The sequence below is a fragment of the Pipistrellus hanaki genome (assembly GCF_964339955.1).
Source record: "Pipistrellus hanaki genome assembly, chromosome: 3".
Lineage (NCBI taxonomy): Eukaryota > Metazoa > Chordata > Mammalia > Chiroptera > Vespertilionidae > Pipistrellus > Pipistrellus hanaki.
In genome coordinates, this window is record NC_140505.1 from 141,432,931 (window position 1) to 141,500,529 (window position 67,599).

The following is a 67,599-nucleotide window of genomic DNA, read 5'->3' on the forward strand; positions in this document are numbered from 1 at the left end:
TGGTGTCCTTGATTGGATATTATTGTAATTGATCACGGTCCTGACTTAGGAAAGAATTCGGAACATAGTAATTATTCTTTATTGCAGATTGAGAGCATATTTGAGTGATATAAACATTCAACTGGACAATGGATAGGAAAAAAGTCATCAAAAATGCCACCAAAACAGGTGACAGAATGCGTAATCACTGAAATTCCATACTTCTCTCCCGCCCCCAATATTGGACTGATAATTTGTGTTAAAAATAAAAAAAAGGTAGGCCTACACATACTGTTTCAGAAAGGTGTCCAAGGTATTTTGTGAAATGAAGAAAGTGAGTTTGAGACTTCTAGGCGCAGAACAGGGTGACCCCACAAGTATACAGTAAAACGTGTTTGGATGTCCAGCTTAAGAAACTATAATAGTTTACAATGGTTACCTCTGGGTAGTGGGATGGGAAGTATTTAATCTCCTTTCCTCTGGATTTGGTATGCTACTTTTCTATACAGTTAGCTAATTTAAAAAGGTAAATAATCATCCCAATCAAAGCATGTGATTAGTTTTAAACATCCACTGGTTTCATAGTAGATGACACTTCCAATGAAGAGCAGAGTTGTGACATTGCAGTTAGCTTTGAGGTGCTTTTTATTACCTAAGTGGGTGCTTACTTAGGGACACTACCTACCTAGATGGGGACCACTGGAATATTCTTTCACCTGAAATGATTGCATTTACTGTGTTCTAGCCAGACCTCTAGTGGGCTAAAAGTCACATACTAGAAGGAGCGGAACATAGAAGACCGTAGGCTTGGGGGCTGAGTGTAAGAAGGGTAGGTGAAGCTGTGGGTGGGGAGACCCAGCTGTGTGGGCCGAGCCTTTGCTCTTAGTCCCTGGCTCCACTTCCTTCTCTGGTTGATTTGTGCTAAGGAGCACCTAACAGCAGGGGCCTTATGATGATCAGGTCTCTTGAAGGCTAAGATTCCACAATTCTATTGGCCCATTCCCTCCTCTTACGCTGAGAAGGTGTTTCCAATAACCCACACCCCCACTCTGCCCACTCCCCCACCTGTATAAAACGCCTGGAGTCAGAGGTGATTCCTGCCTCAGAGAGGGCTATGGGATAAGGGGATCTGCACACAGTATGGAAATAGCCAAGGAAGACACAAAGAAATGTTCAATGATCTCTGAACTTTTTATTGGCCTCCTGCCCCTCCCCAAGGGGCACCCCACTTCTGCTGCCTTTAACGCCTGAGAACTTTGGTGTCGTTGACCTCAGACACTACTCGGCCGTCCACAATTTTGCGAGTGGTGGTCTTCTGGATGGATTGCATGGAGAGGCTGCTGTCCAGGGCATCACTAAGGCTGTAACAGAAGACCAAACCCCAGTTATAAACAGCCCCGCAGAGAAGGGAGACAAGGAAAGTGGAGGGGGAAAAAAGCCCTCCTACCCCTGTGCTTTTATCTTAAAATTCCCCTGGGTCACTTCCTCCATAAAAGGGACACCCAAGGTCAAATTCCATTTGTACTCTGTGTTTGGCTAGGAGCAATCCATTCTCTTCTCTAGGAGGGAACCTCTGTAACTGTTTCTCCTTTGCAGACAGAGAGGCACTCACAGAGCACCAGCTCAGTGCTCAGTGGGGCTTTCAAAAGCTCAGGATCTGGGGAGAAGTGCTCTCTGGACCCTACGTGGTGTTGGTGGGAGGAGAGCCCCACTTACCTGAAGTCCTCCCCTTCTTCTAGCAGGCGGCGGTAGGTGGCGATCTCAGACTCCAGCTTGACCTTGATGTTCAACAGGGTCTCGTACTCCTGGGTCTGGCGCTGCCCCTCAGCCCGGGCCTGGGCCAGCTCTGACTCCAGGTGCAGTAGGATCCCGTTGAGCTGCTCCATCTGCATGGCATAGCGCGTCTCCACCTCCTGCAGGTTGCTCTCCATGCTGGCCTTCTGCAGGGGCCACAGGGAAAAGGGTTGGGTTAAGCCTTGAGGTACAGGGGAGGGAGTGTCTACAACGTTCCACAGAGCAGTTCCGAACTCAGGACTTCACTCTTTGCAACTTTTTTGAGCACCCACTTTGTGCGGGGTTTTAGGGTAGGGGGTAGGAACAATGGGAAATGCAAAGAGTAACAACTCTTTCTTTCTTTCTTCTTTTTTTTTTTTTGTAGCAACTCTTTCTGAGCAAAAGGATTTCATGATGGAAGGAGTAGGATTTGAACTAAGAAGGATTGGTCTGAGGCAGACAGAGGTTGGGCCAGGTGAAGTGAGGGCTCTTACCAGGTTTCTCATGGACTCCAGGTCGATCTCCAAGGTCTGGACCGTACGTCTCAGCTCTGTGAGTGCCACCTCAGCATCTCGTACCTCAGCGGACTGCGAGGTGACTACGGTGGTGCTCTCCTCAATCTGCAGGGTGGGGGGGAGGGTATGATCCTCAGGTCCTTCGTTCTCTGTCTGCCTCCCTCCCATCCCTTGGGCCTCTGTGCCCAGTTGACATCCATCTGTTTCCCTCTTGTACCTGTTGGGACCAGTACTTGTCTAGCTCCTCTCTGTTCTTCCGAGCCAGCTCGTCATACTGGGCCCGGATGTCCGCCATGATCTTGCCGAGGTCCTGAGATTTGGGGGCATCCAACTCCACAGTCAACCCAGAGTTGGCAATCTGGTTTTGTAGACCATTTACTTCCTAGAGGAGAGAGAGAAAAAGTGAGAAGGGACTCAGGGTTGAGTTCCAGTAAGGCTCTTCAGCTGTGACTGCCTCTTCCAGGCTGACAGGATCAGTTGGAGAAGAGGAAAGGGACCCTCCCAGCTTTGCACTCCTGGCTTTCTACACTGGATGGGTAAAATGCCACCTGCTCCCTGCCCATGCACTCACAAGTGATTTCTCTCTCCTCACTTCACTCTCTCCCTCCACCTACAGTCCTTCTACAAACTTGAACTTTATACTTTCTTCTGGGAAGCCCTTTCAGCTCCATGTGCTCTCACTCCTCCATCACCCCTCATTCCTGGTGCTAGCTGCTTCTGCCTTTATCCTCCTCTCATTCTCTCACCCATGGCCTCTTGACTCCATCATGTTGTAACTCAGATGGCAATAGTCTGATTTAGAAGAGCCCAGGCTGGTAGTTCTAAACTTCCCTGCATGGCTCCTTGCAGGCAGCCTGCCCCATCACACCCCCAGACTGGTTTTAACCCCTGGTTCCTGGCCTGGCCCGTGGCCCCTGCTTGCCTCCTCATGGTTCTTCTTCATGAAGATCAGCTCCTCCTTGAGAGCCTCGATCTCTGTCTCCAGCTGCAGCCGAGTGATGTTGGTGTCATCAATGACCTTTCGGAGCCCATTGATGTCACTCTCCACAGACTGGCGCATGGCTAGCTCTGTCTCATACCTGTGGGAGTGCAGGTGATCAGATCCAGAAACTTCTCAACCCACACCACCTCCCAAGAGCAGCCTCGTGCCCACTGCACACCAGAAACTGAGTCAGGAATCAGAGGGTAATCCTCTGAGCACCATTTCTGGTTCTTGGGGGACAGCGTTCTTAAACTGGGTTATGCGAATGAATACATTGATGGAACCTTACTCTCATCCACCCAGTTCCACCCACAGTTGACCAAGATTCCACTGGGAACCCCTAGCTGACCCAGATCAGGAAGCAGACCATGCCTAGCTCCAGCCCTAGCTCCCTGGTCCCCCCCAGCCTTACTTGACTCTGAAGTCATCAGCAGCAAGACGGGCATTGTCAATCTGCAGAACGATGCGGGCATTGTCCACAGAAGTTGTGAAGATCTGGGGATTGATGAGAGAGATTGCTCCATGACTGGGGAGTCAGGGTAGGCTGGGCTGAGTGCGTTATGTCTCAGTGAAAACTTCCTGGTCGCAAGAATAGCCAGAGACTATCCCCTCCCACCTGTGCCCTGCACGCTGCTTTCTTCTTTCCTAGAGTCTCGAATCCCAGGGCTCCCACCAGCCTTCTGCTACTCCTCCTTTGGGGCCTCTGATGGCTGGCTGGCTTGAGGTGAGCAGCTGCAAGTCCTCTAGCCCTCTGCTGGCATTTTTTTCTTACTGTACCTGCTCTACCTCATGTGGCCGCCCCCCCTCCCCGCCAGGTAGGCCTCCAGTTTACTCTTAAGATGACTCAGCCTTAACCACATCCGCTTAACCCTCCAACTGTCCCCACTCAGCCAGCACCCAGTGTCTGTGTCCTCTGTAGGAGCCGAGTCTCCCCTCCCTCCATGCTGTTCACTTCTCAAACTCCAGCCTCCCCTCCCCACAATCTCCAGGGAAAGGACCCACCCATGCAGCGATCCCCTAGAAAGGGTCCCTGTGGTCTGGGGGTATGCATGGAAATCTAGGGCATGCCTACCACCCTCGCTGGACAATAGGAGGCTGGGTGGAAACAGAAAGGGGGAATTAAAATTCCTATCCCGGGGAGAGCGGGGAGGAAGTAGATTACTAGGCGGAGGACAAACATGGCTGGGCGTTGGGTTGCTCCCTCCATGCCCCCTTACCTGAGCCCTCAGGTCCTCGATGGTCTTGAAGTAATGCCCCCAGTCTCTGACCTGGGGCCCCTTCTTCTCCAGGTGTTCCCGGATTTTGATCTCCAGCCTCCGGTTATCAGCCTCCAGGCTCCTCACCCTCTCCAGGTAGGAGGCCAGGCGGTCATTCAGGCACTGCATCGTCTCCTTCTCGCTCTGAATGCCCGCGATGCCCGCCAGGCCTCCGGCCGCCCCCGCAGCCAGGCCCCCGGACCCCCAGCCACTCCGCACGCTGGTGGAGTGGGACACGGAGATCCGGGAGCCCGAGCCCCCCGCACCTGCATAGACGCTGGCCGCGCTGCTGGTCGGCCGGACCCGGTAGCTGGGCGCTTGCACGGAGCCCAGGGTCCGGTAGTTGGAGGAGAAGCTGGAGCGGGTGCTGAAGCTCATGGTGTCCGGAGAGAAAGACGAGAGAAGCCGAGAGGGTCACGTTCCAACGGCAGTGAGTGCCAGATCCTGCGACTCAAGTTTTATGGCCCCGGGAGGAGGTGGGACTGGCCGGCCCCGCCCCTGCCCGGAGCCGCCGCGCCAGGCCAGCCGCAGGTGGTCCGCTGCGGGGGACACACCGCTCCCTGGCGTCAGGCCCTGCCTACGCCCCCTCAGCGATCCCCTAGAAAGGAGGTGACCACCGGGGAGGACAAGGGCAGCAGGTGGTGGTGGCCCTGCAGCTGTGATTTAAGGGCAGGAAATGACGCAATGATACCCCTTCCCAGGTAGAGGAGCTCCTGGCCCGTGGAGAGTTTGGGAGTTTGGGGGAATGAGCCAGTGGAGTAGGGTGTGAGCCTCCATGGATGTTCTGGGCCCAAGCCCTGCCTGCCCGCTGATGAGATCTTGGGGGTAAGGGTGGGTGTCCTGGAGCCCCAGAAGTCCTGGGGAAGAAAAGGTGGGGGCTGGGGAAGAGGAAGAGAGACTCAATGCAGAGCCTCCAGTGTGCTGGTTTACACACACTCACCTCCCACCGCACTTGGGCCCCAAACACGCCCACCTGCACATGTTCACTAGCACACACTCCTGCACAGATCATACATGTGTATGTCTCTCACTGAGGATGTTGAGACTCCTGAAGACATACTCCCTCCCTGACCCACTCCCTCTCCCCTCAACTCGCTCCCCTGGCGGCCTGGGCCCGTGGCACACTTTGCGATCAGAACAGGGGACACGTGGGCACTTCTGCACACTTTTGAATCAGCCTTGCCTACACCCTTGGGCAAACAAATACTTCCTGAACACTTACAGTTCCACAAATAGTTTTGGGGCACTTACTGTGCATCTGGCCCTGTGCTAGTTGCCCGGAGAACAGCAGTGAGTAACAGACGTAACTCCCCCATGAAGACTGTAATGTATCTCACATGGGATGGGGCCTTAGAGGACAAACGCACACACCTAGACAGTCTAGTTGAGACTCAGGGCTTTTCTGCCGGCCCCCTCCTCCCTTTGCCTCTCAATAAAGGCTCTCTGGATCCCAAGTCTGTCCCCAGGGGTCCGGCTCCTCCAGGAAGCTTAGGTCAGGATATGGGTGAAAAGGATGGCTGTAGGGAAGTTCCCACTGCTTCCTGTAACCCTGACTACACAGCCAGCCCCTGCTGAGTGATCGGGGAATCCTGAGGTACAGGGCCTTCAAGTCTGTCACTACCGGCGGCTTGTTTGTCCAACAGGGCCTGGCATTACACACTTGTTTGTGCTCTTTGCTCTGGATGCGCCTATTGATTCTTATGGAGCTGCCAGCTGACCCGAAGAGGTGGGAGCTGGGAGGAGTGTAGGCCTGGAAGGGAAAGGGGCCTGGGAGTGGCTGGGCCCGTCGATGGGGGTAAGGCATCTCACATGTGGGGGGCTTGGCCCTGGATTGTCCCAGTCCTGCCTCCTTCTAGTGGAGAAAGCCCCATAACAACCGATGGGAGTTGAGCTGGCCAGGGACAGATGAGGGTGGGAGCTGGCAAGGGGAGGGTCAGGGCCTGCTGAAGCCCAAAAGGCAAATGGGATGCAGAATAGTATGCAAATGAATGCCACTCATTTTGCATGGAAGGTTTCTGGGAGATTTGAGGTACCAGCCAGTCAAAGGGATTTCTCTTGCTGTCACCCCCAGGTTCCAAAATTGTCCTGTTGTGCCAAATTGCACGGTAAAGTGTATATATTACACAAAGTGGTTGATTGCCTTTGTGGTTTTTTGCTGTTTGAAGTCAGCCAGTTTGGGGGCTTTCTCGCTGTGTGACCTTGGGGAAGTCACAACTCTGAACTTCTGTTTCTTCACTTGTAAAGGCGGAATAACAAAGCCTAGCTCTTTGGATGGCAGGGGTGTAAATGTTAATTATCACTCCCTCATTTATTAAACAAACACTAATTACTTATTGCAGAGTAAGTCTCCACACATCCTGGAGGGCAGAAGCTGGGGACCAATTTAATTGTAAAGATGGCTCAGGAATGCAAGGCTCTCTCTCACTTAGGACCCCTGGGGGACTTAGAATTCCACTGGGGATCAGGCCCAGAGTCCAGGCTCTTTTCTTATCCAAGCTCTTTTCCAGGTCCTTCTCTTATTCTTCACTCCAACTGCTCAGGACCTTTGGGGTCTGTGGAGGCTCAGTCCAGGGGCCGGAGGGGGAGAGCTGCCAGTGGATCTTATCTCTCACAGCTGATGTCAGTGGCCGCATTCCTGACCTCTTGCAGCACGGGGCAAATACCAGCCTCAGGTTCCAGCACCAGCCTGCTCTTTTCCTCCACTTCCCGGATTCCTCCGTGGTTCAGGTCTTTGTCATTCTGACAGACAGCTGGGGAGGGGGGCATTAGGGAGCAGTTTCGGTCTCCGGATTCCCAGCACTGGGGCTCTCAGACTGAGTGGGGGGTAAGGGGCACAGAGGTAATGGGGAGGCTGGTCCAAGGAGAAGGTGGAGCAGTAGGGGCCCTGGCGAGAGGTTCCCAGAACAAAGTTAAAAGGCACTTAAAGACCCAGCAGAGGGGAGATCTGAAGTGGGGAGGGGGGGGGGCGGGGAGGGGGTGGCTCCCTCACCCCCATCAGCCCCACATTCCGCATTCCAATGTCCTGCTCAGGGACGGTGGGGAACCTGAGAGGCAGGTTTAACTACTGAGTAAACTCACAGATGGTCCTGATAAGGGTGGGTCAGCTCATTCCTCCCCCTCCCCACATTCTCCCTCAGAGGGCAGGAGCCAGAGTTCTGGAAACTAGATGGTCGGAGATTAGGGGGTTGGGCTGAATCATGAGGCCTGGAGACCTTCAGGTTTTTTGCTTTATCATTTAGACTGGGAATGTCTTGCTCAACCTTGGGGAGAGAGAAGAACTGCTGAGGTAGAATAGTTTAGAATAGCAACTGAGGTAAGAGGGTGGGGAGGGGTTTAGAGCTGAAATTGGAAGCGGCTGGTTCCCATCCTTTTCTCCAAAGATGTGTAGGAAAGCCCTATATTGGGGAGGGTTGGTGGTAGCCAGGTGGGTGACAGGGTGGCCTGGGGGCTCCCCCCGGGCATCCTCAAGGGAGAGCCCAGCACATGCCAGTGGGCCTCCCCCAGAAGGACCCTAAGGGCTACTGGGATTGGTTTTAATCAAACAATTCATGTAAAGGGAGTACTGGGGGAGGCCGGGGGAGGCAGGTGCAATGATGTGGTTGCAGTTGGGTTGCATGCAGGACCCAGTCTGAATCTCTCAAGACTTTGGGAATTTATCTGTAAGTGCTCCAGCCTCATTTGGAGGCCTTAGAAAGGACTGTCCAGGGTTGAGTGGGAGAAGGGTTCTGAGGGCTCAGGCCAGGTTGGGAAGGTTGAAGAAGGCTGTGACACTTTTATATACTTCAATTGGGTTTGCACCCAAGGGTTATTCCCAGGGAAAAAGGAAGAAAAGATCAGTGCTGAGGAGCATTTGGCTGCCCAGGAATCTTCAGTGCTAAAGCTCAGAGAGGGCCCTCGCTGGTTTGGCTCAGTGGATAGAGCATCGGCCTGCGGACTAGAGGGTCTCAGGTTCGATTTCGTTCAAGGGCATGTGCCCAGGTTGTGGGTTCGATCCCCAGTGTGGGGCATACAGGAGGCAGCCAATTAATGATTATATCTTATCAGTGATATTTCTCTCTCTTTCTCATCTCTCTCTTTCTCACTGAAATCAATAAAAAATATATTAAAAAAAATAAAGCTCAGAGAGGATTCCTCCAAATCTGGCTCTTCTAGGAGCCTCCTCTATTCCCTGTCACCCTTCCCCCAAACCCCTGGCAGCCTCTTCTGGCAAAGCCAGCTCTCCCAGCAGGGACAGCCTCTCCTAATCTTAGGACCTCTTCCCCTCTGACCCTGGTCCTCTTGGTCTCTCTTCAGGTACAACTCTCTCTACTGATGGGAAGAGCGGAACAGAGGTGGGGGAGATGGCCGCATACGTGCTGAGATACATGGTCTACCACGAAGCAGGAAAGGATGAGTAAGTGATTTTGAGGTCCCAGGGGAGGTTACACAGCATGGTTCTATGATGAGACCAACCACACAAGAAACTCTGTATCTTGGGGCATCTCTCACCGAGAGATGAGAAGATAGGAGTGGTAGAAACTCAGTAACAAAGAAACCCAGGCTTAAAACATTACTGAAATGACAGATTCTTGAGGTAGGTTGAGTGGAGAGCAAAGGAAATCAGAAGATGTCAGTGAAAAAGAATTTGGGAACTGGGAATTGACATGATGGATGACAGCAGCTGTATAGGGCACAGATTATCAGACTTTGGGATCAGAGCAGATGATGTCACCTGAGGGTGGCTGAAGGTGCTGAAAATCATGGCATTTAGGATTCTCGGAAGAGAGGATGGGACAAGAGCATAGACTTTTTTGGAGTTCGAAAGAACTGAGTTTGTATTTGAACTTTGCTGTTTGCTTGCTGAGTGACCTCGGTCAATTCAGGTGACCAGGTTGGTGAGTTTCAGCTTCCTTATCTGCTTTCACAGGAATTAAATGTGCATGACAGGGCTCGGAGCACTGCAGGCGCTGTTCCAGCGTGCTCACCAGCCTCCTTCTGGAAGAACCGTCAGCCTGGAGGCTTGAGTCTCTCAGTTTGGTTCAGTTCCACAGTGATCTGGGAGATACAAAGATACACTTAAAAATTAATAATGAAATTGATGATCATTAGAAGAGATAGATAACTGGGCAAACAAAATAAAGTGTACAGGTGCTATGAAAAGGAGGGAATAATACATCCACTCATTCACTGTTTGTAAAACATCTACCATATGCCAGACATGTTCTAGGCTCTGGAGATATAAAGAAAAGCCAGATAAAGTAGCTTGCCCTCATGGAGTTCATATTCTAGGTGTTGAAGGATTGGGATCCTGGAGAACCTCATGGAGGAGGGAATACTTGGGTGGAGCTTCAAAGAAACTTATTAGAATTTACAAGGGGGCTGAAACCGGTTTGGCTCAGTGGATAAAGCGTCGGTCTGTGGACTGAGAAGTCCCAGGTTTGATTCTGGTCAAGGGCATGTATATTGGTTGCGGGCACTCCCCGGGGGTGTGTAGGAGACAGCTGGTCGATGTTTCTAGCTCTCTATCCCTCTTCCTTCCTCTCTGTAAAAAATCAATAAAATATATTAAAAAGAAGAAGAAGAAGAAGAAGAAGAAGAAGAAGAAGAAGAAGAACAACAACAACAACAACAACAACAACAACAACAACTTACTAGGGAGGCAAGGGGATCAAGAAGGCTTACCCGATAAAATGATCAGCATTGGGACTTGTTACAGCCTCCAACAGTCTCTCCTCTGAGTTTCAGGCCTGTATCTCCTGCTGGTCAGGGGATATTATCCCTAATTAGAGGAGTCAAAGAAATCATACATTTATCAAATCTTGCTGGTGGCTCAGTGTCGGCCTGCGGATTGAAGGGTTCTGGGTTAGATTCCAGTCAAGGGCACATGCCTGGGTTGTGGGTTCGATCCCCGGTAGGGGGTGTGCAAAGGGTAGCTGATTTTTTCTCATCATCGTTTTTATCTCTCTCTCCTTCTCCTGTCCTCTCTGAAATCAGTAAAAAAAATATTTTTAAAAAATCTAAGGCTGAATGTATGATCTTCCTTTATTTTTTATTTTTTTGCTTTTTAAAAATTCCGATTTTGTGCTGCAATTGGCATACAGTAACATCCCCCTTTTTAGTTATATAGTTCGATAGGTTTTGATAAATAGATATAGTTGTAGAACTGCTCCTATAAATCAAGATATAAAACATCTTAATCACCTCAAGAGTTTCATTGTGTTCCTTTATAGTCAATTTTCCTCACATACTCCCAGCTCTGATGACCACTGATCTGTCCCTGTAATTATGTTTAACTTTATAGGAAACTGCCAATGTGTTTTTTAAAGTAGCCATACCATTTTGCATTTCCACCAGTATGTATGAGAGAGTTCCAGCACATCTCTGCATCCTCACCAGCACACTTTATGTTGTCTGTCTTTTTTTTTTTTTTTTAAATGGTTTTCCTGGAGGTGTGTAGTAGTATTTCATTGTGGTTTTAATTTATACTTTCCTAATGACTAATGATGTAGAGCAACTTTTCATGTGCTTTTGTTGCCATCTGTACCACCTCTTTGATGAAGTATCTAAATATTTTGCTCATTTAAAAACATTGGTTTTGGTTTAAAAAAATCTTCACCCGAAGATGATTTGAGAGAGAGAAAGAGAGAGAGAGAGAGAGAGAGAGAGAGAGAGAGAGAGAGAGAGAGAGAGACAGCCAAGGGTTGTTTTCCATATATGCTCCAACAGGGAATTGAACCTGCAACCTAGGTATGTGCCCTGACCGGAATTTGAACCTGTGACCTTTCAGTGTATGAGACATGATCTAACCAACTGAGCCACAGGCCAGGGCAAAAATACATTTAAAAAAAATTTTTTTTAAACAGAATTTTTATGTATCTAGATTTAAGTTCATTACATATGTGATTTATAACTATTTTCTACCAGTCTCTGGTTGTCATTCCATTCTCTAAACAATGTCTCTTGAAGAGAGGTTATTAATTCTGAAGAAGTTTAATATATCAAGTTTTTATTTTATGGATCATGCTTTGGTGCTGTATTTAAGAAGTCTCCTAATCTGAAAGTCATAAAGATTTTTTGTGCATTTTCTTCTAGAAATTGTATGGTTTTAGGCTTTATATTTTGGCCTATGATTCATTTGAATTAATGTGTTTGGCAAATATTTTCTCCCCAGCTGTGGCTTATCTTTGTATTTTCTTAACAATGTCATTAGAAGAGATGGAGTTTTAAAAGTTGAAAAAATTTGCCAAAACCGGTTTGGCTCAGTGGATAGAGCATCAGCCTGCGGACTGAAAGTCCTGGGTTCGATTCCGGTCAAGGGCATGTACCTTGGTTGTGGGCACATCCCCAGTGGGGGGTGTGCAAGAGGCAGCTGATTGATGATTCTCTCTCATAGATGTTTCTAACTCTATCCCTCTCTCTTCCTCTCTGTTAAAAAAATCAATAAAATATATTTAAAAAATAAATAAAAGTTGAAAAAATTCCATATCATTTTTTTAACCCTCACCTGAGGATATGATTTATTTTTCTTCTTTTGATTAAGAGAGAGAGAGAGAGAGAGAGAGAGAGAGAGAGAGAGAGAGAGAGAGAGAGAGAGAGAAATGTCGTTGTGAGAGAGAAACATTGATTGGTTATTGCAACCTGGGTGTGTGCCCTGACTGGGAATTGAACCTATGACCTTTCTGTGTACTGAATGGTCCTCCAACCAACAGAGCCATGGCAGCCAGGGCATCAATTTTTGTCTTTAAGTTTTCTGTTTTTTTGTTCAATCTAAGTAATCATTATCTAACCCAAGATCAATAAGATTTTCTTCTCTGTTTTCCTCTAGAAGTTGTATAGTTTTAGGTTTAACATTTTGAGTTGATTTTGTCTATGATTTGAAGTATGGACTGAGATTAATTTTTTTAATGAGGATTCCAAACGTTGCAACACTCTTTGTTAAAAAGCCTATCCTTCCTCCAGTGGTCTATGTTGGCATGTGACTTTATTTCTGAACTGGATTATATTCCATCAATGTATATGTCTATCCTTATGTTGATACCTCACTGTCTTGATTACTGTAATTTTATAAAACCAGATAGTATGAGCCCAACTTTCCTCTTTTTGGCTATTCTACGCCCTTTTTCATGTAAATTTTTAGTATCAGTTTCTCAATTTCTAAGAAAAAGCTTACAGGGATTTTGACTGGGACAGAATTTAATTTACAGACCAAGTTAGAGAAAAAATTATCATCTTAATAATATTGAATTTCCCAATCCATGAACTTGATATATCTCGCCATTCATATAGATCTTCTTTAATTTCTCTCATGACTGTTTTGTGGTTTTTAGTACACAAATCTTGCACATATTTTACTTGATTGTATGGTATTTTATGTTTTAAATCTGACTGTAAATGATATTGTGTATTCAATTTCAATTTATAATTTTTCATTGCTAGTAGAAATTTAATTTATTTTTGTATATTGATCATTTTATTCTGCAATTGTGCTAAACTCTCTTATTTTATGGTAGCTGTTTTGTTGATTCTTTGGGATTTTCTACATAGAATGTAATTTTATTTGTAAATAAAGACAGCTTATTTCTTCTTTTTCAATATGTTTGCCTTTTATTTATTTTTCTTGATTTATTGCACTGGCTAACACCATCAATACAGTGTTGAACAGAAGTGGTAAGATCAAATATGTTTGTATTGTTCTTAATCTTGAGGGGAAAGCATTCTTTCTTTTGTTATTAAAAATAATGTTAGCTATAGTTTTTGTTGTTGCTAGTTATAGGTTTTTAATAGATGCTATTCATTATATCAAGGAAATTCCTTTTTATTTATAGTTTTCCAAGAGTTCTTAATCATGAATGGATGTTGAATTACTACGTCAATAGTTTTTCTGCATCAATTGAGATGAACATGATTTTTTTTTAGCCTATTAATAAAATAAATTACATTAATTGATTTCAAATATTGAACTGACCTTGTATTTCTGGGGAAACCTCATTTAATTATGATGTATTTTCTTATTTATTGCTGGCTTTGACTTGTTAATATTTTGGTAACGATTTTGCATTGATATTCACTGTATTTAAAAAATATATATTTTATTGATTTTTTACAGAGAGGAAGAGAGAGGGATAGAGAGTCAGAAACATTGATGAGTGAGAACATTGATCAGCTGCCTCCTGCACACTCCCCACCAGGGATGCGCCCAACCAAGGTACATGCCCTTGACCGGAATTGAACCCGGTCCACAGGCCGACGCTCCATCCACTGAGCCAAACCGGTTACGGCTCTTGTATTGATTTTTATCTCCCAGTGGTATCAGGATAATGATGACCTTATAAAATGACTTATAAACTGTTTTCTCCTCTTCTATATTCTGGAAGAATTTATATAGATTTGATATTATTTCTTCCTTAAGTGTTTGGTAGAATCTACCAATGAAGCAATCTGAATCTAAAATTTTCTTTATTGAAAGTTTTTAAACTAATAATTCAATTTTTAAAATAGATATAGAACAATTTAGGTTACCTAATTATTGTTATTATTTAATTTAATAAATCTTTAGTGTTCAGATTATTACAATTGTTTTTCTTTTTCCCCCCAATAGCTTCCCTCCATCGGGTTCCCACTCCACCTTCTGCCCTCACCGCCCCCCCCAACTGTCTTCATCCATACGATTTTTGTTCAGTCTCTTCCCGAATCCTCCACACCCTTTCCCCCCAGAGAATTGCTAGTCCACTCCCTTTCTATGCCCCTGATTCTATTATATTCACCAGTTTATTCTGTTCATCAGATTTTTTATTCACTTGATTTTTAGATTCACTTGTTGATAGACATGTATTTGTTGTTCATAATTTTTATGTTTACCTTTTTCTTCTTCTTCCTATTCTTAAAGAATACCTTTCAGCATTTTATATAATACTGGTTTGGTGGTGATAAACTCCTTTAGCTTTTTCTGATCTGTGAAGCTCTTTATTTACCCTTCAATTCTGAATGATAGCTTTTCTGGGTAGAGTAATGTTGGCTGTATGCTCTTGCTATTCATCACTTTGAATATTTCTTCCCATTACTGTCTGGCCTGCATAGTTTCTGTTGAGAAATAAGCTGAAAATAATATGGGTACTCCCTTGTAGGTAATTAACTGTTTTTCTCTTGCTGCTTTTAATATTCTCTCTTTGTCTTTTGCTCTTGGCATTTTATTTATTTATTTATTTTAATATATTTTATTGATTTTTCACAGAGGGGAGGAGAGAGGAATAGAGAGCCAGAAACGTCGATGAGAGAGAAACTCCTTCAAAACTCCTTCAAACCTGCACACCCCCCACTGGGGATGTGCCCGCAACCAATGTACATGCCTTTGACCAGAATTGAACCTGGGACCCATCAGTCTGCAGACCGACGCTCTACCACTGAGCCAAACTGGTTTCGGCTGCTCTTGGCATTTTAATTATGATGTGTCTTGGTGTGGTCCTCTGGATTCCTTTTGTTTGGGGTTCTGTCCACTTCCTGAACTTGTAAGTCTATTTCTTTCACCAGGTAGGGGAAATTTTTGGTCATTATTTTATTTATTTATTTTTAAAATATATTTTATTGATTTTGTACAGAGAGGAAGGGAGAGAGATAGAGAGTTAGAAACATCGATGAGAGAGAGTCATCGATCAGCTGCCTCTTGCACACTCCCTACTGGGGATGTGCCCGCAACCAAGGTACATGCCCTTGACCGGAATCGAACCCAGGTCCCTTCAGTCCCCAAGCTGACACTCTATCCATTGAGCCAAACTGGTTACGGCTTCGGTCATTATTTATTCAAATAAGTTCTCAGTATCTTGCTCTCTCTTTTCTTCTGGCACCCCCATAATTTGGATGTTGGTATGCTTGAAGTTGTCCCAGAGGCTCCTTACATTATCTTCAAATTTTTGGATTCTTATTTCTTTTTGCTTTACCAGTTGAGTGTTTTTTGCATCTTTGTATTTCAAATTTTTGGCTTGATTCTTATGGTCCTCTAGTCTGCTGTTGGGTCTCTATAATATTTTTTATTTCAGTCAGCATATGTTTAATTTCCAGTTGGTCCTTTTTCATATCCTTGAGTGTCTCGCTAAATTTATTGGCCTTTTTTAGGAAATCCTTAAAAAACCTTATAACCATGGTTTTGAACTCGATATCCAGTCATTTGCTTTTCTCCATTTCTTTCATTTGTGATCTGTTTCTTTGTCTCCGCATTTTTGCTGCTTCCCTTCTTGGTACAGTAGCTTTTTGTTCTATAGGGCTCAGTGGCTCAGCCTCCCCCAGTTATCTGAGGTGGACACTCTTGGCGCACCCCTTTGTAGACTGTATGCACAGCCTTGTTGTAGTAAAGCCTTGATTGTTGTTGGTATAATTGGGAGGAATTGACCTCCAGACCAATTGGCTGTGAGGATCAGCTGTGTCTATTCTGGGAGAACTGTGCTGAAGACACCCTTATGACTTGCAAAATTGCAAAAGCCTCTGTGTTCAGCTTGGGTGGGTGAAGTCTCAGGGCAGAGCAGACAGCCTTGGCTTCCCATCAGCCCTACCCTATAAGGCCCCTGTGTCTCAGTGTTCCTCGGTAATCACTGCGAACACCTCTGAGAGAAAGCTGCCCTCGAGTTTTGCCCACTGCTAGACAGTTCAATTTCTCCTCGAATGAGTCTGGGTTCTCAGAAACTCGCCCAGAATTGGAGTTCAACACAGTCGGGAGTTTCTATCTCCCTCCCGCTTTAGAAAGCCAGCCATGCACTCAGCCACTAGTCCTCTCCATGCCCATCTGTGTTTCTGTACCTCAGCCTTTTGCAGCTCCTCTGAGTCTCAATGTTCTTTCCTCTTTCCTTCTAATTGCAGAATTTCCACTCAGCCAGCTTTCCTGTTGTTCTGGATAGTGTCCGTTTTGTCTTTTAGTTGTAGTTTTGATATTGTTGTGCGAGGCAGCAGTTTAGATGTTTACCTATGCTGCCATCTTGGTTTCTCCTTACCTAATTAATTTTTTTTGATGAGCTTTGGTAGTTAGGGGTTTTTAAAGAATTTGTCCATTTCATCTAAGTTGTCTAATTTATAGATAGCAAGTTGTTCATAATATTCCCTTATCCTTTTTTAAATATGTATTTTTTATTGATCTCAAAGCAGAAGGGAGAGGGAAAGAGATAGAAACATTAATGATGAGAGAGAATCATTGATTGGCTGCTTCCTGCTCCCCCTTTTTCCCCCCCACTGAAGATGGAGACAGAATCGAACTTCGATTTTCTAGAGTTCAATGCTTAACCATGAGCCTCGCCACCTGGTAGCTCTTACTTATCCTTTTATTTTATTTTACATTTATTTGAAATATTTTTTATTGATTTCAGAGAGGAAAGGAGAGGGAGAGAGAGATAAAAACAATGATGAGAGAGAATCTGCTGCCTCTTGCACACTCCCTACTGGGGATCGAGCCCACAACCCGGCATGTATCCTTGACTGGAATCTAACCCAGAACCCTTTAGTCCACAGGTTCATGCTTCATTCACTGAGCCAAACCAGCTAGCGCAGTCTTATTCTTTTAATGTCTATAGGATCTGTAATGATAGCCCTCTTTTGTTGATGATACAGGTGGTTTGTATCTTCTCTCTCCATCTTTTTTCCCCCTGGAATTTATTTTTTATCTTTTCAAAGAATTAGCTTTTGGTTTCATTGGTTTCTTCTTCTGTTTTTCTGTTTTGAAGGTTATTGATTTATGCTCTTATTATTATTATTTTTTTAATATTTATTGTTTAAAGTATTACAAAGGTTCTCCTTTCTTCCCATGAAACTCTTCCATTCTGCTCCTGTCTTTCATCCCACCCCCAGTCCCAGCCCTCACCACCCCACTGTTTGTGTCCACAGGTTCTGCATACAAGTTCATTGGTTGATCTCTTCCCACCCACCCGCCCCAGCCTTCCCTCTGAAATTCAATTGTCTGTTCATGCTTCTGTGACTTTGGGTCTATTTTTGATCATCAGTTTATTTGGTTCATTCAATTCTACCTACGAGTGAGATCATGTGATACTTGTCTTTCTATGACTGGCTTATTTCGTTCAGCATAATACTCTCCAGGTCCATCCATGCTTTTGCAAATGTTAAGAGTTCTTTCTTTATTATTGCTGCATAGTATTCCACTGTGTGAATATACCATAGTTTTTTTTTACCCATTCATCTGCTGATGGGCAGTTAGGCTGTTTCCAAGTCTTAGCTATTGTAAATTGTGTTGCTATAAATATAGGGATGCATATATTCTTTCCGATGATTGTTTCAGGTTTCTTAGGATCTGCTCTTATTATTTAAATTTTTTTTATTTGTTAAGATATATGTGAAGTATTTAGGGGAGAAATTGCATGATATCTGGAATTTGTTTTAAAATTCTCCTGTACAATAAAGAAACAATATTAAAATTTAAAAAATAACATAAAACCATATGATTGGTACTTGGGGATTCTCTATATTCTTCTCCTTTATGTACATTCAAATATTTCAATAATAAAAAGTGAAGGAAAAAGTATAGCTTTCAGAGAAAATTTTCAGTTATCTGGGAAATAAAGTTAGTTGTTTGATGATGCCAAACAAAATAAGTATCCCCAAGTTGTTTCTTTTTTCAGTCTAATTTTATTTTAGTCAAGGTGATATGTGTACATGGTTTAAATATCAGACAGTTCTAAAAAACATATCCTGCTCTTTTCCTGATTTTTCACCTTTAAACATTGCTTACTAATTCTACAAAGTCAATGTCTGTGAGTCTTCATCTTGGGCCAGTTAATTTCCCAAAAGAGAGATCTTTCTCTCTGATCCTCTGCTAGAGTTGGTGGTAAAGGTGGGAAAGAAGCAGTTGCCTGGTTGCCAGGGTGGGGAAAGGATTCTATAATCTGTTCACAACCCCTGATTTATGGTCCCACCTATAGAGATGCTTGGTACCTCCAACTCCCGGGTTTTACTGGAAAGGTTTTTTTAAAAAAATATATTTTATTGATTTTTTTTAGAGAGGAAGGGAGAGGGATAGAGAGAAACATCAATGAGAGAGAATCATCAATCAGCTGCCTCTTGCACACCCCCTCTTGGGGATGTGCCCACAACCAACATACATGCCCTTGACCGGAATCGAACTCGGGACCTTTCAGTCCACAGACCAACGCTCTGTCCACTGAGCCAAACTGGTTTTGACGGTGCTCTTATTCTTATTATTTCTTGCCTTTTGCTTGCTTCTTGCTTTGGTTTCACTTTGTCTTTCTTTTTCCAGTTTTTTCACTTGTAAGCTTAGATTTTTATTTCAAAGCTGTCTTTAAAAAAATATTTTATGCTATAAATTTTCCTCTGTGCACTGCTCTATGTTTTTCAAAATGATTAATCAATTTAATATATTTTCTAAATTCCCTTGTGACTTCTTTTTTTTTATCCATGTGTTATTTAGAAGATTGTGGTTTAATCTCCAAATATTTGGAGATTTTCCAGATATCATTTTATTATTGAATTTTAGTTTAAGCCTCTTATGAGCAGAGAAAATAGATTGTATGATTTCATTTATTTTAAATTTGTTCAAAATTGTTTTTGGGCAAGAATATCATCTATTTTAATGAACATCCCATGCATAGTTGAAAAGAATGTGTATTCTGCTGTTGTTGGGTGAAATTTTATATATATCCATTAGATCACATTGGGTGATAGTGTTGTTCAAGTCTTCTACTTTTTACTGATTTCCCGTTTATTTGTCTTATTAATTACTGAGAAAGAGGTATTGAAGTCTCCAAATATAATTTTGAATTTGTCTATTTTTTTTCTTTCAGTTCTATTAATTTATGTTTTGTGGTTTTAAAGACTCTGTTGTTGGGAGCATACACATCTAGGATTGTATATCTTCCTGATGTATTATTTCTTGCTTGGCCTACTCTACTAACTGATCTCTTTGAATCAGCTCTGGCCTAATCTATTTCCACACCACAGGAGGGTAGGATTTGTTTAAAAATGCAAATAAAATCACCACTCTAAATCTAATTAGAGTCCTATTTTTCTTAGGGTAAAGGCCTCAAACCTTAAGGTGGCTGACAAGACTCTGCATGGTCTGGCCCGCTCTCCCTCTCCAGCTTTCTCCTGTATTTTGCTCCCATTTATTTATTTATTTATTTATTAAAAAAAATATATTTTTAAATCAATTTCAGAGAGGAAGGAAGAGGGGGAGAGAGAGACACATCAATGATGAGAGAGAATCATTGATCAGGTGCCTCCTGTAAGCCCCCTACTAAGGACTGAGCCTGCAACCTGGGCATGTGTCCTGACCCAGAATAGAATTGTGACCACCTGGTTCATATGTCGATGCTCAACCACTGAGCCTCATCAGCCAGACCTTGTCTCCCTTTTAATGTGGCTACAGTGCCCATCTTTCTGTTTCTGGACCATGTTGTACTCCTGCTTACCCAGGGCCTTTGCACATGGAATTCCCCGTGTCTCGATCAGTCTCTTCCCCTCACGGCAGCCTTTTCTATTAATGTATACTTTATATAAAGTATATCTAAATATACTTTATATTTCTATTAATGTACACTTTATAGCATAGCTTTCCCACGGAAGTTTTCCTAACTCCTTCAAATTTAGGCCATCTTCCTTTTTAATATACTCTTATAGGATCATGTTTGTCTCATTAAAAAAAATAAAAATATATATATATATAAATTTATATTGATATCTTTATTAATGTGGTTACTAGGTTACTATCTTTTTACAACTACATTGTAAGCTCTATGGGCCATGTCTATTTTTCTCATTATTGTGTGCTTAGTGTTTGAACTTACTAGGTACTCAATAAATGTTTGTTAAATATATGAGTCAGTGGGCAGCAGAGAAAAGGAAGAGTCTGAAATGAAGTGGGAAAGATTGAGTAAGGATGAGGTCAAGGAGGTCTTATAGGCCATGGGAAGTTTACACTTCCTTGGTTCTTAATTTTTATTTTATTTTGCAACAGATCCACCGGGGAACGTGTTATGAATGCAGGTGCCCAGATACCACCTTCCCATGTACAATCATACTCTTTGGGGTTAGGGTCTGGCCCTCTATCTAGAGATGCACTAAAGGCTGAGGGCTAATGTTTCAAGGGCTGAGGAGACATTGAAACTTGAAGCAGGGAAGTGTCATGATCAGAAATGCATTTTGGCAAGACCACTCCAGCTATATGTCATAGAAAGATATGAAGGAACAAGACTGCAGATTACTGCAATCATTTAGGCAAGTGATAATGAGTGCCTGAACTAAGGGAGACACAGTGGAAATATAGGGACGAGAACAGATTCAAGGGAAATTTAGAAGTAAGAGTTGGCAGCTCTTGGCTTCTAATTGGATGTAGGGGACAAGAAGAATAGCAACAATAACAACTAACAATTATTGAGCACCTATGATGCACCAGGCATGATTATACATGCTTTCCACACAGCGCATTTTATTTAGCTCTGTAACAACCATATGAGGCAGGTTTTAGTACCGTCCCTGGGGCTTTAGGTAATTCCCAGCTTTCTTGCTTTGGAGGGAGTAATAGTGATCACCAGACAATGATGAGGAGAGGAAGTGAGGCCAAGAGGGTGGCCTTAGATCTTGGCTCAGTTTGTGAGACATCTAGGTGAGGACTGGAAACATAGGTGTGCAGCTCTCTTGAGAGTCTGGAGATGGCAATCCAGGGAGTGAATAGAATTGGCTAGGAGAAAAGAGGTGTAACAGAGGCTCTTATCTGGCCTCTGTAGATGAATTCCCTGAGCACTCGTCCCTTGAGTTATATGGGAAATGCTGGCAATTTGTGATTCTGTCTTAGAGTCTCAAAGGGATGTATGGCCCACCAAAAAGATAAAGGACTGCAGATATAAGTGGTGGATAGATAAAGAAGATTCAGGAATGAAGACTGGAAAGGAGTGGTCAGGGACATAGCAAGAAATTCAGTAGCTGTCAGGAGGCCAAGATGTCTTGTTTTGTATACATATAGTATGGACAGTCTTTCTAGAAAGAGGGAATGGTCAGCGATGCCCATTGCAATATCCTTCAGAGGCCAGTTAAGAGACAACTTGAAAAGAGCACAGCAAATTTGGCTATAAATTGATCATTGAAGAATGTGATAATTTCTGTGGATGGTAACTAGGGTGGCCATAGGTAGGGTGAGATGTAAAATGATAATGAATATGGCCTCTTCTTTTGGGAAGTGTCTATGGAAGCAAGGAGAGAGAGGAGTCAGTGGTCAAGGATGGTTTCCCTCCCTTGCTCTCCTTTCCTTTCTTACTTTATTTTAAAAATATTTTATTGATTTTTTACAGAGAGGGAGGGAGAGAGACAAAGTTCTAGAAACATCGATGAGAAATATCTATCAGCTGTCTCCTGCACACCCCCTCCTGGGGATGTGTCCACAACCAAGGTACGTGCCCTTGACCGGAATCGAACCTGGGACCCTTCAGTCCACAGGCCGATGCTCTATCCACTGAGCCAAACCGGTTTTGGCTTCTTACTTATGTTTTTTTAAAGGATGAGGGATTTGTTCAGGGATACAGGTAGAGGGGTGAAATTCATCCTGGGATGAGGGTGGGAGTACCAGAGCCAGAGGGAGAAGCTACTTGATGGAGCAAGTTTCTGAGGGTGTGGGGTTCACAGCACAGGTGGAAGGCCTGCCCCTGAGCACAGGGAGTGCCAACTCCACCTCCAAGAAGGAGGTAAGGGTGGGGATGGATACAGATAACAGGTGAAGCATTGCTAAAGATGGTATTGGCAGCCGTGGGGCCCCTTCGGGCTCCAAGAGTTTATGATTTTGGTAAATAGCAGAAAGGAAGAAGCGATAGTGCATCTCTGGTCTCTCACACCAGCTGAGGAGATACCCTCTTCTGCTCTGAAGACTTCAATGTCTTTTTGTTACTTTGGGATACTCTTCTCCTTATCTTCAGCTTTCTCCTCCTCCAGGAAGCCTTCCCTGACTGACACATCCACACTGGCCCTTCCTAGCTGCTGCCTCAGCTTCCCATTCCTTCTTTGCCCCAGCACAGAGGCCAGGAGCTCCTCCTGGTTCAGTGTCTGTCTATCTGTCTGTCTGTCCGTCTGTCTGTCTCTAAAGAGAAAGTTCACAGAAAGGACATGGAGGGGATGGGAACACATGAGTTTTGTAAAATGGGTGGCTTCTTCCTCAGATTTGCCCCTTCTCAGCTCTCAGGATGGGCTCTGCCCACAAGAGGGTGCTCCGCCAGAGAAGGACTGGCTGGTATTATCTGGGCAACAGGCTCAGTTGGCTGGCTGATGGCAGGGCCCTCAGTCTGGCCAAGACCTTTGATCTCTGCCCTGATAGCACTGGCTTCCGTTGCCATGGCTGCCTCTTAGTTTGGTATAAACAGAGCTCTTCCTCCTCCTCCTCATGTCCAGGTAACTGACACCCAAACGTCTCTCCAGGCATGGGCTGGGATTTCCAGTGTCCAGGGGCCCCTCTACCCCCACTGCAGGGGAAGTATGAGAATGGTGAGTCACTGATTGTAGTCCCCTTCCCACCCCCTCACTGTTCTCTGTGGCTCTGCTGCTCCCTCCTGCCCACTATGTCCTACTGGAACTGGGGAGAGGTGGAAGAAAGGACTAGGATTCACATGGTCTATCAAATGGGATAGTGGGGTGTAGGGAGGAGCCTTCCTGTCCTGGGATTACATCCTTTGGGCTGTTTCTGGTCAGTGGAGGCCCGGAGGCATATCCAATCCCAGGTATCAGTCAGCTCAGTCACTTGTCTTCTGGATCCTTGGAGCCCAAGGTGAAGGAGAGCAGAAGATAGGAAAAGAGAAATGTGGGGGAGAGAAAATAGGGGACCCCAGGGGAGATGAGGTCTCATCTGGAGAAAATAGAATAATAGAACCATTCATTCATTCATTCATTCATTCATTCATTCAGTGAATCAAAGAAGTTCCTGTGTTGGGTGCTGAGGGAAACAGAAACATATATAAAACATGACTGCTTTTGAGGTGAAGGAAGTGACTGTGCTGGTGTAAAAGGGCCTTGGATTTGGAATCTGGGGACTCTGGTTTGAGTCTGACTGCTGCTGCTGGAAAAAATTATTTCTCTGAGACCTGGGTTCCTCATCTGTAAGTAAGAATAATGATCCTGAAGTCTCAAGGTCATTGTGAGGATCACATGAGACAAATATGAAAGACCGCCCCATTAGCCAATGTTCGATGCCTGTTATATGCCGAGGATCAGGTTTACTATTAGGGAGGGGCACTCAGGTAAGTGTACTGAGCCCAGGGGTGTAACAAAGGCCCTTTTTTGGGGTCTCTGTGGGTGCGGCCGCTTCCGGCTTCTGGCAGTGGTGACTGGGGCAGGCTGCCTGGAGAGGTGCCCTGGTGTGTGATTTTCATTCAGTAAATGTTTGCAGAATGAATGGGGTGTGCTGGAGCCAGGCCTGCAGGAGGGGTAAGGTTTCAGCAGGTGTAGGTGAAGGGAGGTGTGGTGGGAGGGAAGGGCACAGCCCTGGGGCGGGGGCAGGGAGGCAGCTAGTGCCAGGCAGGGAAGGCTCAGCTCAGCCTGCAGATGAGTTTGACCTTTATTCTGAAGGCAACCGGAAGCTCTGAGCTGGGGCATAGCTTTAATTACAGGGTTGGAGTGGTGTTTTAGAGTAGTCTGGCTGGGCACCGGGAGAAGACATCTTGGAGCAAAGCGAGTGGAGAGCGGGGAGGGAACAGGGACAGAGGGGCAGAGGGAGTGTGAGAGTGTGTACGTGACTGGGAGCCTCAGGGCAGATCATGTTGTCATCTCCCCCCCACTAGGCAGAGGGTGCTCTCACGTGTCCAGGGCCCTGTCTCACTTGCCTGCAAGAAGGAGGAGGGAACATCACAGGGAGGTGGAGAATTTTTCAGGGACACAGAGAGCAAAGGAACAGGCCTCCTTTCTCCTCCTCCCTCCACAGGACCCAGGGCCCACCTCAGAGTAACCCCATGGAAGGGGAAGAGGAGGACAGGACTGGAGCGAAGACCTATGTTTTCTGGGTCCTGTGCCTGTCCTCTAAGAGACTGGGTGAGTCAACTGTAGTTTTTATAGCTAGAAAGGTGGTTAATAGTGACAGAGAGAGTGAGGACCCATTAGGCTGGGCAAGAACCCAAGAGCCATGCATGAACCCCAGAGCTCAGTAATAGGAGCTAATGAAGATGACAGTGCTGTCCATCCCCAGGACCTCACTTTCCTGGGAGGGAAACGTCTGGTCTGGGACTGACCGGTAGAAATGTGACTTTAGCCTTTGTTGGCATCAAATCAGCCTGACCCATCCCTCCCTTTACTCCCTCTCATTTCTGGATGGACCCCACACCCTGAAGTGACTCACAGGCCTCACACCTTTAGGCCTGACTCAGACTGAGCTCCAGAGATAGCTCTCCTGGCTTTCCCAAGGTGGGGACGCAGATTTATGGCTCCCCAGGCTCCTTCTCTGGGTGGTATCTGTTGTGCAGACATACCTTCCCACTGCATTCCTCCCAGGCCTGGCCCAATCTTACTCAGTCTCTTCTGGGAATTGCAGATCATTTGAGAGCATAGTTTTAAGAAACCTGCTCTGCACCTCCTCCCCCGAAGGCTATGTCCTCACCATCTCGAGCTGCTCCTGCGCCACTGAGGCCTGCTGCCCTGACTCCTCTCATCTGTTTCTTGGCTTCTGGGCAGGCCTGCCTGGGTCTAGGTCTGAGTGAGAAGAGACCCAGCACAGCTCCCTTTTCAAAGCAACCCCCCCCCTTCCCTAGCCCCTCATTTCTACTCCAACTACTCCTGGGTTAGTCCGTCCTTCCTTCTGTCTATCCTTTTGCTCCCTGTCACTGTTTAGTATGTTGTGTTGTGCTCAGAGGCTGTCACTGCAGCGGGAGGGATGAGGAGACAGCGGAGCGCAGGGGAGGGCGAGCTTCATTTCAGGAGCCCTTAAACTGAGGTGCAGGGAGGAAATGGCAGGAGGGGAGGATTCCTGGAGAGGAGTTTGAAGTTTTCTCCCATCACAGTAGGAGACCCACACTGGCACTTTACAGGGGGCGCCGAGAATCTCACCCGTCTCATTATAGAGTTTATTTTATATGCGACAGAACAAAAGCTGACAGCCAAATCAAGTATGATTTCTAGTTCTGTGTCTTCCCCATTACATTGTAATCACTTGGGAAAAATTCAAAGTCCTAAAACCCAACTTAATTTAAATATAATTAATAATCAAGCATAATGGCAAGGAATTTTAGAAATAAATGGAACTGCTCCTTCATTATGCAGATGAGACGACGATAGCCCAGAACGGGGAGTGATTTGTAGACTGAGTTAAGACTAGAACACAGGGTATTTGAGTCCCAAATTAATGTTTTCCTGCTATGCCCTATTACTCCAAAAACTGTATGGAATAATTCTCAAAGTGAAAATTAATTTTATTTCATTTTCTTCACAAATCCTAAAGCACTTTGGAGGCGGTAGTAGGAATTTGCAGAAGTAAAAGGACTTGAGGGTGTGTCAGTTCATAGGATGAGAGGGAAGAGTGGAGAGCTCAGGGGTCAGCTACTGAGCCGGCAGCGCTCAGCTGCTCAGCTGTCCTAGGCCTGCACAGACCAGTGGGACAACTTCTGCAGGCCTCCTGAGGCGTCTTCTTTATTAGAGGTGCTGGCTGATCAGTCAAAGCCTTCAGGCTGGCCTGAATTGTCTACATTCCTCCCTCCTGCATCTCCCAGCCTGTCTCTGGCTAGGCCCCGGAGGGGCTGGGGGGTGGGGGTGGGGTGGGAGGATGGGGTGGGCTGGGAAACCTAAGAGCTAGAAGAATTGGGTTGAATTCTGATTCTGGCATTTATGTGCTATTTGACCTTAGGAAACATATTAAATGTTTCTGAGCTTCCGGATCATAATCTGTAAATGAGGCTGTTTGTACTTTCCTCATAGGCTTAATTGTGAGGATTAAATGGGGTTATAAAAGTCTATTGCACAGGAAGTGCCTGGCCTATGGTACTATCTTGGAGAAATAGGGAGAGAGGGGTGTAAGGCAGGAAGGCAACACTAGCTTTGAAGGCAATCAGGGTCCGCTTTTGCCTTTCCTGTTTTCTAACTGCAGGAGCACAAGCTATTCTTAACCTTGAGGCTATTTCCTCAGCTCTAAAATGGAGATAATGTTTATTTCATAGTTTCTGGATGGATTAAAAGTTGTCATTACCATGTAAGGGAACTCCTGGGCCACTGGGGGTGCCAATCCTGGGAGACCAGGTCAGAGCTGGCGATACCCAACAAAGTCCAGGCTGGAGGCCTGGAGGGAGAAGCCTGGGAGGGAAAGCTGGGAAGGCTTTCTGAAAGAGGTGTTTGGGGTAGAGTTAGGCTGGAGGGACAGAGAGAAGAGGAGGGTCTCTGGTCTGGTGAATTGCATAGGAAGGAAGAGAGTTGGTGTGGGATTTGGCTGCCAAATGCAACCGGGGCAGGCCATGTGTGGGGAGGGCTGGTTGGTAGGGGGCGAGCCATGGGAAGCGTGGGCCCATGGTAGGAGGAGAAATATGACTTCTATAGCTGGACACTTCTGAGTCAGAAATGGCCTTCTCCTCTGGTGAGGCTTTCTCTCCTCTGCCTCCCATGTTCTGGAGGCTTCTTTATTGTTCAAGCTTCTCTTAGGTTCTTGAGATAACACCCTGGGGAACCTGGGGAGGCAAGGAAGGAGAAGGGGCTGCAGGGCCTTGGGGAATGGATGACCCCAGCATGGAATTCTGTTGGGAACAAGTACAAACATACACTGAGTTGTGTTGCCATGGGAGCTTGCCTGACACTTCCCTGAGGCTAAACTGGCCTGGGCTGGCCCAGACCCAGCCCATTCTCAGCTTCCAGACCTGCCATAAGAATTACGTTACCTGCCACTCTGTCCCCCTCTGGGTTATCTTAACCCTTAGAGACCAGGGAATTCCAGACAAAGGTTGATAATTGGGTGGTAGGTAGCAGGGTTTTCCCCCCTTGACCTGAGCTGCATTCTCCTTCTCTCTCTTATTTTCACTGTTACACACACACACACACACACACACACACAAAAATCACACACAATGGTGCAGGCTGAGCTACTCGTTTATGAATTTGTTCCTTATATATTGATGGAATAGAATGCCTGCTAGACACTTTTTTTTAAATTAAGGTATTATATGTGTACATATCTTACCATTGCCCCCCCCCCCCCCCCCCCCCCCGCCCGCTAGACACTTCTTAATGCTATAGCTATGATAGTTAAAAAGACAGTCAAGGTCCCTGTCTTTACGGAGATTTCCTTTCAGTGGGGAGAGGTTCCCTAAATCTGTTCAAATTCCTAAGGTTGGAGAGGCAATTTAGATGTTTGACAAATGCTAATTGAATATATGTAGTTGATTGTTTAATAAATAAGTAAAATGTTTATGGATTATTCTTTTGGGTTATTCACATTATTGCTTTCCTTGACAGAGGCAACTGGACATGGACAATAAGAGAAAGAGACCATCACTGGCAAGAGCATGCTCAAGCTTTGGGGTTCCCAAACTTGAGGTCAAGTCTTTAAGGACTTTTAGTTTCTGTATCTGTAAAATGGGGAATTATGTTACCTTCCTCATGGATTACAAATAAATGTGTAAGAACTCTGACATTTTGACACAGTGGGAACCCAATAAATGAGATGTCAAAATTATCAGCATCATTTCCCCCACCCCTACCCCATGGTCATGGTCAGCAGGAAAAAGAACCCTGGGCTGAGAGTTGGGCAAGGGAAGGGTTGTCAATAGGCAGGGCTAAGTTTGCATGGCCAGCTCCCTAAGGATTGCGTTTACAAGCTCCGGTTTTGCATGGTGGCAGATTTTTGCATGCAATCCTTTATTACTATCCTGTAGACTTTTCCTTATAGCCCCAATTGCCACCTCCTTCTAGTTACCCTTAACCCTTCTGAGCCAGTGCTGTCTTCCATCTGAGTACTTACCCATGCTGGGCAGATACTACAGAGGACACAAAAATTCATGAAACATTGTCCCATTCTGCAAGGGGAACAGGACTTACATTCTCATGAGGCAACTGTTTTAAAGCCTGTGCAGACACAAGTTCCTTCACGAGTGGGCTTGAAGACGGTGAAGGGTCAGGGGGTGAGGGAAGCTGCACAGGGGAAGTCTTTAGAAAAAGGCAGAGGGACAGGCAGGGAGGGGTAGTGAGAGTCAAAGCTAATATTGACTGAGAACCTACAAGACAGGCTCTGTTCCCTTATCTAATGCTCACATCGGTCCTCTAAGGTAGTTATCTGCATTTTCAGCTGAGAAAAAGGAGCCTCAGAAAGATGAAATCATTTGCCCAACTTCTTAGAATTAGGAGTCAAATTCCTCTGACTTCATCCACTCTCCCTACACTTTCAGGCATCCTTGTAGGGGAGGGAGCAGTGGGTCCTGGGTTAATAGACTTCAGTCCACCAGTGAGGAGTCCATGGGTTTCAACTTCCGTTCTTCCCTTCACAGCTCTGTGAACTCAGGCACTTTCCCAACCTGGGCCTGGCGGGTCTTTCTGAGTCTAAATGAGGTGAAGTATGCAGCACACATAGGCCCTCAGGACATGTTTCTGAGGCTCCAACAACCCAGTGAATGCTCGAGTCCCCTTGACCTTCTGCTTGAACCCTTCCTCATGTAGGGAAAGCTACAACTTCCAGAGGATGGTGCAGATCCTACCTGTACAAATCTCCAAGTTTTGGGAGTCTTAGTTTACGGTGAGCAGAAGTCCTGCTGGGGGTTTCTTCCTGCTGGGCCACGTCCCTTCTTCCTGCTGCAGTCCATGCCTCCTTTTCTCCAGGGCTCACACTCCCAGCTTCCTCAGCTGTATCTCTGCAAGTTGAGGTTCCCATGTCTCTCCCTATTCCATTTGTCCAAGTGCCTCCTAAGAGCCAGGCAAGAGCAAAACACTGTTCTCCAGATATGGCATAATCAGAGGGGAGAAAACGCACTTGCTCATATCTATTGTCGAGGACCATGGAGGATTTAGGCAGCCTCATCATGTTGTTGGCGAAGTGAAGGCAGCTGCATGTGGGTGCAATCATGTACGATAAAGGTAAGGAGGCAAGTGAAAACTGCATGTTCAGGGCGAGGTCTACACATGCACTTTGCGGCATCTACTCTGGGCCAGAACCCTGCCAGTCAGAGGCAGGCACAGAGATAGGAACCAGACACTAGAGGACACTGCTCTGTCTGTTAGGATCTTGAATGTGTGCACTAGTCTGGCTGGAGTAGAAGGTAAAAGGGTTTAGCAGGGAGCTACCAGAAATGCATATGAGTTACCCTCTCCATTCCCTTCGCCTTGGCCTCAGCCATGTAATCAATGGCCACATCTGATGGTTCTTCCTTCTTACCATTGCTAGGTTCCATCCCTGTGTTCTGATCCCATTGCTCCTAATACACCACAAGCCTCCTCAGTTTCATTCGGCAAGAGTCCCCTTTCTAGTCTCTTGCCTTCAGTGTTTGCCCCTACCATCTAACCTACATGTCTCAGTCTGCTTAATCATCCTAAAACACTGTTTTAACCATGCCACTTTCCTGCCCCACACTTTCATTGGCCTCTGTGACCTACAGGGTAAACATGTGGTTTGAAAAACATCCCCTTAAAACCTATCCCCTTAAGACCTCTGTAATACTTCCCATTCAATGACTGATTGCATTTCCAGATCTTTTCGCCCATAACTAATTTTTTTTTTCTAAATTCAGCTTGGTTAAGCCCAAACCCATTTTAAATAGCTGTTCAACTAAAGTCCTATAGCATATGTCTGAGTCACTCATTCATTGGTAATCTATACTTTGTGGGTAAAGTGCAGAGGTGGACTTTAGCCAGGCAATATTTCTATTTATACAAGGGCTCAGTGTATACAGTGATATCTTTCTACCCCTGAAGCCCTCGAGGCTTCCACAGATTCCTTTGTGTACACTGGGGTCAGTGCGGGTAGTGAACATCTGTTGTTTTTACCTGTCCAACATCTCTTCCTCGTTGTTTGGAAATCACCTCTTTTTGCCCCCACTATATAGTTTGAGTGGGGCTGACCACCCTCACTAGGGACTAGGCACATGATCCAGTTCAGTCAAAATCACAGTATTCTAGTCCCCTGGCCAAAGTGATTGGTTCTGGGAGGAGCATGTGACCTAAGTCAGCCCAATGAGAGTCAGCCTTGGAACTTCAGTGGGAAGGATTGGGAAAGAGGCACTTGCCACAGCATGGAGATGGTCTGCCAGGGAGGGCGGCTAACACAGGAAAAGAGAGTCAAGAGATGTAGAGAAAGATGGTCTTGATGCCATCACCAAGTCCCTCATCTGGCTATGCCAAAAGCCAAATGCACCCCTGAGCTTTCTCATTGTGTGAGCAAATAAGTGATTTTTTAAATGCTTAAGACTGTTTGAGTTGGGTCTCAGTCACTTTCAATCAAGAGTCCTGAGCATTAATGGGGGACAAAGGAGGACCTATGTAATACTTTCAACAATAAAGATTAAAAAAAAAAAAAAAGCATCCCTGAGCAATATTGTGCATGTATTTGGGTTTGGATGTTATGGCTGTGTGTGCATGGGTGCATGTGGGGTGTGTGTTGAAGAGTGGTGTGTACATGGCTGTGATGGGTGGATGGGCAAGGTGAGGGTGGCACATACTCTTGTGAGTTTGCCTTGTGTATATGTGGGACACACACACACACACACACACACACACATACACACGTGGGGGGGAGTGACTGACTAGCTGTGAAGGTGCTGTGGGGACAGAGGTGGAATAGGCTGAGCTTGCATGGGCACAGGTTGGAGAGGTTGTTTGTTTTGGTAGAGTGCTTGGCTCCTGTTTGTTCTGAGAGCAAAGGCCAAGCTTTGAATATATATGATCACAAAACACTTGCGTATTATCCTTACCTTCCACCCTTCAAAGAAAATCCTCATTGTTTTTAGACTGAAGTCAAATTCCTTGGAATCTTTGGGTGATATGAATAATCATAACACTTTTTTTGGGATGTTTTATGGAAGTGCAGGTGAGTCAGAAATGTTAAAAGCTGCTTAGATCAATCCTAATACAAGAGGAGGAGACTGAGACTCAAGCAGGTGTGACTTGTTGAGTTGCAGCCAAATTTCAGCCAGATTGAGTCATTACTTCCTTCTACTCCAGCAACTAGAGAAGGGGTGGCAGGACTGGACTTGGGGCAGCTCACTTTTGAAGACACCCCCCTCCTCAGTCCTGCCTTTCCAGGGGCTGTGGTTCCTTTATGGCAGGTGATTGACCTCAGACTACATATTTATGGCTGGGTAGAGGACATGGGAGTTATGGCTTTCAGCTCTGATGGATGCCATTGATCCCTGAGCCTTCTCTCCAATGTGGGCTGCCTTTTATCTGTTTGCATCCCATTCCTTCGTGTTTCTATCTCAGCTCCTCACCTCAGAGAAACAGCTTGGTCTCCCCAAGCAGAGCTTCCCAGCCAGGATTCCTGGTCATGTTGACTGTGCCAAGAGTGGGCTATAACTATGCTATATGCTGGGCCCATCACCCTCTGAGTATCTAAGTGAGGCCTGGGGCATCCATAGTCTCTGGCCTGAGCACACCTGGCCCCAAGCAGACCCTTCCATTTGCCTCAGCCTGCTATACACAAATGATCATTTCATGCAGGCTCTGACTCATGACTTTGAAAAAGTTGAGAATACCCTAAATCAATGACCATTTTCCTGGGTGAGGTGGGATAAGATATGGAGACCAGAGGATTGTGACTTACCCATGAGTTTTCACAATACCCCTGCCCCCATCCATGTTGTGTGGCTTTCTCTTCTGTACCAGGCATGGAAGGGTCACTTCTCTTCACCTGGGGCTGGCTAAGCATCTGGACTAGTTCATGAAAGTGGGCCCTAACCTAGGGCTCCTTGGCAAGTACAGGTGCCAGGGCTCTCAAAGGTTCTTGTTCAACCCCATATGTTATAGGTTTTAAGGGGATTTTTTTAGACCACAAAGAGCTCCCCTTTATAAACAGAGTGCTAGATTTCTCTGAGGAACTGGGATTGGGGGTTGAAAAATGGAGGCTCAGAAGTTTTTGTTCCAGACAAGACCACCTTCAGGCAACAAAGAAGTAAGAGCACTCGCTTCAGCATCCTTCACCATTCCACCAGTTCTTCTGCCTCCTTGGGGGATCCTTGGATCTAGTGCTAACACTCTGTTCCTCTGCCCATCAAAGTGTGCTGTCTTCAGTCCCCTCCTCTCAGGTCCTGCCCCTGCTACTTCCAGCTTGCTGATCTAGGACATTCTCTGGGCTGTTAAACCACCAGGCCCCTTTTCTTGCTCTCCATCATTACAATGGAAGTATGATATAGAGGTTAGGAGCCTAGAGCAAGAGCCAACTGCTGTGTGACCTTGGGCTTGTTTTTAACCTCATCTGACAAAAATAGTGACTAGGGCACCTACTTTATAGTGTTCTTATGAAAATTAAATTAATATTTGTAAGGCATTTTTGTACCATCTATATGTATAAAAAGCCAGCAACTGTAATGCCATAACAACTGAAGACTGGTTGCTATGATTCCCTCTGCGGCCAGCGAACCCAGCTCCTCCTCCATGCCGGCCCCACCCCTGACCAGCCTCTCCCACCCTGAATGAGGGTGGGGTGGCTGGCCAACTACCCCCCTGTGGCCCCTCACCCAGGTGGTCCCGCCCCCCAGCTGGGACCCCCACCCTGATTGGGGTCATGGCTGGCCTGCAAACTACCCACTGCCCCTTGCCTCGGCCAAACCCACTCCCCAGCGGGGATCCCCCACCCAGATCTGGGGCCCCCATCAGGGAGATCATCTGGCCCCTACCCAAGTACCAGGCCTCTATCCTATATAATAAGAGGGTAATATACAAATTGAGCCTAAAGGGGGAACAATCAGAACGACTGCTGGACCAGTCACTATGAGGCGCACTGACCACCTTTCAGTTCCCCAGCTGGCAGGCTCTGATAGTCTTATGGTGGACGGGGAGCCAGGGGTGGGGGGAGTGGGGCCAGCTGTGGGCAGCTGGGGAAGATGGCCCTGATTGCAGGCCAGGCCTAGGGACTGTACCCGCGCACAAATTTTGTGCGCTGAGCCTCTAGTATAAGTATAAATATTACAATATTAGAATATGGAATTACATGTTTGTCTATCTCTCCCAACATACAGTGAAGGCCATTAAGGACCCAGTTCTCACAGGACCTTTCCAGCTTGCTGTGTGATTCCTTTTGAGGGCTCCTCCAGGGACCATCCTCTGGGAATCTTCTCTGGTGATGTCCTGCCTTCCACTGCCCATCATCCAGGCCCACCACATTGCTGTTCTCACTGCATGAGTGGGACCTCGTCAGCTCCACTCAGTATCTATATGTGTACCTGGCCAGTGCAGTGGAGGGTCAGGCTCTGGAGACTGGCCACTATCTGTTTCCCTCCTTGAGGGGCAGATTTATTGTTCTTTGTAAGCAAGGATTCTGCAGTGCTCTGGGTTTGGGGAGAGGAAAAGTGTGTTCCTGGAGGTCTTGGTGGTGGGAACAGAGCCAAAGCCTGGTGCTCAACTCTGGCTACATGGAGGAAACTTTCAAAAAAAAAAAAATGCAGATGGAGTGTTATGACCACCTGGAGTATAGCATGCCCAGACAGAGAACCAGAGTTAAGGGGAAGGACTCCAACGGCTGAGCCACAGCTGCAATCTCCCAGCTGGCTTTACTGCCCATCAGTGATCGGCCTCTTCTGGCTTGATATCAGTGGAGATGAGGCTGTGAGAATGTGACCAGGCTGTTGGGCTTGTAGAGGTTCAGAACTAGTCTTCCTAGGACGTGTCTCCCAGCATGCAGATTATTTTGAGCTGACAACAGTTAAAGCCCAACAAACTCAAGAAGAGTTTCACCTTCCCCAAAGGAATTCAGACTGAAATATCTGTTCCAGGAAGGGAGTTGGATGATGTGTGAGACAGGGAGGAATCTAGCCAACTCTGCTTGTTAGACTTCTGTATGTGTTCATTGTTTCGGGGTGGTCCGGGCAAACATTTGTTTACCAAGTTTTTGCTCTTTCTCATCTCCCTGTGACTCCCTTTGAAGTCCCAGACCCCTACCTTCCTCTCCTTAATCCAGAATGACATATATACTTCATTTTGCCTTCCCATCTTTGGAATTTCCATGCTTATGTGAATTTTCTGTGTATTAAAAATTGATTTTTGGCTTAGCTGTTTTTGGCTCAGTGGATAGAATGTCGGCCTGGAGAACTGAAGTGTCACAGGTTCAATTTCCGGTCAAGGGCACGTACCTTGGTTGCAGACTTGATCCTGGCCTGGGTGGGGCGTGTGCAAGAGACAACCAATTGGTGTGTCTCTCTCACATCGATGTTTCTCTCCCTCTGTCTCTCTCCCTCCCTTCCACTCTCTCTAAAAATCAATGGAAAAATATCCAGGGGTGAGGATTAACAAAAATTTTATTTTTATTTTTTTCTTATTACTCTGCTTTATGTCATTGTAATTATTTGACCAACCAGAAGAACCAAGAGGGAAAAGGGGAGAATGTCCCCTCCCCCATAGGCTTATGTTTCCTTTCCCCTGCAGTAAGGCTTAACTTGCCACCTTTTCTCCATGGATGATCTAATGATGTCTAAGCACATTTATCAAAGTCCAAATTTCTATTCTGAGAACATTCGTGAATGTCTGACCTATGTGTAAAGTTCTATGGAGTTGGGACATGGACCAAAGGCTCTCAGAGTGAAGAGAATTTGGACATTTGTCCAAACCCCTACCTGATCTAGGAATCTTGCTGCAGTGAACCCAAGGAACAAATGGTAAGGTACCTCAGACTCATGATTTCTAGAACAGGAGGTTGCGGCTGGTCTAGCAGCCTCTTCCCATTCTGCTGGCTTTAATCACCAGAGTCACCATTAATCATGAAGAAAGACTGTCACCACTTATTGAGCATAGACTATGAACAATTTTGGCCTTGAGGCACAGTGCAAAAATCAACAATCAAATCAACTTTATTATTTATGATATGATTTACTGATGGGTGTTCCCACCATCTGTGGATTCCTACTTAAACTAATTGTTCTTGCTGGCTGCTCAGTGTAAAATCAACTATTATATGTCAACAATAAGATTTTAAATTGTCATTTAAAAAACATATTTTTATTGATTTCAGAGAGAAAGGGAGAGGGAGAGAGATAGAAACATCAATAATGAAAGGGAATCATTGATTGGCTGCCTCCTGCACATCCCCTACTGGGGATAGAGCCCATCTTTTATTTTCGTTATTTTTATTGTCAACACTATTGCGATGTCTTCACTCCTGCCCCCCCCCCCCCCCTTGTTTTTCTCCATCCAGCCTCCAACCCCTTCCTTTGTCCATCACCGCACAAGCGTTGGCTGACAGACATGTTATGTCTGACACACCTTATGCTTGTGTCCATGGGGTATGCATATATATTCTTTAGCTAATCTCTTTGTGTTCATCTTTTTTTTTTTTTTTTTTTTTTTTTAAATCTATTTTATTGATTTCAGAGAGGAAGGGAGATAGAAACATCAATGATAAGAATCATTGATCAGCTGTCCCCTACACACTCCCTTACTGGGGATCAAGCCAGCAATCTGGTCATGTGCCCTTACTAGGAATTAAACTGTGACCTCTCTTGGTTCATAGACTGATGCTCAACCATTGAGCCACACTGGCTGGACTTGTGTCTATTTTTTTAAAGTTATTTTAGTGCTTTGGGGACACCATCCTGTTTATTAATCTAGAGAGGGGGAACTTCTTTACCTTGAGCATCTAAACAAAATCTTCCCATCTATCTCCTCATCCCTATGATGGTCCATAAAGTCACCAAATATACATGTAGCTAATTTATGCTTTTGTAGTATCTCACTCTTTTCTATTGGTAAAAGCTTTATTGAGCTATAATTCACAACTATTTAAATGCACAATACAATGGTTTTTAGTATTTTTTTTCACAGACATGTATAATCATGAATCACAATCAAATTTAGAACATTTGAATCATCCCCAAAACAAACACTTTTTATTCTTTAGTAATTTATTTATTTTTTAGCAATCACCTACATTCCTTCCAGCCTGGGTAACCACGAATCTGTTTTCTTTTTCCATGGATTTGCCTATGCTGGACATTTCCTATCAATGGAATTATGCAATATGTGGCCTTCTGTGATTGGCTTGCTTAACTTTGCTTAATGCTTTCAAGGCTCATCCACTCGTGGCAAGTATCAGTGCTTCATTCCTTTTTATTTCAAATAATGCACTATTGTATGGAGAGGCCACATTTTGTTTACCCATCCTTCCGTTGGCAGGCATTTGGGCTGTTTTGGTTATTATGAATAATGCTGCTGTGGATGTGGTGTCTTTGTGTCCTCAGTCCTGGTACTGAGAAGAATTTGTTCAGACCACCTTTGCCAATCACTGTGAGTGATGTAGTGATACCCTGTCCACCCACTTCTGCCCACAGACTTGACACAGCTGCCCAAGGACTCAGGGCCTCCTGAGGGCGGGCAGTCCAGTGTCTCCTCCCTCCCCCGCTTTCTGTTCTCCAGAAAAGGCGGTTTGGGGCAGAGTCTTCTGGATCAGACACAGTCATGGCAAACACTTTCCCTTTTGTTGGGCACAACACAGTGATCAGTCAGCCTTACCAGGAGTTGTACCTGCAGGCTGCCCCAGTCCGGCTGTCTCTTCTCTCATGGCTTGGCCCTTGTCCCGGGGGCCTTCCCCTTCTGCCTCCTCCCTGACACCTCAAGCAGGGACATTCTGGAGAGCAATGCTGGCCTCTTCTCTCCCACCGAGGCTGAGTCTGGACATGAGGGCAGGGATGGCTGGATCTTTGAGCAACAGGGAACTGAGAAATGAGATGCAGACACTTCTGGTCCTAGATTGTTCTGGGTTGCCCCAGCAAAGTGTCCCCCCCCCCCCCCCCCACCACCACCACACACACACACACACCGTGAGATCTGACAATGGATAGTGTCCCTCTAGCTCTCTTTGCTCTCACCTTAAATACAGGGCACTTCTGGACCAGGGAACGAGGTGGGTGGTGGCGGAGGGCCTGAGAGTTCAGGGGGCTCTGGCTTGCTGTCTTGTGCTCAGGACTTTAGGTATGGTCCTTCCCCTCAGAGTCTGCCCAGGTCCACCCAACAACGGTGTGGGGGAGGGGAAGGAATGGGGAGCTGGTTGTCCTCTCTCCTCATAGCTGCCATACCAGTCTGACCGGCCCCTCCCTCTCTCCTTCCGCCTTCTCTGTCTTTGGTTTGGCACTGGGCCCATAACCCTCCCTTTGGTCTCTGGTAGAAGTCTCCCTGCCCTGCTACATGTCCATGTTTGAAGGGGAGAGGGTGGCATGCATTCAAATCACTCTCGGAAAATTGAGCATTGTTTGAAGGGGCTGGGAGAGGGCCATGCAAACAGGCACTAACTGGATTTCCCCTGGCCTGACAGAGCCACCGGGAGGCCAGGAGCCTGGGGAGGAGGAGAGGAGAAGAGGGGAGGGAGAAAGGGATGTGGTCATTGCGTCCCCTCTGGGAGTGTCCTGATTTGTCTTTTTGGAAGGGACTTTACAATGTGTCTTTGTCGTGTGTGTGTGTGTGTGTGTGTGTGTGTGTGTGTGTGTGTATGTGAGTCTGAAGGGATCTTATCTGTGTGTCTGCCTTTTTTGGATTTATATTTGTCCCCCAAGGAGGGGGCTTTTGGGTCTCTCTGTCCCTCTGGAGGGGTCTATGTGCCTGTCCTTCTGAGAACCCAGTTGTCTCTGCTGGAAAAGGATGGGGAGAAACCTGTATAACTGCCCTCCTGGTAGCTGGGCAGTAAGTCACCCCCCTTCTCTGGGTTTGGGGTTGTGGGCCACCTTGCCCTGTCCCCCAAGGCATCTGAGTGATTGGTATTTGTTGGTCTCTCTGGTTAGAGCCACCTAGTCCCCACTTCATGCCCTGCAGGATCTTCCAGAGAATTCAGCCCCATCATCAGGCGATTACAGCTGGAATCTCTGCCTCGGGGACCCAAACAAACCTGTCTTCCACGCACAGCCTGCCCCACCCAGCCCGCCCAGGCCTGGGGTGTCTTATTCAGCTCCCCTTTCTCCAACCTGCAGGTGCACGCTGTGCCACAACCTGCTGCTCTGACTCATTTAGATAATGGGTTCAGGGAGACAGGTGCAGGACTCTTTCTTCATTTCCTTGGGCTGTTTGGGGGCCCGGGAAGAGAAGGAGGGCCCGGATGGCTGCAGAATGATTCACCATCAGTCCCCTGACCCCCTCCTCCACCCCACCCCACCCTGCCTTCCTTCCTGAATCACCACTGGGTGCTGTGGGAATGAATGACTGCCCCAAGGAGCAGTGAGAGCAGTGAAGACCCCAACACAACTCCTCTCTCCTAAGTGCCCCCTCCCCTCAACTCCTTTACCTTTTTAGTTCTTGTTCCTCATTCTCTGGGCCCTTCAGGAAGGCCTACAATATTCAGCCTGGCTCTGGGAATCCTGAGATCTTGGGAAGAAAAGTGCTGTGTTGGATCTCACTTTATCTTGTACCAGCAGACCCAAAAGGAAGACTGCCCATGTGTGTGGTGTGTGTGTGTTCATTCCACAAATATTTACCCAGCCCCTCTTGGAACCACACCAGGTGCTGAGAGAACAACAGTAACTGAGGGGAGTCTAGACAAATGGTGAGATCAGGTTCAAGAATTCAGAACTCAGTTTCCTGTCCTCCAGCCTTGGGCAGACCTTCATAGTCACTCAAAGGAGAGAGAAGAACATGGGGCGTCAGGTGCTCACAGGAGACCCACATGGCAGGGATCGCTGTCCTGCCATGCTTCTCAGTCCCGGCACTGGTTTCCCACAGGAGGGAAGGAGACAGGACTCAGGAGTCAGGGTTGCCGTGGCTGGGTGATCGCCGGTCTGCCTCTTTGTTCCAGGGAACCTGTGCAGGCCCCCGGATTCCTGGCAGTTTCACATTCATGCCCAATTGCTTTTTCCTGGGTTTCTGGGGGGTGGTGCCGGAATGGGCTCCAGGGTAGGAGCAGCTCTCTGCTGCCCCCACCTGAGTGCGGCCTGTAGGTGGCAGGTGTCGGGTTAGGCCCGGCCTCCTCAGGGCCTAGCCACTCAGGTACGGGCCCACCCCCCTGCCTTTGGGCTGGGCTCTCTTTTATAAAGGGCCATGCTGTCCCCCACTTGCTAGCAGCTTTTTGGCTTCTTCTCGAGTCTCTGCCAGGTTCAGCCTTCTCGCCTCCACTCCAGCCTCCACCATGTCCACACGGGTGACCCAGAAGACCTACAAGGTGTCCACCTCCGGACCCCGGGCCTTCAGCAGCCGCTCGTACTCCAGCGCGCCAGGCACTCGCATCAGCTCCTCGTCCTTCTCCCGTGTGGGCAGCAGCTACCGAGGTGGCCTGGGCACCAGCATGAGCCTGGCTGGGGGTTACGGAGGGGCTGGGGGCATGGGGAGCATCACAGCTGTCCAAGTGAACCAGAGCCTGCTGAGCCCCCTGAAGCTGGAGGTGGACCCCAACATCCAGGCCGTGCGCAACCAGGAGAAGGAGCAGATCAAGACCCTCAACAACAAGTTTGCTTCCTTCATCGATAAGGTGAGGGCTTTCCCTGTGTGGCTAGCTGGGCCTGGGGTCTGAAGAGGGTCCACGCCCTTTCTCTTGGTCGCCCTGTTTGTGGGCACATCTCCAGGCCCCACTGGCCTCCGGCTGGGCCCCAGCCACTCTGGCAACCCTTTCTTCCAACCTATGACTCACTCCTCCCATGCACTTTGGTTCCGGCTGCCCGTAGGGATGGGACAGCTTCTGATTCTAAATCTTGGGGCGTCCTCTCTCCCTCACTCATCTCACCCAACCCAAGTGCTGATCGTGGCTAAAGCTTTCAGCCTGGACCAGTCCCAGCTGTTTAGCTGTTGGGTGGGAGGGATTCACCTTCTCCCCTAGCAGTTCCCCAACGGTTTCCCTGAGCATTTTTTTTAAAGAATGAGTTTGATAGGATTTTGGGAGAAGGAACTGGTGTCTTGATCTAAACAGACAAATATTGAGCGAAGCCTCTGGTGTTCCAAGGCCACAGGGTGGGGGGCACCGGATGAGTCATCCTTGGCCCCTGCCCTGGAGCCTGCAGGGAGCGGGGCCGGGCCAGGCAGTGACCTGCCCCCTCATGGGGTGCAGGGCTAAGGCGGACTGTCTGGGCGGCGAGCTGCGGCTCTTACCTGGGAAGCTTTTCGAGTCTGGGATTGGGAGGGGTATGTGTGGGGATGAGGTGGGGCGATGCCAGGGGTTGGCTCCAAGAAAGCCCATCCAGGATTCAAAGTCTGGTTACGTTGGACGCCCCGCCCAGGTTTCACGTCCTGTTATTAAACCCCAGAATTTATGGCTGTAGATAAGGTGTCTGTCCGCCAACGCCCCTCTCCCCACTCGGCCCTTGTCCCCTCTCTCCTCCCTCCCAGGCTCCACCCCAACGTCCTGGGTCCACTTCCCCAGAGGGTAGGCCAGGCCGCGTTTTGCAGCCTTGGGGGTAGGCTTCCTTAGGGAGCCCCTGGGGCCTCCCTCAGGCGCTGGAAGGTTGGGCCTCCCTGCTGACTGGCTCCTGGGAGGCATTCTGGGAACGGAAAGCGGGAAATACTGGGGCAGATTAGCCTCTTTAGGGATTGGAGTGCCCTAGGAAGCTCAACTCCTCTTAGGAACTAGGGCTTCCGAGTTCCTTGGCTCTAGGCACCCTAGACGTTGCTTCTTGACTGCGTTCTAATAGCTCTTGAGTCCTCCCCTCCAGTAGTTAAACACTGGCTCTGAGTCCCAATTCCTGGTTCTCAGTGCTCCGCCCTTCCCTTTGATGGACTCCCTTGCTGAAACTGACTTCCTCATCTATAAAATGGGCATGAGAATCCCTAACTCAGAGATTTTGACTATTCAAGTATTAATGAATGAATTCAAGTATTAATGAAGAGAGCTTAGGGCCCTTGGCAAATGTTATAATCACTTATTTTTCATAATTTTGAGGCAGCATGACCTGGAGAAGAAAGGAATTTACAGAGGGGATTTGTTGGATTTAGGCCAGACCCTTAAGTCAACCTTCTTTTCTAAGCCCCTCCCAATTTTAAAAAAGTTACAACTTTGGAATTTCCCTTCTAACATGCCTTAATCTCATCCTAAGATCTGGATTTCCTTGTGTCCAAGGAACCCAGGACCTTCGTGTTGGGGTGTTTGGGGCCCAGGCGAGGGTTTCCTGGGTGTGGTGGGCTGGGAATAGGGTAGGAGGAAGTCTTCCATTTGCCGACAGACCTGCCCAGTCCTTTGTCTTTTCCCTGGACACAAGTGATTTTGTACAGATGGGGAGGCGGGGGGAGGGGAGGGGGGAAGGAGGAGAAGGAGAGGGCTCCTGAAAGGACCTGCCTGAGTTCCTCTAGGCCATTGCCGGTGTGAGGAGCCCTGGGCTCAGAGGGGAAGCAACTCAAGGTTATGCAGCCTAGGTTAGTAGCAGTGTTTGGCTAAAACCCAGGTCTTCTGGTCACTACTCTCCAGGTCCTAGGGCTTTTGTTTCTCTATAAGCTGTATGAGTTCCTCAACGTCACTCCAAATAATAATGATGATGATAATAGTAGATAATAGAACAATCTATATTTTCTTTTTCAGCCTTTTTTTTTTAAAAATAAATCTTTATTGCTCAGATTATTACAATTGTTCCCCCCCCCCCCTCCCACCCCCCGTCATAGCTCCCTTCCACCCGGTTCCTGCCCCACCCTCTGTCCTTATTCCCCCACCCCCCGCCCCTGGTCCCCCCGCCATTGTCCTCATCCATAGGTTATACGATTTTAATCCGGTCTCTTTCTGCACCCACACCCTTTCTTTTTCAGTCTTATATAAAGTGTTAACACTTGGCTATTTTTACTGATCTGTAATACGTTAGTACAATCTAACTCAAGAAGATGAATTTATTCTGCAAAATAGTTTCAACATAACTCTCCTAGCTGTCTCCTTCATGCCCCCGCCCCAGAGTTAGAAGGGCATGGCTCCCTACCCCACTCACCATGTTGTCTCTGTTAGGTGATAACTGAGTAGCTCCCTGGGTTCTGGAGACCCACTGTTTGGGGAGTGCATCACACTGCTTGCTTGCCCCCAGATTCTGAGCCCTGGCCTCATGCAGACCTTTGCATTCCCTCCTCCTCCAGGTGCGGAGCCTGGAGCAGCAGAATAAGATTCTGGAGACCAAATGGAACCTCCTGCAGCAGCAGAAGACAACTCGCAGTAACATGGACAACATGTTCGAGAGCTACATCAACAACCTTCGGCGGCAGCTGGACACGCTGGGCCAGGAGAAACTGAGGCTGGAAGCAGAGTTTGGCAACATGCAGGGACTGGTGGAGGACTTGAAGAACAAGTAAGCTGCCTTCCTCCACACTGCCATTGGCCCAACTGAATTCATCTGTTCTGTCAACCCAGGGGGCCAGAGGCCTCAGACCCCATGGCCCTCTGATTTTTGGATAATGTAGATTATATAATTAGGGTGATCATGTGACCAGGTTTTATCAGGACAGTCTAGTTTGCACCCATTGCCCTGGCATAACTGTTAGTTGTACCCACCCCCCTTTAGTCTCAGAATTGTTCAGATTTGGACAACAAATTGTATGTTAATATTTACATAGTAAACCTCAGAGAGACAGTAGTCAACAGGCTTCTGATATATGTTTATAGCATTGGCCCCTTTTGTCTGAGATCTCATTAGTTCCTGTTGCTTACTATGTCTAATCCAATGAATATTCATGGATTTGTAGAGAGGTGTATTGTTCTAGGCCTCCCCACTGGCTGATGAGCAGAAGGACCAGGCCAGCCCTTTTATATCCTGCATTTCCATGAGAAAAAAATTTAAGATAGTCTTGTCCCCCTAAAAAGACTCAAGGTAACCTCCCCTTTGCCTTGGTCCTTAATTCTAAGTCTTGTCCTTACCAGGTACGAGGATGAGATCAACAAGCGCACAGAGATGGAGAATGAATTCGTCCTTATCAAGAAGGTGAGGGAGTCCTCTACTTCACCAGACACTGGAGGTTGGGGCTTAGATACTCTGACTAAGGCTTTCTGGGGTCTGTCTCTAAATATTTCTAAGTAATGGGTCAACATTTGGGTACTTCCTAGATATACAGGAGAAGTAGGCAAAAATAGAGCTAAGGAAGTGCATTTGGACAGAACTCTGGATATTGATGCTGGGACATGGAAATGGAGCAGTAGAATTGGAGATCTAGCATTAGCAGGCTTCCTGAAGGAGGAGGGGGAGGGGTGCTGCAGAAAACTGAGAAAAGGTGTTTGGGCTGGGAGGCAGGTGTGATGGGGCAGAGGCTGGCCTGGAGGATGAGGCCACAAGCGATGTGGGGAAGACAATAATTAGAATTCCAGGCTATTGGGTGCCTTTGGGTTGGGGTCCATTGTGGTCACCCAGCTCAGGGCCCCCCTTCAAAACACCCCATAGGATGTGGATGAAGCTTACATGAACAAAGTAGAGCTGGAGTCCCGCCTGGAAGGGCTGACCGATGAGATCAACTTCTACAGGCAGTTGTATGAAGAGGTATGTTCTTGTTGCCCCAACCTCATCAGAGACTTCTCCCGGCCCCAAGTGTACCACAGACAAGGGCCCACCTCAGAATAATTACAGTTACCGATATTAACTCAGTATTGGTGCTTTCTAGTTATGCCCCCCTGCATGAGAGAGGGTTGATTACCCCATTTCACAGATCAGAAGATGTACTTAGAGAATTGAAAAAGCCCGACCAAGGTCATCATACATAGAATGATGACCCAATGGCACACTCTCTCTCATGTCTTTGTTCTGAGTCTTTGTTCTGAGCCCACTGTGGGCTCAGTATTAGCAGCTGATATCACAAAGGGCCCAGCCCTTTCGGTTACTCACCCAAAGACAAGTTTTCTTTTTCCTTTCCTCATTTCATCCTTACATCCCTCCAGGTCCCAGGTCTTTGACCTATTTTGCTTCTTCAGGACTTTGCCTTCTCCCAGGTCCTCAGGCCCACCTGCTCCTCTCTTTTTATTGTTCCCCTAGCTTGTTCCTTAAGGAAGGCCTTCCTGCAAAAGGGGGCTCCTTGTGTGCAGAGACAGGGCCTCATCCCCTTCCCTCCCCACCACAGGAGATTCGCGAACTGCAGTCCCAGATCTCCGACACGTCTGTGGTGCTGTCCATGGACAACAACCGCTCTCTGGATCTGGATGGCATCATCGCCGAGGTCAAGGCCCAGTATGAGGACATCGCCAACCGCAGCCGGGCTGAGGCTGAGACCATGTACCAGATCAAGGTGAAGAGCAGGGTCACTAAGCTGGCTTTCCCCTTCTGGCCAGTTCTGTGCGCCAGTTCATGAGCAGGGTGCAGGATTTCAAACAACACTCTGCCTGCTATGGGCTGGGACTGCCGAGTGGGTGCTGGGGAGATTGGGATGCCCTGTGCTCAGAGGTCTGGAAGAAAGCCTGCAGTGCGTGCATGTTGTTGTTGTTGTTGTTGGTGGTGGGGGCACAGGGCCTCACTCCTCATGTCACCCCCACAGTATGAGGAGCTGCAGACCTTGGCTGGGAAGCACGGCGATGACCTGCGTCGCACGAAGACCGAGATTACTGAGATGAACCGGAACATCAGCCGACTCCAGGCTGAGATCGAGGGTCTCAAAGGCCAGAGGGCTTCCCTGGAAGCCGCCATTGCTGATGCTGAGCAGCGTGGGGAGATGGCCATCAAGGACGCTCAGTCCAAGGTGGCCGAGCTGGAGGCCGCTCTGAGAAATGCCAAGCAGGACATGGCCCGGCAGCTGCGCGAGTACCAGGAGCTGATGAACGTCAAGCTGGCCCTGGATGTGGAGATCGCCACCTACCGCAAGCTGCTGGAGGGCGAGGAGAACCGGTGGGTGTGGGGGGTGTTTGACTGGCCCTGGTACTTTATCCCCTGGGACTGAGGTGAGGAGGGGGTGGGTTCTGTGTTCCTGGGCCAGGAGATGGTCCTGACATCTGTGTGTCCTTTGGGTGCAGGCTGGAATCTGGAATGCAGAACATGAGTATCCACACCAAGACCACCAGTGGCTATTCAGGTGCGTCCCTGCCCTAAACATTTCCCTCTGGTGCAGCTGAGGAAGCTGGGGCCCAGTGAACTGTCTTGTCCAAGGTCACGTAGCTAATACCAGAGCTCTGCCCCTGCTCCTGGTATTCCCGGACAGTCCAGAGGTAGTGAACCAGGCAGTTCCCCATCCCGGGACACTGGAGGGAGAAGGGGGCGTTGGAGCCTAATGTGTGCAGGGCTCCTGTGCTCATGTGTCTGCCTCTTCCTGACCAGGTGGACTGATGACCCCAACTTATGGGAACCTCAACTATGGCCTGGGCTTCCAGGCCAGCTTGGGTTCTGGCGGGAGCTCCGGCTCCTTCAGCCGCACCAGCTCCTCCAAGACAGTGGTCGTGAAGAAGATTGAGACCCGAGATGGGAAGCTGGTGTCTGAGTCGTCTGATGTCCTCCCCAAGTGAATGATGACTGCGGGAGCTCCTAACCTCCACGCTGCTGGCACAGAAAGCCCCGCCTGAGGCTCAGCCCCAGTCCTCTGCTCACTCTCAGTCCTTTGCTCACCCTTGGGGTGGGGAGCGTTTATTCTATGCGGTCCACCTCTTTCCCGTGCCCCCGACTAAAAGCCAAATCAAGTGTTGTTGTTTTTTGTTTTCTTTTTTTTCCTAAATAAAGTCTCAACTGGCTTTGCCAAACCTACTTGCTGTATGTGTGGCCCTTGCCCATGAAGTGGGAGAGAGATGGTCGGGAGGCCTATCCCTGGAATCAGAAACTTTGGGGGAGGGGTGGGGATCAGAAGGAAAATCTGACCTTCACGCTGTTCCCAGAGACTTCTTTGCTGAAAGCTGGTTGAGGCCTTGGTCATTAAATAAATACCTCAAATGCCTCATTTTATCTGTGCAGCAAACCCCGGAGGCAGGCAGAGCCGGGTTTCAGATGGTATCAGTTTAGTCCCCATAGACACAGGAGTCAACATTGGGACTGCTTGCAGATAAGGAAAAGCCAGGCCTGAAAGACAAGGTCCATTTCTCCAGGCTGTACTCCTCAGCCAGGCACCTAGGTTTCCTTGGGGGGTAGAGATGTCTTTTTACCATTTTCATTCCTTTGCAGCCAGGGACCAAGGAGTCCTGGTTTTCCCATTTCCTCAGAGGCCCAGAGTCCATTCTGAGCAACTAGATGTCTCACAACCACAATTTCTAGAAGCCAAGATAGTACAGGACTTGACATTGATAAGTGGGCTTTTCCTGTTCCGCTCACCAGCACATCCATCCTGCACTGCTCCTTGCCATCACCTTTCTGTCCTTTCACATGCAGTGTTTTTATCACCCACACAGCTGAGTATGTAAAGGGCGTGTGCACGTGGAGGGTATGCTGTGTGTATTTAAGGGTTAATGGGTTCCGTAAGGGTTATGGCGTTGGCTTGTCTTTGTTGAAACACGGTCTCCAAGGCTTAGGGCAGGCACAGATTTAGGGCACAGCTGAGTGGGGCAGTGCGTCTGAGGCACTTGGTTCAACCGTCATAACCACAGAGTTCTAGGCAGACACGCTGACCCCTTAGCATGGTGGAGATGAGTGCATTTCCAGACTTGCCAAAGCCCCAAGGGAGAATAAACAGCACACGCAGAGGGTACTGCAGTAGGGCTGGCCTGGCACCAGACACCCTGGTTCTGGCCTTGCGGTGGAGTTTCCAGGGCTCTTGTCCCTGGACCCTCGACTCCCCGGATCCTGGCTCCCCACGCGAAGGCTCATCTCAGCTGCCTTCCTAGCTGCTGCCTCAGTGGAGCTGCTTCCCAACAGGCCAGGCATTCTGTCCCCAGCCCCTCCCACCCAGGCCAGGGGTCTGGACTGATAAAGGACTGCACTTCTTGATGATAAAACTAACAAGACCATTGTCTAGACCTATGGCTCTCTAACTATTTTTTCAGTTTGTAGTAAGAGATTCACTTTTATTCCAGTCTTAAAACAGTTATAATATATGTATATAACTGAAACAAAAATAAACAGTACCAACCTTCTGTCCCCTGTTGATGTGTGACAGGCCCTCTCACCGGGCCCCAGGAGCCAGGAGGGTGGTGTCAGAGCCCAGGCCAGCACCTGTTGAGCGGGGTCTCTGAGGCCCTAAGTCAGTATTTTATTTTATTTTATTTTATTTTTTTCCCTTGACTAAACTTAATTAATTAATTAATTAATTTTAATATATTTTATTGATTTTTCCCCCCCTCCCTCCCTCCCATACATACCCTCCCTCCCCAGAGTTTTATGTCCATTGGTTGTACTTATTAAGTCAGTATTTTAAATTGTGCTCCACCCAGTCCTCCCGGAAGCTGACCAGCTGTCTTATTGGGGGAGGTGAGGGAGTTGCCCCCAGGCAGGGGACACCTGGGACAGCCAACGGCCCCACTCCAAGTCTCACAGGGTTTCCACACCCAGGTGTTTGCTCAGAGACAGGAAAGGCCCAGGGAGAGTTCCCTTTCCCTCCCTCCTTTCTGTCCACTTCATTGTGTATCTGCAATGTGACCAAGGGCACGCATCATTCAGAAGGCACTGTCTCCCATTTACCTCTCAGAATTTAAAAATATGTAAGAGCTGGACATCCAATTCTCATTTCGATGAGGACATCGAAGAAGGATGGGAGCTACCATTTTTTAAATACCTACTTGATGGCAGGTCTCGTGCAAAATCATACTCCAACCCTCCAAAAATCCTGGGATATTAAAATCCCCTTCTTGTGCATGTAGACTCTGAGTAAGGTCCCACTGTAAGTGACAGAAATGGTGTCCTGACACGTGGGCCAGCACTTTTTTGACAATACTATATTTTTATTACATGTACATGTCATACATAGCTCAAAAATTTAAACCTTGTTTTTTTGTTTTTTGAATAGGTAGTAAATATTCCTTGTATACAATTCTAACTACAAAAGGGACTTCTTTCTTACCATTTACCAGGTTTTTCTCCAAGAGAGAAACTAATATTACAATACCGATTTTAATTCATTTCAGGCAGGGTATGTAGAGATAATTCCTTAAAAACATATTGCATGTGTACATGAATACTTAGCTTTTACAAAGGGTATTATACTATATGTGGTATTATATGTCCTGCTCTGACATTCACTCAACACCCATTCCTTTCATATCAGTATGTAAGTTGCTGCCACACTCTTAAAAAAAAATTGATTTCAGAGAGGAAGGGATAGCCCTGGGGATCAAGCCTGCAACTTGGGAATGTGCCCTGACCAGGAATCGAACTCTGATCTCTTGGTTCATAGGTTGATGCTTAATCACTGAATCACAGCAACTGGGTGTCTCAGTTTTTTTCAAAGCTGCATAATATTCTACTTAAGGATGTGTCACAATTTATTTAATTATTCCTCAATTGGTGGGTCTTTTCAATCTTGGATACATGTCATATCTCACATGTCATATCTCACATATCTGAATAATTCCTGGAATTGCTGAGTCAAAGTGTATGTACATTTAAATTTTTGACAGACTTAAAAAAAAGTGCTTGTTTGTTTTGTTAGGGGGCTGAATTTTAATTTTCTAGAAAATCCACAGGTGTAGGTTCCCCACATTTGACTGTTCCAGATGAACCAGACATTATTCCCCACCTCTCTCCCTTCCGGGAATGAAATGATGAGTCTTTTAAGCATTCCTGGGTCACTCGTCATACACTGTCATTCCAAGATTTTGTCTTGACCAAGGTGATCTGGGCAAAAATGGTCAATGATCACCTTAGCAGCAGGATTCTAAAGAAGGCTAAGGATGAGGGTCAGACAAACCAGAGTGTGAGGGGTAGGAATGGAGCAAGAGGAGGGAGGGCCAGGGACCAGCATGGCTGAGAGGGCCAGGGACAGCCTCAGTGCCACCTCTTTGCATATCTTCGGAGGGCCAGGGACCAGCATGGCTGAGAGGGCCAGGGACAGCCTCAGTGCCACCTCTTTGCATATCTTCGTGGCTATTACGGTAGTTACTTTATCTATCTAGCATCCCTTCCCCCATCAGGTAACAGGACATCACCCCCACTCTCCCACTCCCCCCATCCCTCTTCTTGGCAGGAACCTCCAACCCCATGACTGGTGGGGCTGCCAGTCACAGCACCTCTCCTCTGGGCTCGCAGGGGAGCCGTCTGGGTCGATCACAGGCTCCTTTGTTCTTATCTTGTTGTGGTATGACATAAATAAAATAAAATGTAGGAAGTACGCACTAGGTGGTTTGCTTACTGTTTAGAGTGTCTGCCCTTGGACTGAAGGATGGTGCGTTCAATTCCGGTCAAGGGTACATATCTCTGTTGTAGGCTCAATCCCTGGCCCAGGTCAGGGCGTGTGTGGGAGGCAACCAATTGATGTGTCCCTGTTTACATCAATTTTTTTTCTCTCTGTCTCCCCCCCCCCCCCCCCGCCCCCGTTCCTCTATGCTCTCTAAAAATCAATGGAAAAAATATGCTCTGGTGAGGATTAACAACAAAAAATATAAATATATGTAGAAAGCGCTCCATAGATTTCTCCTTATGTTTACACTTATAATGTAGAACGCTTCTTGCATCACAGAAGAGTTGCTTGGATGCCTATACTGATCGGGGGGATTGTTTCAAGTTGTATGGACGTCTAACCACTAAGCTATACACCTAAAACTAATATCGTATTGAATGTCATCTGTCATTGAAAAAGTAAAAAACAAACAAACCAAGTCAGATTCGGTTACTCCCCTCCTTAAGCCCCAAGATAAAGCCCCAAGTTCTGACTTTGCCCAACACCTGGACCTGCCTGGCCTCTGCCAGCCTCTCGGGCCTCCCCCTGGCCACTCTCTCCTATGCTCTCTCTGACTCAAGTGGTGCTGGCTTTTCAGCACTTGGCTCATGCCACCATTCCTTCTGCTCAGCGCCGCTGTTCTCTGTGCTTGGAACATGATGCCTTTTCTAGGCACACTTAGAAATATGCCAGCAAAGTCTTCTAGACACTGCAGGCTGGGGTGGGGTGGAGCGGCATTCCTATAACACGTTTTCAAAACTCAGCAAACATTCATTGATCACTGGGGATGAGTCAGACTGTGTCATCTGCGGGTGAAAGAATGGACTGGACATTGGCACAGGGCAGGGTGACTCAGTGGTGGATTCGGTGGTGACCTACTCCGCCACTGACTGCGCGGGGGGTCCTCCTTTTCCTCAGATAACAGTCATTCATCCACCTGCAGGGGTATTTTATTGACAACCTTACCTGAAAGACTGGAGGCTCCAAGGGGGCAGGGACCACACCACATTCACCTGGTTCTCCACTGACTCTTCAGTACCTCACAGAGTGTTGGGCACATAGTAGGTGGTCAGTAAAAAATGATTAAGTAAAAGAATGCATGAACCATTTTCATGTTGATGGTCATCTATTTTTTTTTTTTAATTTGTTTCCTGCCATTTTAATTCTTTTAAAACTTTTTCCTGTTGGGAAAGATAGATTAATTTGCTCAGGCCTAGTCCACACCCCCCCCCCCCCCATGTATTTCATCTATTAAAGGGTCTCCCTGCAAAGTGGCCTTCGCCCCACGTCAGCAACGGGCAGCCTTCGGTACTAGTGAGTGCCTGGGAAGAGGTGGAAAGAGCAGAGTGAGGCTAAGCTTGGCTTCAATGTGTTTAGCAGTGTGTGCCAAGAGGGTGGGGAGGAGGAAGTTGGAGTGACTACAAAGACACCTAAGACAGGGTCCTTGACTTCAGACTGCTTCCAGCTTATCAAGTAAAAGTGTGTACCTCAGGAGAGTCTACCTCATTTGTCCAGTCATTCAGCAAACACTCATTGGTCATCGGGATGAGTCAGACAGTGTCAGCCACAGGGTGGAAGAATGGCCTGGACCCTTGCCACATGGCAGGGTGATTCAGTGGTGGATTGGTGGATTCAGTGGTGAGCATGGTGGGTTAGTGGTGATTTATCATGCTATTGACCACTGGTGGTTCCCCTTTTCCTCAGTAATTAGAACCTCATGTTTTAGTTGGATTGGGTACATGGCTGCCTGGAATAAAGACTACATTATTCTGCCTTCCTTGCAGTTAGCTGTGGCCACGTGACAAAGGGAGAGAAGCAGAAGTGGAGGGTACAACTTTCTAGAAATGTGCTTAAAGGAAGAGAGTGTGAGTGGCTTCTTTCACCCCTCCTTTCGGCCAGCAGGAATGCTTTCATAATGGCTGCAGCTCAGCAGCTATCTTGAACTGTGAGCTGACCTGGGGAACTGAAGTCACCCTTGGCAAAACAAAGAAGAGATGGGAACTGGTCCATGCCACCATTGGTGACAGGCTAGCCTTGGACAGATTATAGTTGAGCTTTAAACAACATGGTGTAAACTGTGCCAGTCTACTTCTTTGCAGATTTCCCCCCAATAAATATACAGTTGGCCCTCCATATCCCTAGGTTTTTCATCTGTGGATTCAATCATCCTCAGATCAAAAACTATACTTGATCCATGATTGAGAATCCACAGGTGTGGAGGGCCGTCGGCATGCATTCTTCTTTCTACACCATCTTCTATAAGGACTTGAGCATTTGTGGATTTTGTTGTTTGCGGGGGTCCTGGAACCAATCATCCTGGGATTCTGAGAAATAATGGAAGTTTTTTTTTTTCAATTAAAAAAAATATATATTTTATTGATTTTTTACAGAGAGGAAGGGAGAGACATAGAGAGTTAGAAACATCGGTGAGACAGAAACATCTATCAGCTGCCTCCTGCACACTTCCTACTAGGGATTTGCCGGCAACCAAGGCACATGCCCTTGACCAGAATTGAACCTGGGACCCTTCAGTCCACAGGCTGATGCTCTATCCACTGAGCCAAACTGGTTAGGGCAACAACTGAAGTTTTTGGAGTTAAAACTTACAACTGGAGTTTTGACTGGGTTCAAGGATCAACTGTATTTCCATGTCTGGAAGTTGAGAGAAAAATAAACTTCTTTCTGGATTGAGTCACCATTAAATGTGTTGTTGTTTGTTACTAACAGCTGAAGTTAATCCTAATATAGTAAATTTATCTACTGTCTCAGGGTGTAGCTGCTCTAGGAGCCTGGAGGACGAGCAGAGAGAATGCACACCGGGGTCAGCAAAATGGCTTCCGCCCTGCACCTGGCCTCGACTCGCTCTGGGACATCTGGGGAGACCTTCCTTTCCTCTCTGGGCCTCAGTCCCCTCCTCATGAACAAAGAAGGGCTGGATCCATGGTCGTTAAGCGGTCTTCTAACCCTGCCAGTTTTAATCCTGGACATTTTGGTGGCCTAGAAATGCTAAGCTGAGGAATTTGTGATTGATCTCAAAATGGGTGGTGTCTCTGGAGACTTTTTTCTCTCTATTTGCTGGGGGAGAAGGAAATGAATTGACGGAGGCAGTGCTTTAGGAAGATGAATGAACCTGCCATCTCCTGCAGAAACACGTGACAGAAGTGGGAAAGGTGCTGGGGGAGGATCAGAAGGTGAGGGTGGACTCTGGCTCCTCCACGCAGGGTGTCTGTGACTTGGGCATGCTACCTCCCCCCTCGGACCTTCAGTGTGCTGCCAGTGCCATCAGGACAACCAATACTACCCCAGGGCAGCTGTGAGGAGGGCCCACAGTGATGTGTGCTCCTGTGTTCTGTGAAGTGTGAATGCAGATGCTTGCTCTTGCCCTCAGGAGCACTCTCAGGAGGGGTTCTCTCTCGGTCTCCCCTCTGTGTCTCTGGTCCACCCCAGTGCACCCCACTCGCTTCCCACCAGACCAGGGAGCCTCAAGGAACAGCTGGGGACTGGAGAGAAGGCAGAGGGGCCCGAAGGCAGCTGCCTGCTCTCTGCCCTCCTCTCTACCTGGTTCCGTTTTTAATTCTTCGTTTCTGTATTGGGCTTTGCAGTTTTCCAAGCGCTTACATTTTATTGCTGCACCTTTTCTGCAAGGAAGGCTTGTTCTTATTGCACAGGTGAGGGACGAGGCCTGAGGCCTGGGGAAAAGACGTCACTGAGAATGCACACTGGGGTTGCCTGGCTATTTGGTGCAGCGCTTGGATCAGAATAAGGGGCTCTGAACCTGGATCTTCTCCCAGATGATTTTATCTGCCCAGCCCCCTTAGCCCAGGGGAAATGTGTGGGATTAGAGGAAACGGCTAAGGAGTGGACCATGCTGGTGGGCACAGTGCAGGCGGGGAGAAAAGGGCGCTCACATTGGTGACTCTACTAAGATCACTTTACTAAGGCTTCTGGCGCCCCCTGGGGGGCATTGTAGGGAGTGCCCAGACCAATGCCTTCCCTGCTGTAGCCAGTTCCTGGCTCCTGTTGACACCACCTTTCCTTCCAGTGGCTGCTCTACCTTTGGAGCTTACTGGAACAGCGAGAACATAGGCAACTTGGAGGTTTTGTTGTTTTTTGCTGTTCTTTGTTTAGAAGGTCAAAATCCAAATGTCCATAGGAGCCTGACTGCTAAGGTAAAAGAGGAAGTGGTTCTGGGGTGAGAGTCTGTGGACAGAACATAATATAGCTTGCACATGAAAAACACAGGACTAATTCCCACAAAGAATTATGCTTTCCACCGTCGTTTTTGAAACTTGTTGGCCTTTTTTTCCCCCCCCTTCCAATGAAGACTGAAAGATGGTTTAACTTTATTTTTTATCTCTATCATAAGATGGCTGAACTATAGAAATGGCATTTGACACTCAACCCCTTTGTTGGAACATTCAAAGGGAATGGCAGGGACTATGACAAACTAGAAACACTCATAATACCTGGGCCAAAGGCACCTCTACCATGGGGTTCTTGATTTAGCAGGCCCTGTTCTGTGCGCCCCTCCATCCCGATGTGGAGGGGCCAAATGAACGTGCCCATGTCCCCTGTCCCCCTGTCCCTGTGCAGATGGCCCTGAGCTAACTTCCACAAACTGCTTGGGATTTTCCCCAGGGCTCTGCCTCCTGTGAACAGTGGTCCTGATGGTGGCCAAGGGATGACTGACTTGGTGGTGGTGATGGTGGGGAGTATCTAGTGCTGAACTGTCCAATTAGGCAGCTGCTCGCCACATGTGCTACTGAGGACTTGCCATGTGGCTGGATGTGCTGTAAGTATAAAATACACATCAGATCTTGAAGACAGGTGAAAAAATATTAATTTTAAATATCGATTACATGTTGAAGTAATATTTTGGATGTATTGGGTTAAATTGATATACTATTGTAGTGAATTCCACCTTTTTTAAAAAAATGAAATTGGCTACTAGGAAATTAAAAGTTCATATGTGGCTTGCGTTTGTAGCTCGCATTATATGTCTGTTGGGTTGGCACAAACACCTTTGGGAGAGTTGTTGGGGTGTCCATGGGCTGGTGTGTGCGGCCACTCCAGGGGTGGGGCGAGGTGCTGAAGGAGCTGGATCCGAAGAGCAGGGGGCTCTGGGTCTTTTTTTTGCACCCTTTCCTGGCTCCCCAGACCTTGGGACTCAGCCCCTGCCCACTGCAGACATGCAGAGATGTGTTCAGAACTTTAAACTTTGCCACAACAAAAATTGGAAATCTGGATTTGTACTTAAAACCTTCTGATTTTTAAATGTTGGCAGCTAATTAAAATGTTTGGAAAAAACACTGCCCTGCCCAGCTGTTGTGGCTCAGTGATTGAGCTGAGCATTGACCTATGAATTAGGTCAGTGGCCAGCAAACTCTTTAGTCAACAGAGACAAATATCAACAGTACAACCATGAAAATTTCTTTTGAGAGCCAAATTTTTAAAACTTAAACTTCTTCTAACGCCACTTCTTCAAAATAGACTTGTCCAGGCCATCGTATTTTGTGCAAGAACCACACTCAAGGGGCCAAAGAGCCGTATGTGACTCGAGAGCCGCACTTTGCAGACCACAGAACTAGGCGGTCACAGTTTGATTTCCGGTCAGGGCGCATGCCCGGGTTGCAGGCTCTATCCCCATTGTGGGGCATGCAGGAAGCAGCTGATCAATGATTCTCTCTTCATTAATCTCTGAAATCAATAAAAATATATTTAAAAAAAAACCACACACACACACAGAAAAAACACTGTCCTGCCAAGACCACACAAGCCACAGAAAATGTATCTTTGGGCTCTGTAGGGAGACTGAGGTCAGAGAGACAGGCTTGACTTGGTCCCCACAGCCTAGGAGCCTGTGGCAGCATAGGAGGGCTGGAGGGAAGCACATAAAGGGGCCAGCACCAGCCCCATCTCCATTTGCGAGTGTGGGAGTCCAGCATTGGTATTAGGGGACCCGAGGGACACAGAGAGCCCTGGATTTTCATCTTTCCCTGTGGCCCGCTGCTCAGCCAGTCTGGATCTCTGAAGAATGGGCACTAAGTCTGGGCTAGACCCCAAGAAAAGAGGATGGATTTGAGCGAACAGGAAGGAGGTACATCAGAGGTCCAGTAGGGGGCAGCAGAGGAGCAGGGAAGAAACAACTCTACATGCTCCTTGGAGTAGAGCTGAAGGGCCTGCTTCATCCTTTTCCAGGAGCCAGACCTGGGAGGCCCCTGGGCTACCCCAAGCCCACCAGGTGCTTTTGTGCAAGTCAGAGGAAGTTGCCACCCTCCTGTGGGATGCAGCCCTGGGACAGGATGTGACTTCATGAGTGGAGCTTTTTATTCTTCATTCACCAATGCCCTACATCGGTGGTCGGCAAACTGCGGCTCTCGAGCGGCGGTTTGCCGATCTGTTGACTAATGAGTTTGCCGACCACTGCCCTACATCCTTGGTAACCCAGGGACCACTGTTGTGGTGGGGAGCTGGGTGCTGAGGACACTGAAGAGCAGGGCGGGGCAGCCCTGTTCCCGCAGGTGTGGGTCCTCTACCTCACTGTATGCGCTCTGAGTTTCAGGTGCGAGGTGGCAGGCGTTCCACTAGAGGGCACCAGACTGCCAGGTGTCAGTGCGGGCTCCAGCCTTGTTGGGAGGGCAATGCTGACAAAGGACTGGCAGGAGGAGCCGGGAAGGGAGGGGTGGGCAGCACCCAGGAGGCTGTGCACAGCAGGCTTGGGCGGGGAGGTTCCCGGGTCTGGAGGAGGGGACACAGTTGGTATTGCGGATCGATAGCACAGAGGCTCAGGACCCCGTGTTTTGGAGGCTCAGACGGGGAAGTGCATGAGCATCTGAGTAGGGCAAGGACTCCCAGTCGGTGCTCCTGCCTCCAATACACTCTTATTTTTTTAATTTTAAATATTTTTATTGATTTCAGAGAGGAAGGGAGAGGCAGAGATAGAAACATCAATGACGAGAGAGAATCATTCATCGGCTGCCTCCTGCACACCCCACATTGAGGATTGAGCTCGCAACCCAGGCATGTGCCGTGACCAGGAATCAAACAGTGACCTCCTGGTTCATAAGTTGCCATTCAACCACTGAGCCACACCAACGGGTCTCCAATGCACCCTTTTGGGTTGATTCAGACCATGTCACACCTGGCCCAAAAGCCTTCCTTGGAGACACCATAAGCTTGGCACTAATGGCCCTGACCTGGCTGGAAAGGGTCTGCAGCCAACCCCCACCATCCTGCTGCCCCGCTTCAGCAGGACTCTAGCAGCCAAGCTGCTGGCAGGCTCCTGGGGGAAGCCACACCCCCTCACACCACCGATTCTTTGTGTAGCTCTCCCCCAGCCTGCAATGCGAGTCTCCTGTGTGGCCCACCTGGAAGTCCTCACCGACACCTCCTCCGAGGCTGCCCCCACTCCCCGCCCTCACCCACACGGCCCTTTGTCACTGTGTTGCAGTCTCCCCAGCAGACGGTGAGCTTGGTGAGAAAGTCTGCCTGACATGCATCCTGTATCCCCAGGCCTGGCACAGAGTCGGTGATCATAAATGTCTGCTGTTTAAGTGAAGGGAAGGCCTGACTACATCTCTCCTCCCCTCCCCCCCACAGCTGTAGCCTCACATCACAGAGGGAAGGCAGGCAGGGAGCTGTGTGTGTGTGTGTGTGTGTGTGTGCACATGCATGTGTGGTAAACACACACAGGGAGGGCCTCAGACATCAAAGACAAGGACTAACTCACGTGGGAGGTTGTATGTGCACAGCCCAGGCAGGCACAGACAGGCACCAAGAGGCAGTTCCCATTGACACGCAAAGGCAGAGTTCCTTACGCAGTGGGGGATTTACTTGATAAAAAAACCACTCTCCTTGAAGTGTAACACACATACATAGAAGAACCCATGACATGAGTGTACAGTTTGACGAGTTTTCAAACTGAACACATAATGCTACCAGCACCTGCATCAAGAAAGAGCAGGGCCTGAAGGCCATGGTGGGCGCTTTGAAAAAAATTGAGTTTAGAGAGAGGAAGGGAGAGAGAGAAACATTGATGTGAGAAACAATAGTTGGTTCCCTCGCACACACCTGCACCCCAACCGCACACACCTCAACAAGGGGATTGGATCTGCATCCTGTGTATGTGCTCTGACTGGGAATCGAACCCCACACATCTTGGTGCCCTGGACAATGCTCCAGCCAACTGAACCACACCAGCCAGGGCCACAGTGGTTACTTTTAAATGCCAGTTACTTGACTCTCAAGCTGGGAGAGGGAAGGAGAGAGGGAAAGGGGGAGGAGAGTCTCAGGGCCTTCAGACCTCTGCCTGCCTTCCCCAGGAAGGGCAATGACAAAAGAGTGGCAGAGGCATCAGGGAAAGGGCCTCCCAGCTTGTTCTTTTAGCTCTACTGCTTTTTAACCCCAGGCCCTATCCCTGATGCCTCTGCCACTCTTTTGTCATTGCCCTTCCTCCTCCAGCACCCGCTCTGCCAGGCCTTGTACCCGGCCCACCTCAGGTGCCATGGGGTCTCTATGGCCCTGTGCTCACAGCAGCTATCGGCTAATTTTGCTTTTCTTCCTCATGCTCGCGGGGTGATGGGGGGTGGTCTATGAGAGGGTATGACTTCTGGGGTGACATCTGCCCCAGCCAGGATCACCATAGCTCCAGAGTAGGGACAGAGCAGGGGTAACATGAAGTTCACCCTAATATTCTGAGCTGCAAACACAAGGGGGGCTTCAGAGACCTGCCCTCTGAGCCAGCTCTGGGACAGTGATAAACTCCTAGCGAGGCTGTGTGAGTCTGTGTGACTGGACATGCACGGAGCACTGTTTTTGAGTGTGTCCATTTTATGGAGACTGCAGGAAACCATGTGTATGTGATGGGGTTTGAATGACTGGTGGTGTGGGGACACTGGGAGGACAGTGGGAGTGTGAAGGGTGCTGGTTGTGTCCTGTGTGTGTGTGTGTATGTGTGTGTGTGTGTGTGCTTGAAAGCCCATGTGCATGGACAGATGTCTATGGGTTAGGGGCAGTGTGGATGGAGTTGTAGCTCTGGGTGTGTTTGCTCACTGCAATCAGGAAGTTACCTGTCACTGTGGAGACCCAATGTTGGGGAAGAGAGCTCAATCTGAAGTTGAAGAGACCAAAGGAGGGTGGGCTGTCCCTTCCCACTAGGGTCTTGCCAACAGGCCCCTCCTCCTAGACACCAGTGGCGGGGATCAGGCTCCGTGCCCACTGCCTGCAGAAATGGGCTAGGGTGGAACCCAGGCTGGGTCCCAGATGCTGAGGTGGCAGGCCTGGGAGGAGGGGGTGGGGCTGGCAACCTGTAGGAGCAGCAGCCAGCAGGGCACTGTGCCCTCTGCTGAGCTGGCAGCTGGCGCTGGAAGCAGGCTGGGCCCCACCCAAGCAGGCTGGGGCAGGCAGGGCAGGGCTTATGTTGAGCCAGGGAGGAGATGGAGCTAATGGGGCAAGCCTAGGCCTTGTTTTTCCGAGATGGAGGGCTGAGGGCAGTGGTCTATGCCGGGGATTTCTTTGAGATGGGGAGATGCGTTTGTGCAGCTTACTCCCATTACTGCCTGTGCCTTTGATTTGTGTGTGCATTTGTATTCCTCCCTTGTTGTGTGCACATACCCATGGATCTGGGGGAGGCCCGGGTAGTTCTGTCTGTGTGTGACTGGCACCCGGGCATGTTTGTGTGAGGGTCTTGCATGGATGTGTTTGGGGGGAAGTGGTGTGTCCATATGACTGCTGTGTGTGTGTGCCCTCGTTGGTAAAGCCCGCAGAGCTTCTGTGTATTGTTTGTGGAAGACATCTACTGGGTCAGTGTAAGCTTTTCCTAAGGTGTGTGTGTGTGTGTGTTTCGTGTCTGTGTGTATATGAGTAGTTCATATCTTGGGCCCGGATGGTGAGCAATGGCCTGGAGTGGGAGGGGTCTCAGCTTCCTGGTTTGGGGCTTGGCCAGGGCCTGGGAACAATTTGTTCCTGCAACAAATTCATATCCTCTTCCCACTCCCCATGCTCCCTTTTTGGTGGTTCTGAAAGTGTATGTGTATGTGTATAATGACCCATAAATCACTGTATGTGTAACCACTTCATTGAAGCCTTAAATACATGCTTGTAGCGATCCTAAAAACCATATGTGCAGCAACCCCCACAAACTACGGGGCATGTGCATTTGGGGCTGGGAGTCCCATGGTCACTGTGCACAGGCGTGTATATGAGTGTTCTGTGAAATGTGTGTGTGTTGTCGGCGTTGCTCCCCAGCGCTCTCCCCACTGGGGACCTGGCATGTATGTCCTATTGTCTCCGCTAAAGCCCACACATGCTGACACCTGGCTTTTTTCTGCTCGCCTCCTGGTCCCCACCCCGCTCTTTCTCATAGGCATGGGGACCCTCCCTGGCCTGGGAAACCCTGCGCAAAGCTGAGAACTGGGCCTCCCTGTGGAGTCGGTGGTTTCCCAAGTTGGCTGGAGTGTAATGGGGCCAGGTGGAGGCCAACACCAGGTAGGAGTTCAGGGAGCAGCCAAAGCCAGTGGAAAAAGCATGTTTTCAGAGCCAGACAGACTCTCACACACTGCATCTATGTCACCCCTCCATGCCTCGGTCCCTTCTCTATTTTTGGAGTTACTCTGAGAAGCAGTAGATGAGATGAACATAAAGCTCCCAGCATAGGGCTTGGTGAGAAGTAGTCTCTGGACAAATGTAGGTCTTTCTCTTTAAGGGATCACTCTGAGGTCACTGCAGGAAAGGGCCACAGAGGGGGTGCCTTCAGCTTGATGGCAGGGTAGCATCTGGTTTCTGACCTTTAGGGGCCCTGCAGTGTGGAGGTGGGCAGTGCCAGAGCGGGAGAACTCCCCAAATGTAGCCCCTGATAGACTCTGCATCCGCCTCAGGGAGGGTGTGCAGGGTGTGTTGGCAAGGGGTGGGGGAACAGAAATGATCTTGAAATGGTGGTTACGGAGTGACACCCCAAATGGCCCAACATGCAGACTTCAAAAGCCCAGAGTCTGTCAGCTTCCCATTTCGGAGGGAGAGAAGTCCCCACCACCCCAAGGACAGAGGCCAGATTGCCCCCCTTCAGAGGGCCCAATGCTCTCAGAGGGATGGACACACATTCTCCACCCCGCCCCGCCCCGGGGGAGGACGCCAACAGGGCGGCAGGCAGGCCCCCCTCCCCTCGCTGAGTCAGGCTGTCCCGGATTAGCGGGCGGGTCCTGGGTGGAAGCAGCTGGGCACTCAGCCAGCGCCTGGGTGGGGAGGACGGTGAGTCACCCAGCTGGGCCGGTGCCGCCCTGGGCTGTGGTGGGAGCGCGGGGGCCCAGCCAATCGGCTGCTGCCACCCAGCCTACCATTCAGGCCCCGCCCCTGCCGCCGGCCTCTGGCCTCCTAGTTCCCAGGGCCCCTCTGTTTCTCTCTCTAAAATGAGGATAGCTGGAGCGACCCCTGACCTAGCACTCAGCACCCAGCACCCAGCCAGATTGGTGCTTCTGGAGGGAGGCTGTAGGAGACGGAGCCCCCCTACAGGAAAGAGAGTTCCTAGCTAAGGAGTCACTCAGCTCCTCTCCCAGGTCCCCCTCCTGGCCTGCGGGTGACAGGGGGGATTGCCTCCTTCTTGCTGTTCTCTGAGCTCTCCCCAGATAATCTCTCCTCTTTAGCACTCCTCCTAGGGGGCAGACTACTCTCAGGCTAAGGGGCTGTGCTGGCTCCACACTGGCATTTTCTGTGACAGTCTGCATGGCAAAGTTCTCTGCTCCACACACTCTGTTTTCTGCTTTAGAAAAGACAGTTACTATTCTTGGGAGGGACAATCCTAAGGCTCCGGTGACACCAGCTACAGAGCCTGGACGGGCCAGAGTCTGGCCTTGAGACAGACACACACGCAGACCTGCACAGACTCACCTGAGCAAGTAGAGACTATGCAGACACAGGCAGATATGAAGATGTTGTGCTTAGATTCTCATGTCCGTGAGGACACACACAGACATTTTCAGCACGAGAGGCAAGTGAACTAGCTCTGTCTCTTACTGGTTATCTGGCTGTAGATGGATTATTGAATTTCTCTGTTTTTTTTCTCTCGAAAATGAGGCTAGCTAGAATACATCCTTACAGGGTTTGTTGTGAGGATTAAAGGTGCTAACAACTGGAAAGTGCCTGGTACACTGTAATAACTTGATAAACAGTGGCTACGATAACCTATCTCCCAGACCCACATGGATATACCCACACAAACACACTTATGGACACACACCCAACGCACACAGACACACACCAAACCACAGACATCAATGCATATGCAAGGACCAGGTGCGTTTGCATATAGATACATAGACACAAACAGCACCCCCAAGGAAAACAGCAACCCCCGCAACTACCATAAAAGCAAGTTTTACTGCCCAGGGTGTGACGGGAACAGCTGGCCCAGCTGGGTGGGGGGCGGAGGCCTCTGCGTCGGGCGGTGCCCGCTTTGCTCTGGCTCCCACTCAGCCCCAGGGAGAGGACGCGCTCATTCTTCCAACACGCTCCTCTCTGTTCCCCAAGAGCAGTCACCCCATCCTTTCCTCACCATCACCTGAAATCAGGCCCCACCCTCTCCCAACAAACTGAACCCCAGAAAATTTGGGTCCCATGTGGTTGGTGGTGGGGGGCCATGATGGCCTGGCTTTCTGGGTGGGGTTTTGGGGTCATCAGGGGTGGCTTTGTCCCCATGATTTCTCTGAGCTGTTGGATAAGGTAGTGGTTGTGGGAGTCTGGCTGCTGGGCCCTGGAAGCAGCCACAGGAGGGTCACCTGCAGCTGGAGATACCCCCCTGGGCTCAGGTCTCACTGGGCTCTGGACAAGTGTCAGATAGCTTCTCTCTACTTTTTATTCGATTTTTATTGTGGTAAGAATGCTAGTGTGCACCAAATACTGTTGATAAAGCAGTGAGGTGAAGCAGTGCTTTAGGACTCAGCGGCCATAAATGCCCCCCCCCCACCCCGCCCCCGTGCTTTTCCTTGTGCTCGTCATCTCCAGTTCCTGCCTGACCCCCACCCTTACCCAGTCTCAGGAAAAGCTAGAAGGAATCCCTTGCCCCAGCTCCGGGAGTGAGAGTACTTTCCTGTGAAGCCATGGCCACCCAGCCTGGTCTTCCACTTAATGCTCTGCCATTGCCCCTGATACCGGACAATACTAGCAGCAGAGGATGTCAGAGCTGCTAGGGACCCCCAAGGTTACTGAATGGAGATCCGAGATGGAGACCCCATGTGTGAGGCCACGCGGTGATTCTGCAGAAGCAGCAGTGGGATGGAACTGAGCTCCTGCTTCCTCTTCCGGAAAAGCCCCGAGCATCAGGGCTCCATCCACCCCTTCCCCATGCCCATTTTCCCAGTGAGCAGGTCTGCACCCCACCCATGGCCCTCCGGTCCTGGGAGCTGGGGTTGGGGACTAGAGTAAGCAGGGGACTCAGCCTCTGTCCTCTAGAACTCCAAACTGATGGGGGAGGAGGAGTCAGATCCAGGGAACAGAGAGGCACATGCCATAGATGAGACCTGGACACACCAGACTGAAAGGGTTTCACAGACTCTGTGAGGTTTACCAGGCCGTTGCCAGGAGAAAGGTTTTGAGGGAGAGGGAGGACATGGAGTGGCCTCTGGAATGTGGAGCTTAGAGGTCTTGAGGGAAGATGGATGAGGCTTGCTCTGCTCCTTTTGTGGAGTAAGCTTATTGCTTCCCATCTTGGGGACTAGATTCCAACCATGAGGGATCAGGTGATTCTTTGCTTTGAATGCTGGGTAAAAATGAAATGGCCAGAGGGAGGCCTACATGTCTCACCCTGGCCTGGATCTAGGAGTAATGTCCTACAGGGTAACCTCCAGTGCTGGGACGCTGGACACTTTCAGGGACTGGTCTCCCTGGGGAACTGGGGGCAAGGAGATGGTTCCACCAATGCCTTGCCCACCTTCACTCTCTTGCTCTAGAAAAAGGGAATCCAGGCTCCCCAGAGGCCAGCTGATCTTGCCGATGGGTCCTCTGAGGACTGGGAAAACTCAAAGGCCAGGGCCTTCAGCAGACCCCTTCCTTCCTTCCTTCCTTCCTTCCTTCCTTCCTTCCTTCCTTCCTTCCTTCCTTCCTTCCTTCCTTCTTTCCTTCCTTCTTTCTTTCCTCCCTCCCTCCCTCCCTCCCTCCCTCCCTCCCCTCCCTCCCTCCCTCCCCTCCCTCCCTCCCTTCCTCCCTCCCTCCCTTCCTTCTTTCCTTCCTTCCTTCCTCTCAGTTCTCCTGCCCCCTTCTGCCCCTGGGCCTGGATGAGCCAGAAGGGTGGGGCTCCCAGTTGGCAAGACCCAATTTTGCTGGCTGGGAGTTTTTTTAGGGTGTTAATTAAAAGGAGCCACCCAGAGAGGATGACTTCACTTGTTCACACACACACCCTTCTGCCCTGCCCTCTCCTCTGCCCCCATTCACACGCCCAGCCAAGGCAGGGGCGGCGGGTGGAGGGAGCCGGACGGGAAAGATTGGGTTGTGAGCATCTGTAGATGTCAACAAGCAAACTGCAAGATCAGATCATTTTTGACATTCTCCCCCCCTAGTCAAATGTTGTCATTGCTGTATTTCGTCTGTTGTTCCCCTACCAGCTGAACTGGTTGGGCAGAATTGATGAATGGGAAGGGAGCTAGAGATTTCCCAGGGGCTCCCAAATAACGCCACTACCGTGGGAAAATCCTCCTCTGGCCTGACCTCAATCAGCCAGCGGTGGCGCTGTGAGGTGAGGCTTCTGCCAGAGAGGCCCATGGCAGTCCGCACGGGCTGTGTGAGCTTCTCCCAGGTATTCACAACTCTCTTTGTTCCCTAAATTCTTCCAACAGTAAAACGTTGACCCCTTCTGCTGCGGGGCAGCAGGATGGGGTGTGGTGCCAGAGGTGGGCACTGATGCAGCTCTGATGGTATCTGCAGGGTGTTGCTGTCAGCTCAGAGCTCCCAGATATTGTGGTTTTGGTGTCTGCTATAACTCACATTGAACACCTTGGTTCTGGCTAATTGGCAGAGGGAGGTGGGTTTCTGGGTTCTTTCAGGATCTGGTAGGGGGCTGCTCCCAGACTCTTCAGTGCTGGGAGCAGCAGGAGGCATTCAAGCAAAGGGGCTGGGCAGCTGTGTCCTATGTGGATGGGGAGGAGCCCTTGCTTGCCTGTTCCTTCCTGTCTATTCTGAGAATGCCCTGTAGGGGTCGCCCTAAGCCAGGCTTCTTTCCTGCAGCTGCTAAACAGGCTCTCTGCGGATGGTGGGTCCCCTCTTAGACCCTCTGCCCCAAACCAGGCTCTGTTCTCCATGAGGGTCCTCCAGCCCTCAGGAGTTCAGGAAGGGCCACAAGGGAAGGACAGAAGCAAGGAAGGGCCCAGAGGCTCTGAAGTGACAGGAGTGACAAGAGTCGGAGGCAAGACAGAGAATATGCAAATGACATGCAAAGGAGCCCAGCTATCCCACACTGCCTGAGCCAGAGGATGTGTGGGCCCAGGTTCCTCTTTGGTGACCCTAGGGTACTGAGAGACCTCGCCCACCTGTTTCTTTCTGCCCCTCTATGGGTGTTAGGATCCCATCTTTGCTGTTCCCTCCCTTTAAGTAACTAACTACCAGGAGTGTGCTAAATGCTTTAAATAGATACCATACTTAATTGTCCCAGTAACCATTGGCAGGGACCATCGGCCTCATTTACATACCTTCCCATAGGGTTTCAGTAATGCTTTCTCATCTCCTCTTCCCCTCACAAATCAGGTATCAAATGGACATCACCAGAATGTGACAGGACCCCCTACCCAACCCTCTGGAGGACATAGTCCTCTTGAGAGGACCAGGAGATGGGCCTCTGGTCTGCCCTTGGCCTTCCTGAGGGTCAAGTGTAGGGAAAGACTCTAAACAAGTCAGGGTGGGTATTCCCCGCCTCTGTGGGGCAGCCCCTCTCTGCCTGACAGCCCCCCTCCACCCAGTCCCACTGCTCAGTTACTCTGTCCTTTCCTTAACAATGCCAGGGTTCTGACTTCAGTATCCCTTGCTCAGCACCAACCCATTACCATGATGGTGGGCCAGGCTTTCCCAGGAGCTTTAAAGGAGGTTTTGATGCAGTTTCTGCACCTCCTTCTTGCCAAAGGCCTGGGGGCTGTAGGTGACACTCGCTACTTTCTGGGAGTAGAGTCCCAGAAAGAGGGCCTCATTGAAGTGAGGCTCAGCTTTCCTTGGGTTTTTGACACAGGTTCTCTCTGACACGTGGCTGGGCCAGGGGCAACTGGGAAGGGGTTAGGGGTCACACCAGGTGAGGTTTGCACGTCTCCCTGCTCTAATGCTCTGCCCCAGCCTCAGTGAGGACCTTCCACCCCACCCCATGGCATCCTTAATTCCATTTCCCCCCCCTACATTCTCCTTTTTCACTCTGCCCTGCTGCCTCTCCTAGCCCCCGTTCCCTCCCTGGCCCCTGCCCGCTTCCTCTTTGTGCCTGTCCTCGGGGTACCTTGGCTGGTCATGCTGGGGTCTCACTGGCTTTCTGTTCCCCGACAAGCCCAGGGACTTTTGAGTGCTCCTCCCTGGTGCTGAGAATGAGGTCCTGGCACATTCCAGAGTTTGGAGGTGCTCAGCTTCCCAGTGCCTGGGCTCCTTGGGATCTGAGACTCCTGGTCCAGCAGGGCTAGAGGCAGGAACCCTGACCCCTTTATGGTAGTGATGGCACAGTGGACAGGCATTTTGGGGACTCAGCCACCAGACTGCAATTTCTACCATCTACCATCCCCACTCTCTGCCACACTGCATGCCACCATGCGCCTGTCCTTCCTGGCCAGGTGTCCAGAGGTACAGGTTCCCTTCCTCAGCAACTTCAACCTCTTCCACTCAACAATCTCCCCCTTGCTTCCGGAGGCCCCTCGGTCCTCCCTTCCTCTGGAAATCTCTGACAACTGCCGCAGCCCAGGGTCCTTAGTTGTTCTGAGCATGTCTCTGTCTGCCTTTAGATCCCCCATCTCCCTGGTGAAGGGGAAGAGCAGAGGTGCCCATTCCAGCTGTGAACAGACAGGCAGATGTGGGCACAGACCTGAGAAAGGGTCCAGGCTTTACAGACAGGCCTGGGTTCAAGTCCCGGTTCTGCCACCACGTATTTAACCTCACTGAGCCTCAGTCTCCCCATCTATAAATGGGTTACATAGAGGTACAATATGTAGTAGTCGTGCACTATGATAATTATTCTTACTCCATGTAATAATATTAACAACTGAGACAGCTTCCTACAAGAGATATCTTCTCTAGAACCCCTAAATGAAAGGAAGAACCCCTTTTTGTGTCCAATTCCTGCCTCCAGTGGCCCCTCTCTCTGAGACATCATTCCCACCAGTCCTCTGTCATGATTTTGCCTTCTTTGGAGATGCGGGGTGGGGTGGAGAGCCTGTTGCCTGGGAGCGGGTTGGTCGTGGGCTTTGAAGCTGCCCAGCGGTGTCCCAGCCTTAGGTCCCCTCTGGCAGGGAGTTGCTACTGTCCCCAGGTAGGTCTGCCCGAGCAGGGAGGCAAAATGCTCTCAAAGTCTGAGCGGGGCTTACGCTTGCTGTTGGGGGCTGGCAGCTGCCTAGCACCATGTGAGGGGCGGGGAGAGCAGGTGGAGGGTGTGAGCTTCAGCAGAGCAGTGAGTGGGAGGCGGGGGAGAGCTGTGGGTGCATTCCCAGGCGGGGGCGGGTGGGGGTGCCGGGCGGGGCTCTCTGAGTTTCCTCTCCTGAGTTTCGATCAGCGGGCGGGTTAAGGCTGGGCTCTGTTGAGGCTTTTCTCCAGGAAACTCGAAAGCTTTGAAGAGAGAAAAACATCAAGGCTCTTCCACTTCAAGTCAGGGCACTGTCCCCCCAGGATGGGGAATTGTGTATCTAATGGATCACCCTCTCCAGGAGATGTGTGTCCGGGGTGGGGCTGGGGAAATGTGGACATTTACACA

The 67,599-nt window shown here is 48.6% G+C and overlaps 2 protein-coding genes and 1 long non-coding RNA gene across 3 annotated transcripts; 2 read left to right on the top strand and 1 right to left on the bottom strand.

Moving 5' to 3' along the window:
- Positions 1-1,151: 1,151 nt before the first annotated feature.
- Positions 1,152-6,083, bottom strand: KRT18 (keratin 18). Its single transcript, XM_084877323.1, has 7 exons — positions 4,467-6,083; positions 3,662-3,744; positions 3,190-3,346; positions 2,485-2,649; positions 2,247-2,372; positions 1,696-1,919; positions 1,152-1,340 (listed from the first exon to the last, which is right to left on the bottom strand). Exons 1-7 carry the CDS (start codon positions 4,881-4,883, stop codon positions 1,220-1,222), a joined length of 1,293 nt encoding a protein of 430 aa, XP_084733449.1. The 5' UTR covers positions 4,884-6,083; the 3' UTR covers positions 1,152-1,219.
- A 16,706-nt stretch (positions 6,084-22,789) lies between these two features.
- Positions 22,790-28,458, top strand: LOC311619216. Its single transcript, XR_014794459.1, has 3 exons — positions 22,790-22,955; positions 24,385-24,491; positions 27,885-28,458. It is a non-coding gene; the product is annotated as an uncharacterized lncRNA (long non-coding RNA).
- A 10,973-nt stretch (positions 28,459-39,431) lies between these two features.
- Positions 39,432-46,138, top strand: KRT8 (keratin 8). The gene is made up of 8 exons (XM_084877318.1): positions 39,432-40,002; positions 42,573-42,781; positions 43,351-43,411; positions 43,865-43,960; positions 44,535-44,699; positions 44,946-45,292; positions 45,418-45,476; positions 45,719-46,138. The coding sequence occupies exons 1-8, from the start codon at positions 39,664-39,666 to the stop codon at positions 45,901-45,903; spliced, it is 1,461 nt and encodes a 486-aa protein (XP_084733444.1). The 5' UTR covers positions 39,432-39,663; the 3' UTR covers positions 45,904-46,138.
- Positions 46,139-67,599: the final 21,461 nt, after the last annotated feature.

What these genes read in the sequence shown, in the direction of transcription:
- KRT18 (XM_084877323.1), bottom strand. Translation starts at nt 4,883, where the DNA reads ATGAGCTTCAGCACCCGCTCCAGCTTCTCCTCCAACTACCGGACCCTG. An exon ending in TCGAGGACCTGAGGGCTCAG is followed by an intron (nt 3,745 to 4,466) that starts GTAAGGGGGCAT and finishes ATCAATCCCCAG; the next exon opens with ATCTTCACAACTTCTGTGGA. An exon ending in GAAGAAGGGGAGGACTTCAG is followed by an intron (nt 1,341 to 1,695) that starts GTAAGTGGGGCT and finishes CTTCTGTTACAG; the next exon opens with CCTTAGTGATGCCCTGGACA.
- KRT8 (XM_084877318.1), top strand. Translation starts at nt 39,664, where the DNA reads ATGTCCACACGGGTGACCCAGAAGACCTACAAGGTGTCCACCTCCGGA. An exon ending in TTGCTTCCTTCATCGATAAG is followed by an intron (nt 40,003 to 42,572) that starts GTGAGGGCTTTC and finishes CTCCTCCTCCAG; the next exon opens with GTGCGGAGCCTGGAGCAGCA. An exon ending in AATTCGTCCTTATCAAGAAG is followed by an intron (nt 43,412 to 43,864) that starts GTGAGGGAGTCC and finishes AACACCCCATAG; the next exon opens with GATGTGGATGAAGCTTACAT.